At 40.7% G+C, this 72089-nt stretch overlaps 5 protein-coding genes and 1 pseudogene across 5 annotated transcripts; 2 read left to right on the top strand and 4 right to left on the bottom strand.

The window, feature by feature from the left end:
• Positions 1 to 747: 747 nt before the first annotated feature.
• LOC131917383 (olfactory receptor 1468-like) lies at positions 748 to 3332 on the bottom strand. The gene is given in 4 exon segments (XM_059271168.1): positions 748 to 1390; positions 1614 to 1621; positions 3061 to 3275; positions 3278 to 3332. Coding segments are annotated over 4 exon segments (921 nt in total).
• Positions 3333 to 12218: 8886 nt separating this feature from the next.
• On the bottom strand, positions 12219 to 13157 carry LOC131917382 (olfactory receptor 1468-like). The gene has a single exon (XM_059271167.1). The coding sequence runs from the start codon at positions 13155 to 13157 to the stop codon at positions 12219 to 12221; it is 939 nt and encodes a 312-aa protein (XP_059127150.1).
• Positions 13158 to 24026: 10869 nt separating this feature from the next.
• LOC131916203 (olfactory receptor 1468-like) lies at positions 24027 to 24962 on the top strand. The gene has a single exon (XM_059269512.1). The coding sequence runs from the start codon at positions 24027 to 24029 to the stop codon at positions 24960 to 24962; it is 936 nt and encodes a 311-aa protein (XP_059125495.1).
• A 17660-nt stretch (positions 24963 to 42622) lies between these two features.
• Positions 42623 to 45450, top strand: LOC131917385 (olfactory receptor-like protein DTMT; annotated as a pseudogene).
• A 4201-nt stretch (positions 45451 to 49651) lies between these two features.
• LOC131917384 (olfactory receptor 1L4) lies at positions 49652 to 50596 on the bottom strand. Its single transcript, XM_059271170.1, has one exon. The coding sequence runs from the start codon at positions 50594 to 50596 to the stop codon at positions 49652 to 49654; it is 945 nt and encodes a 314-aa protein (XP_059127153.1).
• A 17029-nt stretch (positions 50597 to 67625) lies between these two features.
• LOC131916204 (olfactory receptor 3A10) lies at positions 67626 to 68573 on the bottom strand. The gene has a single exon (XM_059269513.1). The coding sequence runs from the start codon at positions 68571 to 68573 to the stop codon at positions 67626 to 67628; it is 948 nt and encodes a 315-aa protein (XP_059125496.1).
• Between the last annotated feature and the right edge of the window lie 3516 nt (positions 68574 to 72089).

Genomic DNA, 72089 nt, shown 5'->3' on the forward strand with positions numbered 1-72089 from the left:
CCCTCTCCTCAGAGTTCTGGGAACCTCATGAGAGAAGGGGAGGGAATATTGTAAGGGTTAGTCAGGATAGAGGATCCCAGGAGAACAAGGCCCACTGAATCAACTAAGCAGGACTCACATGGGCTCACAGAGATTGAAATGGCAAGCACGGAGCCTGAATTGGCCTGTACCAGGTCTTCTGAGTATATGTTAGGGCTGTTACCTTGGGAGCAAACATATCTCTAACTCTTCTGCCTGCTCTTGAGACTCCATTCACCTTATTGGGTTGCCTTCTCCAGCCTCGATATGAGGGCTTTTGCCTTGCATTATTGTATCTTGTTTTGTCACGTGTCACTGTCTTCTCTTGGAGGCCTGCTCTCTTATGAAGAGCAAATGGAGGAGGAGCGGATTAGGGGCAAAGGGAGCTATAAGCTATGAGGGTTGGAGGGAGGGGAAATGGTGGTTGGGATGCATTGTATGAGAGAAGAATCTATTGTCAATTTTAAAAAGGAATATAGGAATGGAGAACTGATAAAGCAGTGGCTCTTACTAATGCTTTTCTAGAATTACACTTGGAAGGCAGAGGGTGGCATCATTGAATCTCTAAGGTCCCAATCCCTAACTGAACTACTTTGAAAAACTGGATTTTGCAAAAGGAAATATTATACAGTGTGTTCTTGAATGTGGGTCCTATTGCAGGGATACATTCTGTAATATTAATATCAATATATTTACTAGGTAAATATAAGTAAAAGTCCTAGTGTTGCCTTATAAAGAGATTTTCTTCTTGCAAAGGACCCTTCTCAGGGCATCTTTCATATCTCTGTTCCTTAGGCTGTAGATAAAGGGGTTCAGCATGGGAGTCACCACTGTGTACATCATGGCCATGACAGTATCCTTTACAGTAGAGTTATTACTTGGACATAAGTATAGCCCAATAATTGTTCCATAGAACAGTGACACCACAGACAGGTGGGAGCCACAGGTGGAGAAGATCTTGTGGATAACCCGAGAAGATGAAACCTTTAGGATGGAGCAGACAATTCGTACATAGGAAACAATAATGAGTAAGAATGGGATGCCAAGTATGAGCCCTCCCAAGATAAACATCAATAGTTCATTAATATATGTGTCAGAGCAGGCCAACTTGAACAAGTCAGATATGTCACAGAAAAAGTGGGGTATCACATTGTCCCCACAGAATGACAATCTAGCCAAGAGTAGAGTGTGCAACAGGGAACAAAGCATGGTAAATATCCAGGTCAGCACTACAAGATGCACACAGAGCTTGGGGCTCATGATGCTGATGTAATGAAGGGGGAAACAGATGGCTACATAGTGGTCATAGGCCGTAATCAGAATAAGGAGGTTCTCCATGTCTGCAAAAACCATTAAAAAGTACATTTGTGTCCTCCTATGAGTGAGTACATACCATGTTTGTCTTTCTGAGTCTGGGTTACCTCACTCAGGATTTTTTTCTAGATTTTTTTTAGATCCATCCATTTGTCTGCAAACCTCATGATGTCATTGTTTTTCTCTGCTGAGTAGTATTCCATTGTGTATATGTATCACATTTTGTTTATCCATTCTTCAGTTGAAGGGCATCTAGGTTGTTTCCATGTTCTGGCTATTACAAACAATGCTGATATGAACATAGCTGAACAAGTGCTCTTGTGGTGTGGTTGAGCATTCCTTGGGTATATGCCCAAGAGTGGTATAGCTGGATCTTGGGGGAGATGGATTCCCAATTTTCTAAGAAAGCGCCATATTGATTTCCAAAGTGGTTGTACAAGCTTGCATTCCCACCAGCAGTGGAGTAGAGTTCCCCTAGCTCCACATCCTCTCCAGCATAAGGTGTCTTCAGTGTTTTTGATCTTAGCCATTTTGACAGGCGTAAGGTGGTATCTCAGAGTTGTTTTGATTTGCATTTCCCTGATGATTAGGGATGTTGAGCAATTCCTTAAATGTCTTTCAGCCATTTGAGTTTCCTCTGTTGAGAATTCTCTGTTTAGTTCTATAGCCCATTTCTTAATTGGACTGTTGGGCATTTTGATGTCTAATTTCTTGAGTTCCTTATATATTCTGGATATCAGTCCTCTGTCAGATATGGTGTTGGTGAAGATCTGGACTGCTACTCACATCACCAGGGAGGCTACCTGGAAAACAGGACCCCAAGAAAGACACGAGGATTGCCCAATGACGGAGAAATGGAATGAGATCTACATGAACAGCCTGGACATGAGTGGGAGTAATGAAGGGCGAGGGTCGAGGGAAAGAGAGCTTGGGGGAGTGGGAGATCCCAGCTGGATCAACAACAGAGAGGGAGAACAAGGAATAGGAGACCATGGTAAATGAAGACCACATGAGAATAGGAAGAAGCAAAGTGCTAGAGAGGCCCACAGAAATCCACAAAGATACCCCCACAACAGACTGCTGGCAATGGTCGAGAGACAGCCCAAACTGACCTACTCTGGTGATGGGATGGCCAAACCCCCTAATTGTCATGCTAGAAACTCCATCTAACTACTGAGGGATCTGGATGCAGAGATCCACAGCTAGGCCCCGGGTGGATCTCTGGGAGTCCAATTAGCGAGAATGAGGAGGGTTTATATGAGTGAGAATTGTTGAGACCAAGGTTGGATAAAGCATGGGGACAAATAGCCAAACGAATGGAAACACATGAACTATGAACCAATGGCTAAGGGGTTCCCAACTGGATCAGGCCCTCTGAATGGGTGAGACAGTTGATTGGCTTGATCTGTTTGGGAGGCATCCAGGCAGTGGGATCGGGTCCTGTGCTCATTGCATGAGTTGGCTGTTTGAAACCTGGGGCCTATGCAGGATCGCTTGGCTTGGCCTGGGAGGAGGGGACTGGATCTACCTGGACTGAGTCTACCAGGTTGATCTCAGTCCTCGAGGGAGGCTTTGCCCTGGAGGAGGTGAGAATGGGGGGTGGGCTGGGGGGAAGGTGAGGGGGGCAGGAGGGGGGAGAACAAGGGAATCCATGGCTGATATGTAGAACTGAATTGTATTGCAAAATAAAAACAAAAATTAAAAAAAAGTACATTTGTGTCAGACAACCTGCATAGGGATGGATGGATCCTGGCTCTGCATGTTCTGCAGCAATTTGGGCATTGTGACAGAGGAGAAGCAGAAGTCAGAGAAGGACAAGTTGCTGAGAAACAAGTACATGGGTGTGTGGAGATGAGAGTCCAGTATAATGAGGATGATGATGATGAGGTTCCCCAGGACAGTGGTGAGGTACAGGGCATAGAGTAGGTTCTGGTGCTCTGGGGGATGGGTAGGCCCAGGAGGAGGAACTTGGAGATGACAGTTTGGTTGCTCATTATCATTTTTCATCTCCAGTATCCTAATGAGAAAATATCAGGATCCCATTGAAATATATATATATATATATATATATATATATATATATATATATATATATATATATATATTACCACAATAGATCGTATAATCATCATAGTAATTATAAACTTAAACTCCAAATGTCTGTAATCACTATAATCATTAATAATTTTTCTCAATTTCTCTTTAACAGCTTTCTCTCTCCCATCCTAACATAGACAGTTCTATACCTTTCTACTGAGATTTTAAAAAATGGACTATTTCCCTCTCCTGCAGCCTGCTCAACTCTTGTTTGTTCATTTGTGATTTTCTCTTTCTTATGTTGTATATTGATACTCTTGAAGAGTTTGGATAAGCTTTGGCATCATAATTTTACGTAATTTTCAAGAAAACCTCACATACTCCAATGCCTTAGATTACCATTTCAAACTTAGAAATGCATGTCTTTGCAACATACAGATTTCTGCTCCACTGTTCTCTAATCATCTTCCCTCTACTGCATGTATGACAGGCATCACGAGCTCAAAAGCCCCAAGTGAAATTCATGTCTTCACTGTGTTGTTTCCCAAAGCATTCCTCATTTTCCTACCTCTCCAGTATCCCATAGTATAGTCAAAGAAATCCAGATTTGAGTCAGAAATCTGTGAATTTTGTTCCATTCATTTTTTCTTATTTTGAACTGCTGTCATACATTACACAAAGTTTCCTCTTCATTCTCCTCCTATTTTATCCATTCCTTTCTGTGAGTTTATATCCATATATGAAGATCACATCTTGTCTTTACTGGAATACAGAAGCAGACTTGATTCATGTTCATGTTCTCATGTCTCCTGACCCTTCTCTTCTACTTCAACCTTCTTTGTTTACACTGTGGCATTCTAACAGAGGAGTTCCATCATCTCTTGTCTGAATCATTCTCCATATACCACTGTTGCTCTGAGGATAAGGACAAAGCTCCTGTCAGGGACACAAAAGGTGTTTCATTATCTCACACATGCCAATGATATATCCCATACCATTTCACATGTTCCAATTGCATTTCTCTCTTCATCAAGGCTGAGGTTAAAACTCTTCACCTGCCACATTTTAGAGTTTCTCCTCCACTCTCCTATCACTTCCTCCCTTCTGTTTCCTCTTCATCTGTTTCATCCTTATATGTAAGATATTGCTTATCACATACACAGTAAAGTCACCCTGTCTCTCTATATTAAGTGAGAACTTCAGCCATGTTCCTTTGCATCTTATATATATCCCACATGCTTAATACTTTGATCACTGATTTAAGTGATCCAAACAATTGTAAACTACATGCAAGAAAGGTTATATGCGCCTTTATTCTATGTGGATGTATATACTCTCTTAATATGCAGCTAGGGCCAGTATCTATCATATGCATGAATTTGGGCATAAAAGTTTGTTACCTGCTGCTCAAATTGATAGAGATTTCTTCAATTTCAATGGTAGAAAAATCTCCATTTAAATAGAAATACTTGACTAGTTATCACTAAATTTTACACTCTATAATGAGTGTCAGAGATCTAATGATGTATTTCTGCAGTGCTAGGATGAATCATTTGTATCACACCTCAGTAAGAGTGATGACTCCAAATCATATACATATGCTTTAATCCACAAAATGTCATTGACTTTGATGAAGAAAACAAATAGTATAACATGTTTATGAATGTGTAGTTACTTTGAGTAAAATTATTAACATTTCATAACGTGATGAGCTTCATGCAAACAGATGAAGGAATTAGGGGAGAAAAAGGACAGTTCACAGTAGAAAGTTTTCATATTCTCCATTAGACACATGTCAATAACCTTCCTATTCTCAGGGACTACAATATTCTAGACAGTTCTTCAAATGTTAGTATTATAAGCCCGTAACACTATGCTATCTGTATCCTAAGTCACATTCATGGGCACACATATGCGCGCAAGCACACACACACACACACACACACACACACACACACACACACATCTTATTCTGTGATTCTGCACAACACTGGCTAATGAGTCTATCACATGTCTCAAAGCTGACAAAAGAGTAGAAACATCAAGAGATCTAAGCAACTTCCTCTGAAATGCTACTCCCAAGCATGACTGTTTGTATCTTCACAGACTCACAGCATTTAATGCAGCTGAATTCAGAGTTTGCACACTTAGACATTGTGGATTAGAATTATAGAGGGGTAAACATGTAGGAAAAAGAAATCATGCACCATTTAAAAAGATGCTCTCCTTATGTATTCAAGACTGGCCTTGAACATGCATTACTCTTGTCTTTGCTTCCTGAACACTGGGATTACAAGTATGTGCCACCGTATCTATTTTCTGCTTCTCATGTAAATGAAATGAACAGTACCTTAGTGTTATATAGGCATGTGTGCAAAGATCAGAAGCCAGAGAAATCACCAGCAACTCTTACCTTCTTTAGATGTGAAGTCCACAATTCTCAAGTTAAACTGCACATAGAAATCCCAAAGGATATGTTTCTAGCAATTGTTACATCTGAAAATCAACTTGGATTCTGTAGAAGTAATAATTTTGATTGAGTAGATTTCATTGCACATTTTACATGAACACCTATTTATTATTATCTTCCTTGATGGACTGAACTTAGATGCAATCACAGACGTTACAACTAAAACACAGATTTGTGAACTTGTGCAGACAGAATTGATCATCAGCTTGAGTAGGACATTGTTCATAGTTTGCTAAGACCCCACAAGGGAAAGTATAGTAAACAACCATTCAGCACTACAGCAGTGAACTCCATCTCATAGTGCTGCTCTTGTGTTGAAATTGTGATATTGAGAGAACATAAACATACAGTAATTGTAATGAACCCATCAATATGAAAGTGATAATATGATGACCATGAGACAAATACATGCACAATGTAGTGAAGTCTTGGGGGACACAGAAAAGAAGAATGTTATCATACCTTGAAAACTGTCCTGCATAACACTGGAAATTCATTTATATTGACAAGACACCAGCTTATTTTTCTGCTGAGGCTGAGTCAAAGTTTCTGGTTCAAGATCCTGCTCATCTTTATTTTATTTGAAGGCACAGAAACTATCTATTGGACTCTCTACTCACCACCTACCTTCACCATCCATATTCCCATCCCTCTGCTGCCATCCCTGAGCCTTAGGGGCTCTGTACCCCCCTGAGGAGTCTAGATCCCATATAACTCATTAAAGACATAATAATTACCTAGGACCTTTCTAAGACCAATTTTCTCAGGGATCTCTAGTGGAGATCAATTATAGGGACACTCCTTCCTACACTTAGGGGAAGGCAGAATTTAAAGAACAGCAACAAAGAAATAATAACAACAGAGTCAATAACCATGTAAATATGCATACTCATTGCCTGCCCAGGTAATGAACAGGGCTTCTGCTTGACTGGAGCCAACTTTGTTAGTGGGGAAATTGAAGAATGGTCACCTCAAAATCACTCCAAATTATCAGGAATTATTCTGATTGTTAATGACTTAAAGTGTCTCACACAATAAAAATTTACGGAAGAAGCCATCAATAGTTTTATATTTTTGGTTGTGAGTCTAGCCTTTACTGGCTAAGCCATCTCTCCAGCACATCTAATAGTAGATTGTAAGAAGAAGGAGACTATAGAAAACCACGCATACTGGGAAGGCTTCAAGGACAGCACCTCAATTCAACATGACTGACTACCTGCAAAAGGACTTATATACACAACCTTCTAGAAAGATTTAAACTTTATCAGCCAACTTTTCTGTGTGCCAATATGTGAAAGGGTAGGCATATGGCAAGCAGATGGCAAGTTTAATGCTTTCTTAAGCCAATTGAAAGGCAATCCATGTTTCTATGGCTGTTCATCCATTTTGTCTTCTTACCCCTCTATGAAAACCTTAATTGTGCCTACTACGACCATTACCCCAACCCCTCTCTATGTATATGAGATCACCTCCTAATGCCTTGTTCTATGAGTTCAGCATTGAGCATGAGGCCATTGATAGCATATATAATTCCTTCCTTCAAAATAGCCCTGAACTTGGCATTCATTGGTTGGATAAAGTTCTGTACATAATAATGAAACACAAACTTTGTACCCTGGGGAATCTTGGTCCTTATTGGTCTAACCTTTATTGGGTTATTAGAGATTATTAACTTTTGTTTATGAATGTGGAAACAGTACCTGGGATCAAAAAAATATATATTCAGGATTATAGATACAGTGTTACCTGCTCTGGTTGTATAGAACAACCACATTTTGCTTGCTAATCAATTGGTTTAGTTACTCAAAGAAGTATGATGTCTCCACTCACCATGTTTGGTTGACATGAGAAGCTAAAGTGGTGGGATGATGAGCTCAAGTTCCAGTTCAATCATCTCTAAGGCTTGTGATGTTCACTTATATAAGTATAATTAAATAGCCTTAGTATTTTCAGTTAACTCAAAGCAATCTACAATGCATTTTAGAACCCATAATACCCCAAAGAAGTCCTCTGTCTGTTCACACATACTCTCACCTCCAACCATCCACATGCAACCCCATTCTACTTTATGTTCTTACAGATCTTCTTATTCTTGATATTTCACGTGAATATAGGGACTTCATGGTTGGTTTCTTCCTATTATCATGTTTCCAAGGTATGTTTGTGTAGTTCTATGTGCCAATAATTGATTTTTAGTTGTCAAAAATGTATCATTGTACAGATGTACATTGGTTATTTACTTAATCATTGACTGATAGGTCTCTCTACTTGAAACAATGATAGGTAGCACTTCTGTAAATGTTAGTGTACAATCATTTGTTTGAATCAATCATGTACCTTAGTTATATATTAATTCTACATTAAAAGGTTTTTTTGCTATTTAATTTTTAGCTTATTTTAAATTAAAAGCTATTTTTATTTGAATTAGCCTACAAGATAGTTGGATTCCTTGTGGCATTTTCATTATACTTAGTTTTGTTAACTAGGCACTCAAAGCCTTCTTTACCCCATCTCTCTGCCCCCATCTCTGTATTAATCCCACCGCAATTCAATATTCTCTCTTATGCTTTCATATCACATGTATTCTGTTTTCCTTCTACACCTCTCCCTTAAGGCTCCCATTTTCCCCCTCTCACAAGTCACATTTTTAGTGTTCTTCCCTCTGTATACAGTCCCACACAAGTACAAATATATAACAATTATTAATGGGGCTGGAGAGATGACTCAGTGGTTGGTTAAGAGTACTTGCTGCTCCTGCAGAGGGTACAGATTCCTTTATCAGCACCAATGTGGCAGCTCACAACCATTTGTGATTTCTAATACCAGCAGGTCCGTACACTCTTCTGGCCTCTGTAGGCACCAGGCTTGCACTATTTAAATATGATAGGCCAAACCACTTGTCCACATAAAATAAAGGTAAAATCTTTTTGAATTAGTGGTTTGAATTATGCTGGCTTAGTAAAATTGTGGTTACCGTTTCTTCTCCAAGATCTATGATTTCACAAGCTCCAAGTAGTTGGCCCCACAGATACATCTACAACACAATTCTGCACATGAATAAAATTTTATTGTATAAAGTCCCTATTTTCACTTTTCATTCATCAACTCTAGGCATCTAAGATGATTCAATGTCATTGCTATGGGAAGCAGAATATCAATAAACATGGGCATGCATGTATCTCTGGAGAGGATGTAAGTACTTAGAGCATATGTTTAGGATTGCTAGATAATATAGCAATTGCATTTTGGATTTTATTAAGAAACTCTCATACTGATTTACATGTCAGCTCCAACTATTTACATTTCAGTCAAAAGTGAATAAGAGCTCCTCATAAGGGCTCCTTACCAGTGTTTGGTGACATTTGTTTTCTTTTTTTTTTTTAGGTTAAATTTTCTTTTTCTAGATTTTTTTTATGTGCTAATTAAATATTTTTTCTTTTTTTATTAAGAATTTTTTTATTCATTTTACATACAAGTCATAGATCCTCTTTCTTACTGGAGTGGAATGAGATCTCAAGGTAGTTTTCATTTTGATTGCCCTAGCTGTGAGGGATGTTGAATACTTTAAAAAGTGTATATTGGCCATTGCATGACTCCTTTCAAGAACCCTCCATGTAGTTCCTTTTGCCCATTTTTTATTGAGTTTCTTGTTTTCTTTTTCTTTGGATTTTTTAGTTCTTTGTGTATTCTGTATATTTATCTTCTATCAGATATGACCCTGCCAATGATTTCCTCACACTCTAAGGATGTTTATTCAGTCAGGTCTCTCTTTCTTTTGTTGTGATGAAGTTTTTTTAATTCAGAATATCATGTTTATTGAATGTTGTCATGATTTGCTGAGCAACTAGAGTCCCCTTCAGAGGGTCTTTACCTGTTCTCATTTCTTGAACTGTTTCTCCTCCTCTGTCCTCTGACCTATCATTTTCAGAGTTTCAGGGCTACTGCTCCAGTCTTTGATCCATTTGGAGTTGATTTGTGTGCAAATGGGAGCTAGTTTTATTCTTCCACACGTAGATATCCAATTTATCAGCACCACTTGTTACAGGCTATTCTCTCTCCCTTTGCATTTTTGGAATCTTTGGTGGATGTGGCTTCAAGGGTTTATACCTGGACCTCTGTCCTGTTCTGTTGATGCTGTTATTGCTGTCATGACTCTGAAATAAAACAGAAAAAAAGGCATAGTGATATCTTCAATCATATTTATTTACTATTTTGAAGGATTCACTGATTTACTTGGATATCCAAGATCTTCTCTGCTCCTATATGAATGTTAATCTTTTCTATTTCAGTGCAGACTGTAAGCAGGTTTTGCAGGAATTGCAATGAATCTTTATATTGCTTTCAGTGAGATATCCTTCAACCTCTCCTCTCTAACTCATCCCATGTCTCCCTTTCAAACTCATGACCAAATCTTCTTTAATTATATTCTCTCTCTCTCTCTCTGTCTCTCTCTCTGTCTCTGTCTCTCTCTCTCTCTCTCTCTCTCTCTCTCACACACACACACACACACACATATACACATGCACATACACACACACACACATCCATTTAGTCTTGCTAGTATGTATGTGCTTTTTGTGATAACCACTTGACATATGATAATCCATGGGGGACTAGACCTTGAAGAAAACTGATTCTCCCTGTCACATGAGCCATTTATTGCCATTTTCCTAAATTGCCATGATTTTTATTGATTTCAAATGCATCAAGGGAGTTGAGGGTTCATGGGTGCTGCTTCCCTGTCACATCTAGAAGACATTATCTTGCAGTACAGCATTGGTTCTCTGGTTTTTATAATTTTTATTCCATCTTCCAAGATGATGCCCTAGGCTTGGGTATAGTGGTTGCATTGAAGATACAACAATTGGGACTGGACACACCAAAGTCACATGTTCTCTGAAACTTGGCCAGTTGTGGATCTCTGTAAGAGTTTTCATCTGTTGCCAAAAAAAGGTTATTTTTGAGTAATGAGAGCTATACTTTTCTCTGAGTATACAAGTAGAAATACAAGTAGAAACTATGTTAGTTTAGGAAAATGGTAGTAATAGGTTCTCCTCTAGGGCCTATGACTGGCTAGGTTTGCAGGACAAGGAGTGAGTTCCTTCCTATTGTTTGAAATGGAAGTCTAATTAGTCAGTTTTTGGCTACTCCCAAGACATAAGTGTGACTATTGAACCACTGGGATGCCTTCCTCCACTTGTCATTGTTGTGGTTTATAAACTGTCGAGGACAATTTTAAGAGCCATTCCATATTGCCTGCCTGAGTTAAGTTTCTGTTGTCCAGTATTGAGCCACTAACCAGAAACTTTTAACATGCCTGGACAAGTCCTGAGTTATTAGAAAATAACTTAACATTTCCTTATCTTTCTGCTACAGTGACTGTTAGTAACAATATTTTGTGGTTAGGTTGCTTGGTTGGGTTGCTTTGCAACTCAACAGTCCCTTGATCTTTTCCCAAAGAAAGTTTCCTGGTCCGCTTCTATAAAACCCACCTGAGAAAAATAAAATTTTGCAGCTTGATCAGAATACTGTCTTGCTGTCAATTCTTTGTGTCTCTTGTCCCTTCATTCGCCATTCCCCCTTTTAGGGTCTCTGCTGATGATCCCACTGGCCGGGACAACAAACTTTACAGTGGAGTATGACTATTCTTTCTTTTTCTCCCCTTGCTTCCTGCATAGCACCTTCCAATACTGAGGGCTAGTCCCCAACGCAGGGGCTTCTGAGTCAGATTTAGCTCAATTCTCCCAAGTCCTATGTCTGAAATGTATGGTGTCTTCACCAATAGGAACTTATCTTCAAGTTCTATGAGGAAAACAAGAGCAGGGGTAATAGCCTGTATTGTTTTTGGAGTCTCTTGGACTCTGTTGACCAACAAGTGGAAGGGAGATTTCTCATAACTGGCACCGGGATTTTTGTTGAGTAGTCTATGGCTCTTGTGAGGAGTATTTATACCATGTTTCATAACTCCATCATATATACTATATATGTATTTATAAGTATGATTATGAAATAATGTGTTTGCCTATGGCCTTTTCAAGCATCCTGAATTTTATTGATCTCTGCTTCATCCCTCTTTCTCTGTAATGCCCTCCTCCCTCCCCAGTTAAAATCCTCCCCCTGTTTTTCCCTTTCCCCCTTCATAGCATTTGTGCCCTAGTATCCAAGAAAATAACTGCAACAAATGCTGGTGAGGACGAAGACATAGCCAGATATCAAAGGCAATCTTTCCTCCATTGACTACTCTACTAAACCTCCTCTTTTGTGTATTGAACAGTTTATGTGGCATGCCCTTTCATGTAGGCCTTGAGGGACATCTGACATAACATATTAATATCGATACATTTATTACATAAAATAGGTAAAATTCCATGTGTTACAATTACAAAGAGATTTTCCTCTTGCAGATAACTCTTATTAGAGCCCCCTTAATTTCTCTGTTCCTCAGGCTGTAGATGAAGGGATTCAGCATGGGAGTCACCACTATGTACATCATGGCCATGGTATTCTCCTTTACAGTAGAACTATTAGCTGATGGACATAAGTAAACACCAATAACTGTCCCATAGAATAGAGACACCACAGACAAGTGGGATCCACAGGTGGAGAATATCTTATTGATGCCCCGGGTAGAAGAAACCTTGAGAATGGAGGAGACAATTCTTGCATAGGATGTAACAATGAGTAGAAATGGTATAACAATGATGGGCCCTCCCATAATAAATATCATCAAATCATTAATATAAGTGTCTGAGCAGGCCAGCTTCAGGACTGTAGTTATGTCACAGAAAAAGTGGGGGATCACATTGTTCTCACAAAAAGACAATATAGCCATGAGTAGGGTGTGCATCATGGAGTTTAATGTGGCCAGCGTCCACAATGGCATCAAAAGACTGACACAGAACTTGGGGCTCATGATGCTGGTGTAATGAAGGGGGAAACAGATGGCCACATAGCGGTCATAGGCCATGGCCACAAGAAGTAAGCTCTCCATGCCTCCAAAAACCATAAAAAAATACATTTGTGTCAGACAACTCACATAGGAGATGGATGGGTCCTGGCTCTGCTTGTTCTGCAGCAATTTGGGCATTGTGACAGAGGAGAAGCAGAAGTCAGAGAAGGACAAGTTGCTGAGAAACAAGTACATGGGAGTGTGGAGATGGGAGTCCAGTAGAATGAGGATGATGATGATGAGGTTTCCCAAGATGTTGGTGAGGTACATGGCCAGGAACAAGGCATAGAACAGGTGCTGGTGCTCTGGGGGAATGGAAAGGCCCAGAAGAAGAAACTGGGAGAGGGCACTTTGGTTGTTTCCAGTCATGATCTGCCTCTAATGACTTTAAGAAAAATAATTAATAGTTTTATAAACTCCTAATGGTTGAACATGTGGGAGTTCATAGACCAATTCTAATCTCTTTTTCATTTCCTTACTTTAGAAAGAATTTTTCTTCATTATTTATATTCTTTAATTTTTATAATTTTTGCTTCACTCAAGTATAGAATAACCTTGATACCTTAACTTCTCCAGTTGTCCCTGGTAACAGATGCATACTACCCTAGTCCTTTATACTCTGCTGACAACCCCACCAATCCATCTCCATGACATAGTGAAAACAGTCGTTTCTATTACACACATGGCATGTTGCAAGTTCTACAGTAGTTAATCTTATTCTCATCAAAATAATTGTAATCTCTACAACCAAATATGTTCACTCATTATTACCATGAATGGCTTTTCTCAACATTGCTTTAGCATGTTCTAATAGTCTAGTATTGCCTAATGACTCATAATTGCTTCTGATACACAAAATGTATTGACATATCTATTTCCTGCCTGCCTACTTATACTAGGCAACTGTGGTCCACAGTTTTATAGTTTTATTCTGTGAATTTTCTTGAAGGATTTTTGTACACCTAGTCCTCATAATTCTATATAATCCCCAAGACAAACACAAATACTTTAATGTGCCAGAGTATCATTTAAAAGTCAGGTGTAGCTGTCTCTTTAATCTACAGAATTCACTACCTCATTGCTGATTAATCACCTTCCTTGTTTTTTTCCCACAGGCATTGAAGGCTCAATACATCCCAAGAGTAGTTTACTCCTTCTTCTCCCAACATCTTTCTCCCATGTCTCTTGTTTCTTATAATGTAATAAAAAGGAATTCAAGAGGCATTATATGAATTTTATTGCACATCATTTTTCCTTACCTTGAACTCTATCACATCATTTAGATGCTCATCTTCATCTTCCTTTTATCCAGCCTCTTAAAACCATCCAATCATATTCTTAGAATTGGAGGCCACCATTTCTTGTCTGAAATATTGAAGTCAGCATTCAATTCCAACCCATGTCCTATGTCTCAACAGTATTATCTTCAGTATGTTTAACCCACACAGGCATTCTGAGATGTAAATACAGTCCTCTCTTTCCTGATTCATTCTTCAAATGGCTATCTTGTTCTTAAGGACAAAATTCCTTTCATTTGCACAATCAGTACTTGCTTACCTGACTCGTACCAACTTCTACAGTCCAATATGGCCTTACCCAGTGCCTGTGTTCTTCTCTTCAGCAATGCTGTACTTCAAATTGAAGTTTGTGCCTCCATAATTTCTTATTTGGTATTCTCCTAGTCTATCATGTCCTCTCCTTTGTGGTGTGGCTTGTCCAACCCATCTTTCCACAATATGACATGCTATTTGCTAAGTCAACACTTTCTTGTGTTCCTACACACAATAAGACCTTCTACCCTGGTGCCCCAGCATCTGGTACTCACCTCACAGCTACCGATGGCCCTGATCATTGGTTCACATTTATTGTTGCCAGAGTGTAGATTTCATGCAAGAAAGGTCATGCCTGCCCTCATACTGAAATAAGGCCAACCCTGCATGAATGTGACCCAGTGTTCACAGAGATTTTCAGGTTGTGCTGTAGACTGAGACAAGAATATTTCAAATCTAAGGCAGAAATGCACATTAAATCTAAATAATTGCTCTTCTTCAGTCTCCCAAGAATATAAAGTCATTATTTACCAAGAAAACTTGATACTCTTGTGATTAGCTTCAGAGATATCATTGTATTTATGGAAAGTATTAGGGTGGTGAAGATGTTTTGCTCTTTTAGAAAGTACTCATGATTCAAAACTTTTATCCTTCAATTCATATTATTCTACAGATAATGATGTAGGAAAATAATTATGCATGTTTAATCCTTCACCTAAGTTCATCTTCAGATATTCCTATCTAACTACCTAACTTGATAGTTAATTATTGTAGGAAGTGGTATAGGACTTGATAGCAATTTTGGTCAAAGTATTGTTATGGATATTTCTATGAAGATGTTTTGCAATGTTATTAACTCTTAAATTAGTAGGTAACATTATCAGGGAAAATAACTTTAATCCTTCCTAATATAACAAGCCTCACATGAGCAGTTGGAAGAAAAAAGAGAAAATCTATAGTTTCTTGAGAAACATCATCCAGACTGCCTTGGATTTGACACTGTAACCTCCACTCTTCCAGGGAATCTGGTCTGCAGCTACTGGAATTACCAATTCCCAGTTATATGGGCTGTATCTTTAAGACAGATATTTGTCCTGTTCTGTTTTCTTCTAGATAATTCTGTCTAATGAACCCCAGTCTATATCAAAGTTAAAGTTAAATGTTAAAGTTTCACTTACTAGAGACTAACAGTAACTAATAATAACAATTAGTTATAACAATTTATCATCATTAAAGCCATCTGATGACTCTACATTTCTCTCTCAAAAATATTTCACAGTATTACCCTCACCTTTCTACTTTTGGTCATGAGGACTATTATAATGCCTATGCAGCAGGAAATAAGGTGAAGGACACAGGCAATGTAGTACAGCTGTAGGCTGCTCTCTAAGCTTCATTTGAAGATTTACCCATCACTTCCTGTATAAGGCTTCACAGCACAAGAGTGGATTTGATTCTCAAGATGGCTGAAGAGCACCTCACAGGGAGTGCAGCTGATAGAATGTGGAAATGCTAGATGAGATGATTATTCAGATCTCTTGTAGGATGGAGACTGAGGGCACTCAGTTTTCATCATACTGCATGGGGTGACATCATTTAAAACTGCAAATTATTAATCTCTAGCATTTTCCATTTAATATATTCAGACTGCAACTGAGTGAAGGTAGTTGAAACTGTCTTTATTAAGGAATAATCAGAGGTAGAAGTCTCTAAAATGCACTATATACCTATCTGAAGCTGTCACAGAAACAGTTTATTTTGGCTCATGACTTAAGAGTTTAGGTCCACCATGGCAGGAAGGCATGACAGCAGAAATATCGGGTAGCTAGTCATATTGAATACACAGGCAGGAAACACAGCGGTGAAGGTTGGTATTCCATCACCTAGGACTGTATGTGTAAAATCTATTTTTTATGAAATTGTGAAAATACAAATTAAAGTGCTATGTCAGGTGTTCAGTTCACGTGGGTCCATGGAAAAATCAGAGTCACTCTAGGATGACTTTTAGCTTTTGCAGCTGCAGGGGAATCAGCCTCTGGTGAACTGACTGACTGTAGCTTTGCAAAAGGCTTTTTTATTGTTATACAATTTATACCTTTAGCAAGTCAATTTCTACATACCAAAACCTCTTATCTGAAGCTCCCTAAAGAGACAAATGCCAAAGCAATTCCCAGTCTCAGGACATCTGTTTTCTGAGTCTTCCCACAACCAAGTTTTGCATAGACAAATAAAATGACTCCTAATGATATCTATCTATACTCATAGATCATTGTCTTATTCATTCATCATCAGAGAAGCTCCTTCCTGCAGCAGATGGGAACCTGTTAGTAAACTGCAAAAGCTATGGATTTGGTGTCCCGGGTTTTGGCACCAAATGTAAGTAAACTGATGGCTGAAACTGCGAGGGGACAGTTCAGCCCTAGAGGGCGAGGTATCCTGGACACCTCAGAGCTGCTTAGGACAAGAGCTCTGCCCTGCAGGTGTCCCGGACACCTGGAGCTGTTTAGTACAGCTGTGATGGCTGAACTGGAGACAGTTCAGCCCTAGAGGGCGAGGTATCCCAGACACCTCAGAGCTGCTTAGGACAAGAGCTCTGCCCTGAAGGTGTCCCGGATACCTGGAGCTGTTTAGCACAGCTCTGATGGCTGGGACTGTAAAGAAACAGCCCAACCTTGGAAAGGTAGGTTTTCTGACTTCTCAGGAGAGTCAGGCCTGGAACTGCTTCAGCAAGGAAGGGTATCCTGACTCTTCGGGAAGGTCAGGATATACCTGGTATGGTGGTATGATGGGGGATGGTTTCCCCACAGGACACAGCAATCCTGCTCCTCTCCTGGAGAGCCACAATCTCTGGCTCAGTGTTACCAGCTCTTTCTCACTCAGTCCACTATGGGACGTCCCAGCAAGGTTCTTCTGTTCAGCTCCCCCTTGCTCAGTCCACTATGGGACATCCCAGCAAGGTTCTTCTGTTCAGCTGTCAATGAAGGTCTTCACCCAATACTCTTTTGAGAAAGAGATTTATTTGGGAAGGAGGAGTCCAGGAGAGTAACTGCCTCTACCAGGGTGGAGAGAACAGCTCACAACTGACCAGGCAGGGCGGTTTATATAGGATGTCTAGGGGGCGAAGTCAACTGTGATTGGATAGTTTATTTTCTGCCCAGGGATTGGCCAGTTTTGTGAGCAAGGGGCAGAGATGGCCCTGACTTCAGGGCCAAACTGTGTTTCTTTCACTGGCCTTTCTTGGCTTTTTGACACTACCTCTAAGGCCAGGGCACATTTCTTTCACTGACTCTGATTCTAGGGGCCAAGAGTGTTATTTTGGCACTAGTCTCAGAGTTAGGGCATATTTCTTGGGTTCTGGGTTTGGGGATAAAGTGTTCACTTCTCTGGCTCAGGTCCCAAACACAGGCTGTGTTTCTTTCCCTGGTCCAGGGCCCTAGGGCCAGGATTCTACTGTCCTGCTCTGTGATTGGTTGATTTCACAAGTCAGTTCGACAGGGGCAGAGATGGCTCTGATCTGAGCTAAACTGTGTTTCTCTCACTGGCTTTATCTGAGCCATCTTTCCCTAATTCTGGGCTCCAGGGTCAGGGTGTGTTTCTCTAGGCAGCTCCTTTCCCCTACAGAACCTATGATGAGACTCATAATCAGACATTACTCAGAGGGAGACTCCTTGGAACGCATAGCTATAAATGGGATGTCTCCATCAAATACCTCCTCTCAGAGATCAGGAAATCCACAGATAAGGAAGTAGAAAGAATGTAATAGCCAGAGAGGATCGAGGATACCAGGAGGAGAACAAGGCCCTCTCAATCAGCTGAGCAACACTCTTGTGAGCTCACAGAGGCTGAAGCAGTCATCACCGAGCAAACAGAGGTCTGCACCAGGTCCTCTGTGTATACATTATAGCTTTCAGCTTAGTATTTTTATGGGACTCCTGAGAATGTGAATCAGTGGGTCTCTGACTCTTGTGCCTACTCTTGGGGCTCTTTTCTTTCTGTTGGGTAGCATTGTCCAGCCTCAACACTGATGGCTTTTGTTTTGTTTTGTCAAAACAAAACATTGGATAATAGTTAGATACTCTTACAATGTTTGTGCCACTACTGCAGCAGCATATCATGAGGGCAGATCACCGTTGTACATCAAAGGCTTAGAGCTGAGTTGCTGTTTACCTTCCTCTCCAGTAGTTTGCAGGGTACCTTCTAGTACCATGAACATATTCAGTATGGGTAAAGGCTCTAGTTAGGCACCAGCTTGATTCTCCATGAGATATGTTGGTGTTGTTATCAACAACAGGTCATTACCATCAGTTTGTAGAGAAACCTCCAGTGCCCAGAAAGGGTTACATCTAATAGAGTTATTGGCCAAAGAGGCACCATGGAAACCTTGAAACAACCCAGGGTATTTCCAAGGCTATTAGTTGCTCTCTAAAGACTGATAGTACAGACATAGTCTTCTAATTATGGTGCAAAAAAATTCTATATACAGAAAAAGAACCCCAGTCCACCTGTCCCATTGTTTAAAATAATGCTTTCAAGGAGGACAACAGGATTTAGTATTTGCATAAGTGTTGAGAAAATCTCCTATGACATCTTTCTCTGGGATCCAGAGAGGTCTCAGTGCAAAAACTGAAAAGTATCTTCATAAAGATGGAGATGAGGTGCTGTCAAGTTCACCTAGTTAAAGTACAGAACTAGCTCTGCTGCTGTGGCTGAAATAAGGTTTGTGACAGAGGACCTACAGTAGCAAATAAAGTGTATATGCTTCCCAAAGGGTGTGTTCTTCTGTTGGGGAATGTGGCAGCAGTTTAACTGGCCTGGAAGTTGAGGATACTATTCAACCATGTCTGTTCCTTTCTTCAGTTTTTCACTGTATGTCTAAAGAGCTTAAATAAACTTCTTAAAAGAGGAAATGGTTGTTCTAGTCATGATTTCAGATATTTCTGTCTGTGGCCACTTGGTTTAATATCTCTGATCTCATATTGAGGTGATACATCAATAGAAGGATATGGGAGAAGAAAGGTGTTCACCTTATGGTAACCAGAAAGCAAAGAAAGACAGATGGAGCAACAGAAACAAGTATACCCTTCAAAAGCATGCTTGTGATCTACTTCCTCCAAATAAGCCCACACTCTATTTCCTTCAATCTCTCCATAATGAAATCATATTATGACCCCATCACTGGATGGATCCATTGGCTAGGTCAGGGTAATAAAGATCCTATCACATCTGCAAAGCCTTCTGAACACTGTTTTTGGAACTAGACCTTGAACACACAAGTTTAAGGAAACATTTCATAACCAAAGCTTAATATTTGTGTAAAATACTATATAAAGAGCAGAGTTGTCATTCTGTGTGGGATGAATGACACTTAATAATAAAGAAGATCTTGAGTTTTATACATGACTGGAACAAAGAATTGAGCTTAGAATACTGAAGAATTTATGGCTACCTCACAGTATTTCCATGTACAAAGCTAAATGTTAATACAATCGATAGTGAGCTAATGATTGTAAGATCAACAAATATGTAGATTCCCTTGGAATGAAGGTTTTCAAAATATCACTATATACAGCATCTGAGCCAGATGATGGGAGCCAAGTGCAAGGAACAGGTACTGAAATCAGAAATTACAAATGCCATCTATGGTTCCTTGGCCAATGGTGTGATTATGATAATGGGATATGCTGTTAAGTTTCACCTAGAGAGGTAAGGAGCCAAGGGCTTTTAAAAGATAATGCCCCAACAAATAATTGAACATGATTTGAGGGAGTTATTTTTTCTTATTTATTGGCATAGATGTAAAATTAGCCCATATACACTTAATCTTCATTAGTAGTGTATGTATCTCTCCCTGAGGCCTGTATATAGCAAGTTGGATTGTGTTGAGATTGGGTCATATGGGAATATTTCCAAAGCATGCACTTCTTGTGGTAGTATGCTACCATAAAATTTGATATATTAGACTTATACCAATTCTAGTGTGAAATATTATAAGTCTAATATATTTTAAATCATATACATTATGGTGCTTAAGTACTTTATGAGCTTCCTAACTGCACCTTTTAACCCTCCATAAAGTAGGTTCTAGGTATAAATGATTCCTACCAATCCCCAATGGAACCAATGACTACATGTCCATCTGTGAGTTTCATGCCAATTCCACCTTCACCCAAACAAAACCGGATGTGATCAGGGCTGTATCAGTTACTATTACAGGACTCTTAATTGGTCCTAGAAAGTTCCTGACTAATTAATTTGTCTTTATTGAGTGATTTTAGGATCTGGACTCCTCTGGGAGTAAGTTCCCTTAGGCTCAGAAATGAGTAGAATGGGAGATATGAGCAGGGATGGTACACATATCATGACCATAGAAGCATTACTTCATTAGCCTGCAATTAATAAAGGGGTTGGCTCAGGCTTGGGTCTTAGAGTCACTTGAAAACATCCTTGGTGAGTTGGGAAGGATAGCGACTAACCAACTTTTAATGTCCTTCTAACCCAAAGGTCTAGTTTTCCAGGTTGTGTAATTTCCTACAGTGTTGAGTATTACATGTGACAATTTCTCTATTCTGTGCCTCGCTGCCTTTCACGTCCTTCTAACCCTCTACAAGCATTTTCACTATTGTTTTCCAGGCACTTTGTTGATGATAATATTCATCAATATCACTGCACACTACACTCTTACCAGATTCTATCACATCAGCATAACACCAGCTCTGTGATCCATACAGGCTTCGTGGGGTCATTTTTAAACTTTGTTTTATTTTAAAAATAACTGAAGAGATAGATCTCCTCCTAGGAATGGTACTTTAATTTTTCTGAAGAACCTAATAATGGGTAAATTTAAAGGTATCACAGCCCATTTACCACAGCAACTGACTTTCTGTGGCTGTTGATTAAAAATGAAAATTAGAACTGAAGGAAAACAGGAAATATTTGAATAAGATATCCTGGTGGTTTTCACTCACTTTAAATTTAGAAGCACCATCTTAGGTGATTCTTAGGTTGACTGTAGCCAGGGAATTTGGGGTTTCATGGATTAGGAAACATGAAACTGTTGTCTCCTCCACACAGCATCTTCATATGAGCTCTCTCATCTGTGATTCCTAGTCACTCTAGACACCAGAGATGGGGTCTTGTCAGGTACAAGGGAGGCAATAGATATTTACCCCTTAATACCAGCAGATAACCTTGAAATATAAAAGTTACTAATGAAGATGAATTAAATATTTTAGGTGGGAGACCTCAGCATATGGTCTTCCTGAAAGTTTCTATGTTCCATTTGTCAGATTTAAGGCAAAGTGGGGTTTATTGACGTCAGAATATTCCAGAAATCCAAAGAAGCCATAACATACCTGCATATAAGAGTGCACAGAACTAGGGATTGAGGGTGAGAGAGAGATAAAGAGTAAATAAGGGTTCATTTTAATAAGTCAGCTCCCTGGACTACAGAGACTGGCCAGCCTGGAATCTGTAAGTCAGGGAAGTGAGCTGATGCCCAAGCAAGTCCTGCAATTACAGTCTTAAAACTAAAGGCACTCTGCAGCAGGGTCTTCTTTTCCTTGGGAGATTGCCAATCCTTCTGTTAATGCTTTCAGTTGATTGTATGAAGCACACCACATTATGCCAGGTGATTTGATTCACTCTCAGAGTGTACTGAGGTAAATAAATGTTAACCAAATTGCAAAATGTGTGCAAAATTAATATGAATTTGAGTTGACACATAAAATTATCAAGCACTTGGGGGCCTGTGTATTGGTGAAAGAGCTCACACAGGATAAGGGTAGAAATATTCTCACATTTACTAAAAGTGCAACCATATTTCTTCTTAGGATATGGATATCGATGACATCACACAGAATGAAGTATGAAGACACTTAGATTATCATTTTAATTGGTAAGTTGAGTAAGTCTCCTATATAAAGCTCCTTGATATTGTTCATGTCTGCAAAATTACATACTTGAACATTTAACGGGAAGTCAAAATTATGGGTAAAGGGTTAACGTTCATAAATTTTTGTCAGAGAAGAACAGCAGTAGTTATTATAGTTTGATAGGAATTGGTGGTTTTAAAAGTGCATGAGTGCGTTTCCTAGTGGAACAGGCAACTGATAACATTAAAAGGATATGAGGTGAACGCAGTCAGCATGCAGGGTGTCCCTACTGCAGGATGAAGGCAGACATGCCTTTCCTGAATGGAGTTTTACAACTTGGGGGGAGTCAGTTATAAACAGCTCATCAAGGCATCAAGTGCTGTAGGATGACTACCAGATAGATACAATGGGAAAATGGCAGCAGGTCTCACCTACTCTAGATAGACTTGGGAGATTTATTTTAGAAAGCCACACATACTGTACCTGAAAGACAAATGGTAATCCAGGTGAGTGGGAGAAATGGGAAGGAACTGCTAGGCAGAAGGGACAGCAGATGTAAAAGGCAGAGTGCTGGAAGGGACCTCCTCAGACCCAGAATTACTGGAAAATGGAGTGCAAGCATCACTGGGTGACCAAATTGGACTGTGGAGGTAGGGAAGATTGGACACTACAATGTCAAGTGTGCCCCTGAAAGAAATTGAGCTTTCATCTTAAGAGCAGTGAGAATCTACCAACAATTCATTCAGCAAGGAAGGATGATTGGATTTCCACTTTACATAGAAAGAGGAAAAGAAAACTGTTTGAGAAGAGTCCTGAAGCTTAGAATGAGGAATTTGAGATAATTTCAATAGCCTAAGGGAGATGATGCCTTTGTCTGGGGTAGTAATATTTAGGACAAAGGTGAATTAAACATAAATAAAGTTTAGGGTCTATATGTTTTACTTGATGGGGTATAGCTAGTGAAAGAAAAGAATGAATAAAATAAAATACTCAGATTTCTGCTTTGATCATGGATTCCTTTTACTAGTATGAGAGACTGAAGGAGGATGGGTAAGTGAAGGAACAGAATGAATGTGGAAATTTTATTTGGAATCTGCTGTGTGTTCAATGCTTCAGTACATTCTAGAGAAAAATCATTCATCCTCAGAAATCAGAGCTCTGTAGGATAAGGTAGAAATCCGACCTGAATCTTAAATGGTAATTTAAGCCATTCAAACGCATGACATTTTCCTTGGTATAGGTATAGAATCATAAATTGAGACTGTTCACACAAAGACCTGGGGAACACTGAGATGCAAGAAACTGAAAGAGCTGAAGCAAATCATAACCACTGAGGACACGTAACCAATTGGCAAGCAAGAGAAAAGCTAACACATTTTGTATCTCATGTAACAATAGAATTTAGAGCTTAGTCTTGTACAACTTGATATGCCATGTTTTGTCAATATCCATGGGAGGCCTGCCCATTTCTGGTTAGAAACAGATGAGGGCTGGATGGGGGTGGATAGAAGAGGGAGCGAGGAGGGACAGGGAGGAGAGGAGAAAGAGGAAACTGAGGTCAGATTGTAAAAAAAACCAAATGAAAGAACAAACAAGCAAAAAAAGAGTAGAATTTAAAGGATGTAATACTGAACATACAAAATTTACAAAAGACTTAGTCTTTTATGTCTATAGAAATTTTTGCAATTTTGGTATGGTGATAATATTTTGATGACTGTGTGATTAATTCTTATAAATGACATATAATAGATACATATTCATTTTATTTGAAATTTTGAGGGACCCACTATTTTCCCTACAGATATTACAGAAAGGTCATGCCTGAAGACAACCAAACTGTCATCTCCCAGTTCCTCCTCCTGGGCCTGCCCATCCCCCAAGAGCAACAGCACCTGTTCTATTTCCTGTTCCTGGCCATGTACCTCATCATCGTCCTGGGGAACCTCATCATCATCATCCTCATTCTACTGGACTCCTATCTTCACACACCCATGTACTTCTTTCTCAGCAATTTGTCCTTCTCTGACCTCTGCTTCTCCTCTGTCACAATGCCCAAATTGCTGCAGAACATGCAGAGCCAGGACTCATCCATCACCTATGCAGGCTGCCTGGCACAAATGTATTTCTTTTTGTTTTTTGGAGATCTTGAGAGCTTCCTCCTAGTGGCCATGGCCTATGACCGCTATGTGGCCATCTGTTTCCCCCTTCATTACACCAGCGTCATGAGCCCCAAGCTCTGTGTGAGTCTGGTGGTACTGTCCTGGGTACTGACCACATCACATGCCATGTTACACACTTTGCTCTTAACAAGATTGTCTTTCTGTGAAAACAATGTGATTCCCCATTTTTTCTGTGATCTATCTGCAATGCTGAAGCTGGCCTGCTCTGACATTCACATTAATGAGTTGGTGGTATTAATCATAGGAGGGCTTGTTGTTGTACTTCCTTTCGTACTCATCATAGCATCTTATGCACGCATTGTCTCCTCCATCCTCAAGGGCTCTTCAACTCGAGGCATTCACAAGGTCTTCTCCACTTGTGGTTCTCACTTGTCTGTGGTGTCACTGTTCTTTGGGACAATTATTGGCCTCTACTTATGTCCATCTGCTAATAACTCTACTGTGAAGGACACTGTCATGTCTATGATGTATACAGTGGTGACTCCTATGCTGAACCCCTTCATCTACAGTCTGAGAAACAGGGACATGAAAGAAGCCCTAAAAAGAGTATTTCAAAAGAAAAATCTCTTCTGATGATGATAATCACCTTTTAGATGTTTTCATAACAATATCAGGTAGATATATTTATATTAATATTACTAATGCTTGACTTTCCCCCACTTTGGGCTATTTTATTAATGGAGCATTCTATGTAGTTATTCAATATTCAAAAAAGTGAATATTATTCAATTATTCGAAAATGTCTATTTAACTAGGGACCCCACTGTGAGTTGATGTCCTTGTGATTTATAAAACTATAGCGTAAGAGCTAAGAGTTTTCTAAAATGACATCCCCATTGCTTATATCAGTGGGAGAGAGGGAAGCGGGAGGAGGGATGAGAGGGGGATATGTGATTGGTATGTAAAAATGAATTTTAAAAAATTAAAAAATGAAAAAAATGTGTCCTGGATCTTATAATTTTCTACAGAACTCTACTTTCTCTATGTAATTATTTTAAAAATATGTGTCATAATCTGAGTTCAATATTCAGAAACATCCACACATTTCACTCTCCCAGATATGTGCTATTGTTTCCCACATATATCATCTTACAGGAAATTTTCACACGATGTGGTATTTAAGCATTTTTCCCATCCTAATTTTTTTCATGAGTATATAATTTTTTCTGGGATATGTTGGCCATAAATAGATTTTTTTCTAACACTGTCAGTACAGCATTATATTTTGTATTTTCTTGAGAATTATACCCAAGGGATGTAATTTTTTTCTCCAGTAATGAAGCAAGAAGAGAGAGACTGGTAGAAAGTTCAGTTATAAGAGCACTGTATTTGTGTTTATTTGCACTTTGGGAATTTTGGATTTAAAACTTTATAGCTATGTTTATTTTATTCCCCGTAAAAAGGGAAGTAGAGACAGTAACCTGATTTGTTTTGCAGATGGAAAGTGGAGCTCCACAGCCTCCCATACCACACAGGGTGAGATGAGTTAAGCCCCTGTATGATGGAAGACTATATGATTCTACAGTTTTTTTTCTCCCACTTCAGAAAAGAAGAGAGTCACTAGTCCTTTCAGACCCTTAGCATCACTGTGGTATGGAGTAGGCTTCCAGCTATGATGGATTCCTTTCTTCTGTTGAGTATTCTTTTTTTTTTTTTTTTTGATTTTTCGAGACAGGGTTTCTCTGTGTAGCTTTGCGCCTTTCCTGGAACTCACTTGGTAGCCCAGGCTGGCCTCGAACTCACAGAGATCCGCCTGGCTCTGCCTCCTGAGTGCTGGGATTAAAGGCGTGCGCCACCACTGCCCGGCCTGTTGAGTATTCTTATAGAAACTAATGCTACCTCTACATCACCTTATGTCCTCCATTAACTCCTATGCTGTTCAAGTCTTAGATGGTCTTTTAATAGAAACCCAGAGCCAAGTTTCAGGGTGAAAGCTGAAAGATCAGAGAAGCAGAGCAGCCAGCCACTAGTTCATACCTATACGAAATCCTCAGCCTAAAGAGAGTGAGCTTCTGTTTCCTCAGGCCTTATATACCTTTCTCTGCCCTGCCATCTTACTTCCTGGGATTAAAGGCATGTGTGCTTCCCAAGCAAAGGCATGAGATCTCAGGTGCTGGGATTAAAGGTGTGCCCCACTGTCTGGCTCTGTTTCTCTCCTACACTGGATCAATCTCTTGTAGCCCAGTGTGGCCTTGAACTCACAGAGATCTAGATGGATCTCTGCCTCCCGAGTGATAGGATTAAAAGGTGTGTGCTACCACTTCTATGTCTAATCTAGTGACTGGCTCTGTCCTCTGTTCCTCAGGCAAGTTTATTAGGATACACAATATATCACCACACTCCTACATATCTATGAGAATCCTAGGTCTTCCTCCAGAGCTCTCTGTTCCTCTTTTCATATGCCCAGTACACAGCTCCAGTTGGGGTCCTGTAGCAGTTAAATCTCAATGTGAAGAACCTTGAACTCTTTCTGTTCTTCCTAAGACCTTTGCCTTTTATTACATATCTTGATTTATGATGTCACTTCCTACCCAGTTACCTGAGCAACCACATCTGTACACATATAAACTCCTTATGGAAATTTGCCTTAGACATGGTACCTTATCACAGCAACAGAAAAGTAATGAATGTGTAGGTTGATATCAGAGAGTAGGCTGTTACTGTTGCTCTAAAAAACCATACTATGTTGTTTTTGACTGTTGCTTGTTTGGTTTTGTTATTTGGTTTTGTTTGTTTGTTTGTTTGTTTGTTTAGAAATGTGGAAGAGTTTGCAACGTTGGACTAGGAAAGTGGTTGAATGTTGTAAGTAGAGTTTAAAAGAACATTTCAGTAAAAGAATATTTCAGTAAGAGCTTGTAACATAGCCCTGCTGACTATCAAGACTATGCAGACTATGAAGATCCAGCTCAAGAAGTTTCAAAAGGAACAATATTAACAACTGGGCTAGGGAGCAATTGTGTGATATTTTAGCAGAGAAGCTGACTGACTTCTCCCTTTTCCAGAGAACTTGATTGGGCTAATTTTTAAATTGATGGACTAATTTCTTTCGTGGAGAAAAATTCAAGACTGAATAATGTCAAGTCTGTGGAATAGTTCTTATTGATAATACTTATGTAGGTCTGCATGAAAAAGAGCAATTAGGTCAAAAAGAAATACAAATGTCCAGTGTGGAGAGAAAAAGATACCTAGGAAACTAAATGTTACAGCCAAGGCATATGCTGGCAAAGAGGCTGTAGTGGTTAAAGAGGTTATTATTACAGTTAAGAAGGGACCTTCTCTGTACCTGAACAAAGGAAAGAGTGACTCCAGGGCAGGACTGAGCCCAGCTAAGCTTCCAACTTGTAAAGAGAGCATAGAAGGTATTCAAAGAGGCCATCCTCCAGCCCAAGCTGACAGCTGAAGTTAGCAGTTCCATCTACACAATGCTGTCATTAGAGATTTGAAAGATTTGAGAATGAAGGGCTCGTGGATTATTCTTCCGTGGCTTCAGAGAGCCACCAAGGACAGGCAGCAAGTGAATGAAGGCTCTGAGACGATAAGAAACTGTATGAGGCCATTGGGTCAATCCTGGGATTTAGTGGAGATGCCCATTTGTTAAAGATGCCAGAACTATGAGACATTGGCCAAGGACAGCTCCATACAGAGAGTGGAAGGGACCCAAGAGAGAGAGCTGTATGCTGCACGCAGAAAAGCTGGAGAGATAGAACCACCTAAACCCTTTGAACATAAATTCCCAGACACCGGAAATGGAGCTACAGAATTTGAATTTTGCCCTTCTTGGTTTTGGTCTTGTTTATATCCATTATTTCTTAACTATGCTCCCATTCCACTCCTTTGAAATGTTGATGAACTTTCTGTTCCATTATATATTGGAGGTGTGGAATTTTTTTTTAATTTAAGAGGGGGTTACACTTATGAGATTCCTTTGAGTCTCAGACATTGCTTTTGACTTTTAAGCAGTATTGAAACTGTGAAAATTGGACTAAGTACATTGTGAATTATGATATGGCCGTGAGTCAACTGTTCCTTATACGTTATTTCTCCTTGATTCTATTTCTGGGGATCCTTTTGTTCCTTCTCTTTGGAAGATCTTAGCCAAAGTTTCTCTAAATGGAATGACTATTTACTGTGGAGGATTATTCAGAAAGATGTCAACACCAAGCTACTAGATATTAACAAAATATGGGCTGGAGAGATGGCTCAGCAATTAAGAGAACTGGCTGCTCTTCCAAAGGACCAGAGTTCAATTCCCAGCACCCACATGACAACTTGCAACTGTCTATAACTCCACTTCCAGGGGATCCAACACTCTCACACAGACATATATGTAGACAAAACACCAATGAAGACAAAATGAAAAAACTCAACATTTCTTAAAAGTTTTTAAAAAAGAATTTAAAAAATCAACAAAATAATATGCCTATACCTTTTAAAATGTAGCAGAAGAAGCCATGTATAGTGATGCTCAATGACAGATTATATATCCTCCTGAGGCTTATGGACAAATAAATTCATATTTATTGCAAGCATAGTGCAAGTTACCAGATTCTGGGAGAAATACAGAGGAACTTTTTGAAATTAGACAAGGGCTTTATGGGGCACATCAAGATTTTGTTTCTCATCTTTTGAAGGCTGTCAGTCACCTGGTGATTGATGGAGAGGCAAGACTGATTATTGTCAAGCAACTGGCATGTGAGATTGCTAATGCTGCATGCCAGAGTGCCACCCATCCCTTTTGAAAGAAGGGAAATATTAATAATTATATCTGCCTCTGTGCTGATATTGGAACTTGATATACTCAAGGGTTATCTCTTACTGTGGACCTCCAAAGGCAAATGCTGCCTCAATTATTGACAGTCATCCAACAAGGAAAAAGAAATGAGGGTAATGGTCATTGATGTTTTAAATGTGGTCCATTTGGACACTTTAATTTTTATTTTTTTTTAAAGATTTATTTATTTATTATGTATACAGTGTTCTGTCTGCACATATCCCTGCAGGCCAGAAGAGGGCACCAGATCTCATTACAGATGGTTGTGAGCCACCATGTGGTTGCTGGGAATTGAACTCAGGACCTTTGGAAGAACAAACAGTGCTCTTAACCTCTGAGCCATCTCTCCAGCCCCCATTTGGACACTTTAAAAGGCAGTGTCCACAAGGAAGGCAGAGTGCACCTCAAGTCATGGAGACCAAAGCCCCAGGTTCATGCCCTCACTGTGAACTAGGAAATCACTGGGCAAGCAAATGTAAAGCTAAGAGGAATAGTGAAGGACAGCCTTTGCCTCATGGAAACTGGGTAAGGGGTTATGACATCTACTCCTACTAGCATCCAAACTACAGAAAAAGGACAACCTATTGCTCAACTATTATTGGTTCAAGTGTCAGTGTTTAATCAGGTAAAGTTTGCTCAGGAACAGGGAACAGAATGCTTCAGGTCCTCAGATGTGTACTGGATGAGATCAATTACTAAAGAGTGGGCCACCATGCCTTTCTGGATAGATGGTAAGAAATTTGAAGGATTGTTAGATATAGGTGCCAATGTTTCAGTTCTGTCCTGTCAACCTTGGCCTCCCACTGGCCCCTTTAAAGCACTCAAGCAGATCTCTGTGGAGTGGGAGTTTTGATGGGCCTCAAGAAAGTTCAAAAAACTTTTTCTTTTTTATTCTTCTCTCATATAATACATCTGGACCACAGTTTCCCTTCCCTGCACTCTTCCCAGTTCCTCCACAACCTCCCTTCTCCCCAAGATCCACTTCTCCATTCCTTTCAGAAAAGAGATGGTCTGTTGTGGTATTGTGTTCCAAAATATTGTGCACCCTAATAAACTTATCTGGGGTCAGAGAACACAGAACAGCCACTAGATACAAAGGCTAGAAAATGGTGGCACTCACACCTTTAATCCTAGCATTCCAGAGGTAGAACATCCCTCTGGATCTCTGTGAGTTCAAGGCCACATTAGAAACAGCCAGACATGGTGACACACGCCTTTAATCCCAAGAAGTGAGCCTTTAATCCCAGGGAGTAATGGCAAAAACAGAAAGATACATAAGGCGTGAAGACCAGAAACTAGAAGCATTTGGCTGGTTAAGCTTTCAGGCTTCTAGCAGCAGTTCAGCTGAGATTCATTCTGGATGAAGACTCAAAGGCTTCCAGTCTGAGGAAACGAGACCAGCTGAGGAACTGGTGAGGCAAGGTAGCTGTGGCTTGTTATGATTCTCTGATCTTCCAGCATTCACCCCAATAACTGGCCTCAGGTTTGATTTTATTAATAAGAACTTTTAAGATTTATGCTACAATTGTCAATTAGGTTTCTTCTAGCCTTATGTGCTGCAAGACCTGACAGTTAATTTGTGGGTAAGAGATGTCTTTCAAAGCCTAGGCATGTGTCTCTTTTACCTATTACCCCTGCTGAATAGATGATGCCCTCACAAGAATGGATTCTTGTGAGGTCTGAGAAGAGTTGCAGTGAATAAGTGAAGCTTTAAATCCCATTCCAAAATAATAGACAAGGTTTGGGGTATTTTTTCCTAGGGGCTGCTGAGGAATATCATGCTGATCCTATTACCTGGTTTTCTGAAGATCCCATTTTCATGGATCAGTGGCCCCTTACTAAAGAAAAGATACTACCTGCCCAGGAACAGCTGGACAAAGGGCATACAGGAGAACCGAACAGTCCATGGAATTCTCCTATTTTGTGATTAAGTAATGGTCAGGAAAATGACATCTGCTGAAAGATCTTCATTGAGTAAAGGCCACCGTGGAATTAGTGGGACCTTTACAACCAGGCCTTCCAACATCCATTGCTATTCCTAAAGAGTGGCCTATTACAGTGCTACCTTTAAAAGACTGCTTCTGTCTTTGCTTTTGTATCCCAAAGATTGTTAAAGTTTCACAATCAGTGTACCTTCTCTTAACTTAATGAACGAATGAAAACATACCATTGGAAAATTTTGCCTCAAGAAATGACAAATAGCCCAACTTTGTAACAAAAATTTGTTGCTACTGCTTTAAAGAGAGCTAGAGAACTTCTCAGTTTCAGGAGGTTCCATTTATTAATTGTTGCTCTCAGTGTCTGTGCTACTGGTGTTATATTTAGGAAGTGGTCTCCTGTGTCAATGTGTTCAAGGCTACTTCCTACTTTCTCTTCTATGAAGCTCAGTGTAACTTGATTTATGTTGATGTCTTTGACATAGGCTATATTTTGAATAAATCATAAAATGAGCATTTCCATACCCAGAGAAATAGGTGCTCAACTCGATGTGTCTGTGGGGAGGAGATCCCCAAAGGATATGAGACACTAGCTTGAACTCTTTGAATATACTGTTGAATTTAGTTTCATAGAGTCTTAGTTTTACAGAAAATTCTACTTCTGGGAGTTGGTAGAAATTGGCTAAGGTGATGTGCAAGACTTATTTTTTTAATTTTATAATTAACTTAATTTCACATATCAGCCACGGATTCCACCATCCTCCCTCCTCCCACTGCTCAGCCCCCCCCCAATTCACCCCCCACTCCCATTTCATCCAAGGCAAAGTCTCCCCTGGGGAGTCAGCCCAGCCTGGCAGACTCAGCCAAGGCAGGTCCAGTCCCCTCCTCCCTACATCAAGGCTGAGCAAAGTGTCTCAGCACAGGCTCCAGGCTCCAAAAAGTCAGATCATGCACCAAGGACAGGTCCCAGCTCCACTGCCTGAGAGCCTCCCAAACAGTTCAAGCTAATCAACTGTCTCACTTATCCAGAGGGCCTGGTCCAGTTCCATGGGGGTTCCTCCACTATTGGTTCACAGATCATGTGCTTATGTTGTGCAAGGCTTATTAAAGGAAATTTCTTCTAATGAGGTTGACTATTACAGAGTCTAAACACAGGATGAGTGAACTTGACTGAAGTGTGATGACTTAAAAATATACAGGTGGATAGAGTGCATCAACACAGCTGTGCTTAACTGCCTTCTTTCATTCTCTCTCTATATTCAGATCATCACCACCAAGTTCTGAATACTAGCTCCTAACAAGTTCTCAGATCAGTTCCTTTATCTTCACTGCCAAGGCTGATGTGGTAGTGTGTTATCAATACTAATAGTGGGTTATCTTCACTGCAAGTGTAGAAGTTTAATGACAGAAGAACCCACAGAACCAACTGGCCTCAGCTGGTGGGAGTTCATGGACTCTGGGCTGACAGCTAGGGAGTCTGCATGGGACCGACCTAGACCCTTTGCATATGGGTGACAGTTGTGTAGCTTGGTCTGTTTGTGGGGCTCCTAGCAGTAGGCCTGTCCCTGGAGCATGAGCTGGCTTTGGGGGACCTATTCCCCATGCTGGGATACCTCACCCACACTTGATGCACCGGGAGGGGCTTGGCCTTGCCTCAACTTGATGTGCCATGCTTTGTTGGCACCTGTAGCAGGAATCTTAACAGTTCTTATTAATAAAATCAAACCTGAGGCCAGTTATTGGGGTGAATACTGGAAGATCAGAGAGATAGACCAAGCCACAGCTAACCTCACCTCGCCAACTTCTCAGCTGATCTTGTTTCCTCAGACTGGAAGTCTCTGTGTCCTCATATCTGAATGGCTCTCAGCTGAACTGTACTGCTCAAAACCTAAAAGCTTAACCAGCCAAATGCTTAACCAGCCAAATGCTTCTAGTTCCTGGTCCTCATGCCTTATATATCTTTGTACCATCACTCCCTGGGATTAAAGGTGTGTGTCACCATGCCTGGCTGTTTCCAATGTGGCCTTGAACTCACAGAGATCCCAGATGGATTTCTGCCTCTGGAATGCTAGAATTAAAGGTGTGAGTGCCAACATTTTCTAGCCTAAGTATCTAGTGGCTTTTCTGTTCTCTGACCCCAGATAAGTTTATTAGGGTACACAATATTTTGGGGAACACAATACCACGACAGGCACCAATAGGAAGCCTGCCCCTTTCTGAATGGAGATGGAGGAGAAGTGGATAGGGGATTGAGGAGAGGTGGGGGGAGGAAATGAAAGGAAAGGAAGGAGGGGTAACTGCAATTGGATTGTAAAATAAATGAAAAAAGTTAATTAATAAATAAGGGAAAAAAGAAAGAAGTTTAAACCACCAGCAGCATCAATTTTACCCTGATTGGCTCCCCACAGGCTTCTTGCCTCTGGTCTCAAATGTCTTCCATCCATTCACCACATAGAGTCATAGAGAATGTTCTTCCAACTCTGATTGGACCAAGAGGTGAGTCTTTGTTCTCCTAGCCAGTCATTCCAGGCTCTAGGCTTTAGGCCCAGGGGCACAATCCATGCCCCCATACCCCCACCCATTCTAGGCCCAGCTACAGGCCAGCAGGCAAGACTCCTGAAGGCAGGCCTGACTACCACCCCCACACACACACCAGACCCTGTAACCGACAAGCCCCACTCCACCACCCAAACCTACACATCCCCTAAGACCACAGCTGCTCCCTGAGACACAGACTCCACCAGCTCCAATTGGACCAAGAGGTGAGTCTTTGTTCTCCTAGGTGATAAACACAGACTCTAGACTTTAGGCCCAGGGGCAATATTTGTGCCCCCATACTCCCATCAATTGCAGCCCTAGTTACAGGTCAGCAGGCAGGTCTACTGCAGGCAGGCCTGACTACCACTCCCCACCAGACCCCATGACCTACAAGCCCCACTCCATCCCCCAATCCCACTCATGCCCCAAGACCACAGCTGCTCCCTAAGACACAGACTCCACCATCTCTGATTGAACCAAGCGTGCCAGTTTGACCAAGAGTGGCTCCCTAAGATACAGACACCATTTGCACCCATTGGAGGAAGAGATGTGTAGACTCCAGTGCAAGAATACATTCAATAATATGAAGAGCAATATGGTACCATCAGAACCTAGTGGTTCTACATCAGCAAGACCTGAACATCCCAACATAGAAGAAGTAGAAGAAATCGACCTTAAAAATGACTTTATGAAGATTATAGAGGCCTTTAAAGAGGAAATGAAAAATTCCCTTAAAGAAATTGAGGAAAAGACAAACAAAAAATGGAAGAAATGAATAAATCACTTAAATAAAGTCAAGAAAAAGCAATCAAACAAATTAAAGAAACAGTTCAAGACTTGAAAACTGAAATAGAGGCAATAAAAAAGACAAAAACTGAGGGAATGCTGGAAATAGAAAATCTGAGTAAAGGAACAGGAACTACAGATACAAGCATAACCAAAAGAATACAAGAAATAGACTAGAGAATCTCTAGTGTTGAAGATACAATAGAGATAGATTCATCAGTCAAAGAAAATATTAAAGCCAACCAAGCCATAACACAAAATGTTCAGGATATATGGGACACCATGAAAAGACCAAACCTAAGAATAATAGGGGTAGAAGGAGAAGAATACCAGCTTAAAGGCACAAAGAATATATTAAACAATATCATAGAAGAAAACTTTCCCAACCTAAAAAAAGAAATTCCTATGAAGATACAAGAAGCTTACAGAACACCAAATAGACTGAACTAAAAAAATCCTATTACCGCATAATAATCAAACCACTAAACATACAGAATAAAGAAAAAATATTAAAAGCTTCAAAAGAAAAAGGCCAAGTAACATATAAAGGCAGACCCATCAGAATAATACTCAGCTTCTCAATGGAGACTCTAAAAGCCTGGATCTGGACAGATGTTATGCAGACACTAAGACACCATGGATGCCAGCCCAGACTATTATACCTAGCAAAACTCTCAATCATCATAGACAGAGTAAACAAGATATTCCATGATAAAACCAGGTTTAACACTGAAGACACCTTATGCTGAAGAGAATGTGGAGCTAGGGGAACTCTCCTCCACTGCTGGTGGGAATGCAAGCTTGTACAACCACTTTAGAAATCAATATGGCGCTTTCTTAGAAAACTGGGAATCAATCTCCCCCAAGATCCAGCTATACTACTCTTGGGCATATACCCAAGGAATGCTCAACCACACCACAAGAGCACATGTTCAGCTATGTTCATATCAGCATTGTTTGTAATAGCCAGAACATGGAAACAACCTAGATGCCCTTCAACTGAAGAATGGATAAATAAAATGTGGTACATATACCCAATGGAATACTACTCAGCAAAGAGAAACAACGACATCATGAGGTTTGCAGGCAAATGGATGGATCTAGAAAAAATCATCCTGAGTGAGGTAACCCAGACTCAGAAAGACAAGCATGGTATGTACTCACTCATAGGAGAATACTAGATGTGGAACAAGGATGACTGGACTGCTACTCACAGCACCAGGAAGGCTACCTGGAAAACAGGACCCCAAGAAAGACACAGGGATTGCCCAATGACAGAGAAATGGATGAGATCTACATGAACAGCCTGGACATGAGTGGGGGTAATGAAGGGCAAGGGTCAAGGGAAAGAGAGCTTGGGGGAGTGGGAGATCCCAGCTGGATCAACAACAGAGAGGGAGAACAAGGAATAGGAGACCATGGTAAATGAAGACCACATGAGAATAAGACGAAGCAAAGTGCTAGAGAGGCCCACAGAAATCCACAAAGATACCCCCACAACAGACTGCTGGCAATGGTCGAGAGACAACCCGAAGTGACCTACTCTGGTGATGGGATGGCTGAACACCCTAATTGTCGTGCTAGAAACCCCATCCAATGACTGAGGGATCTGGATGCAGAGATCCACGGCTAGGCCCCAGGTGGAGCTCAAAGCAATTCCATCAAAATCAGGAACAAGACAAGGCTGTTCACTCTCCCCATATCTATCCAATATAGTACTCAAAGTTCTAGCTAGAGCAGTAAGACAACAAAAAGAGATCAAGGGGATACAAATTGGAAAGAAAGAAGTCAAACTTTCACTATTTGCAGATAATATGATAGTATATATGATATATATATATATATATATATATATATATATATATATCCACTGAATAACACAAGGCAATGTATCACCTGGTATAGTGTTTGATTCTAATAATTTTTTAAACAAAGTTTTATTGGTAAATTATTCACCTGGCACACAATTTGCTCATTTATGCATTTCAGTAGCTTTTAGTGTGATGCATTAATAAGATTTGAAAGCCGTCATTGCTTTCAATATCTATGTGTCCATGTACTGCAAAAGTCAAAAAAGAGAATTATCAACAAAGACCATGATGCTTAAGTGAAGCTTTCATAAGGATATCAGGCTTGTAATGAATCTGGAATCCTTGCTGTAAATATAATTTATTCAGATATGTGGTTTAGAATGGTACAGCAGTAAGAGAGTAGGGAAATACTCGATGTGTTACCTAATGAGTTTCCATGGGATTCGGAGATCCCAGGAGTCTGGGCCCCGAGAAGACAATTGTAGAAACTCCAGCTGGAAATGCACCCTGGGGAAGTAGGAGACCGAACAAGGTCTGGATGGATCCACAATCAGACCAGTTGGGTAAGCTGTCATGGGATTCAGAAGAGGTAGCCATTCTAAAATCCCCTTTCATAGACATCAGTGTCAATCATTCTAAAGGACAGTTCTGTAGGATAACTTAGAAGCTGCCAGCCTTATTTTCCACCACTATCAGTACTGTATTTTCTTCATGTGTTATTGGGGATTATCAGAGATTTTAGTAGAAAGTAATTTATGATAGATTTTCAATACTTTATACTTTGCAAATTCGTTGTTCTAAACCCACAGTTCTGAAAAAACGATTGGTAAAAGTCACTGAAATTTGAGTATAAGGCCGGTAAACTCCCTCAATATTCTAAGATCATAGCCCAGTAGCTAATGGAGCCTGACTCCTAAGGGTCTGTGAAAACTTAAATTGAGGTCTAGGAAGACAGTGTGTAGGAGATAATCCTGGGAGGTCCTTTACACAAAGCTAGTTTTTAATCACTCTCCATTAAGCTCTCCTAATTTTACTTTTTTTCAAAATTTATTTATTTTTAGTTTATATGCATTGATGTTTTGCCTGCATGTATGCTTGTGTGAGGATGCCAGATCCCCTGGAACTGGAGTTACAGACAGTTGTGAGCTGCCATATGGGTGCTGGGGATTGGACCCAGGTCCTCTGGAAGAACAGCCAGTGCTCTTAACCACCGAGCCATCTCTCCAGCCCCCTCCTAATTTTAGTATGTTTAGGAATAAACTCAAATTCTCAATTGAGACAATACCTGTCATTTGGTTCTCACATCTTCTCTCTAATACCAAGATTTAGAGCTCATTCAGTGGATATGGATGAGAACACATTTAGAAAAGTTCTGTGTCCATGTTACAGAACCTAGTAGTGATGGCAGTGAATCTTCCAAATGCAACAACATAATGTCTCTCTAGAGAGGATGGCACTGTGAGGTAAGTTTTGATGTTTTCCCGTCAGAATGATCTTGGTAGAAGCAGAGTGAATTTCAAGAACCCATCAATGAAGTGCTGTGTATATCATAACATGATTCTTGATAACTTAGGATGTCTCTCTCCATTGTATTCCTTTACTCCTTACTCTTACTCCTCTGTTTCCTTATCACGAATTATTTTATATTTATGTTTTTAAGTATTTATTTGTGTGTGGTGTACATAAGTGTACCTGCTCATGTGTAGGCATGCATATTTATGGGTATATGCCTATGCGTATGCATGTAGGGGCTTGAGGTGCACTCCTCAACTGTTCTCCATGGTATTTTTTGGTCCAGTCTTTTCATTGGCATGGAAGCTCTCTGTTTCAGCTAGACTAGTGGTCACCAAGCTCTGAGATCCCTGGTCTCCACCCCAATGAGCTGGTTTTACAGATGTGTGGCCACACACAGCTTTTTATGCCTGTGTTTGGGATTCAAACTCAGGTCCTCATGCTTGTGTGGCAAGTGCTTTAGCAACTGAAGGCACCTCAGACCCTTCCTGGTGATACATTCTTAAGAGGCAAAGAAGTAGAGCAACCATTTGTCCAGTGGTTTCATTGTCAAGAATTGGATACAGGGATGAAAGATGGCTCAGTAGTCAAGAACATTAGATATTCTTCTAGAGCACCAAGGTTTGATTCCCAGCGCCTACATGGTAGCTCACAAACATCTGTAACCCCAGTTCCTGGGAAACTAATGCTCCCTTTTGGCCTCTGTGGCACTAGTGTATGTGTGGTCATGGACATAAATGCAAGTAAAACATCCACACACAAAATAAAAAGCAAATCTATCTTAATAAAGAATCGGACACAAAAATTTGGAAAGTTTAGTGTCCATAACTGGTAAGAGAGATTCTCCTACCTAAATTACCATGAGCTGAGGCCTTGATGTCCTTCTGCAGTTTGAGTAGACCCTGGGTGTCTAAGTGGCACTTGGGCTGGAGTAGACTAGTCATTTCCTTCCTCACAGCTTCTTTGGCAAGTGGCTAAAGAAGTATGAGATGGTGGGCATATAGATAAATAGGAGTCTTCTTTTGGGGGTAGGAGAGGTAAATGCATACCAGCAAGAAGGCAGGTGGTGGTAGCAGGTTTCGTATGCTACCTGTTCCAGAGTGAAGCTGGTGGAAAAGAAGCTCTGGATAGCTGTCAAGGGGACAAGGCTGTGTGGTCCTTTGATTTGCTTACAGATAACTACACCATGGTCCATCACCACCTCAGTCTCCAGGGAGGACATACAGTGACCATAGCTTTTAAAAAAAGTAGAACAAGCCGGGTGGTGGTGGCACACACCTTTAATCCCAGCACTCAGGAGGCAGAGCCAGGCAGATCTCTGTGAGTTCGAGGCCAGCCTGGGCTACAGAATGAGTTCCAGGAAAGGCACAAAGCTACACAGAGAAACTCTGTCTCGAAAAACCAAAAAAAAAAAAAAAAAAAAAAAAAAGAAAGAAAGAAAGAAAAAAAAGTAGAATAAGTGTTACGGATAGAGTTGCATCAAGAAATCTCATATTGTTTTGTCCATGATGGCCTGGCCTTTGCCAAAGTTTTGTTTCCTTTAGTGTGTGGCCCAACTGGCTTCATTAGGTGCCTGACTCAGCCAAGTCTCCAGTTTGTCCACTGGGTTGCACATTGCCAGATGTCCATGTTTGGGCTATGATTTAATGTTCCATGTCTCCATCTCTAGAACTCTGCTACAGCCTGCAGACTCAGTTTGATGTCCATTCGACCTTCCAGTGGCCCATGACTCAATTTTCGTGTACTGAGGAATTTCTAGTAGTTTTAGGGAAAACATCACTTGTTTTCATCATGGGACTCTCCTTTGTTGTGTATGGACTGGTTAGCCTTATGATTATCTCCTCAAGAGTTCGGTACAGTCCAAAAGTTCTACAACTGTGTAGCATGTCAATGGCAACTTTTTGGTGCTCTAGAACTGCTATGCTTAAAATAATTTCATATGTCATGTTAATTAGATATAAATTTTCCACAGAGAGCTATACCTCAGATAGTGTCCTAATAAGGTAACCATAAGGCACGTATTGCTATTGATCACATAGAAGAGACTAATTCAGGAGAAGATGTGCCATAAATATACAATGCACACTGGATTTTGAAAAGAAGAATTAGAAACAGATGTTAATATTGATTATAGGTTGAAATGGATGGTTTTGGTGTACGGGCTTACACAAAACATTAACGTAATTTATTTCATTTGTTTTGCATTTTAAACATGCTAGTTAAAATTAACTAAAAACAATATGGCAAATGAAATATAGAGTGAAATAACATATCATCAAGAACTAAAAGTGTATCCAAAAATGGATGAATCTCACAAAGGTAATTATGAAGTCCAGAGAAAACATGTTTGTATTTCTAAAAATAAATTGAAATTCTGCATATGGTTCACACTTAGGGTTTGCTCATATTACTAGTGGCCAGTTTCATCCTTGTTTAATTAGTGTTTTCTATTGTGATTGCTTCCAACTTTTTCTGATGCATTTATTTCATTGCTATAAAAATAATGGTTATAACTGCACTTATCATGGACAACATGATGCTCTGGAGGCTATATACACTTCAGAGTGGTCAACTCTAGCTAATTAGCATATACCTTGATTCATATAGTTATCATTTTTGTAATGAGAACGTTTTTATACCCATTTTGAATAGTTTTAAAGAACATGATATGTTGCTGACTATAGTCACTCTTTATAGTAGATTTTTCCAACACATTCCTCCTAACTGAAATCTTCTAACATCTCTCCAACACATGTACACCACCAAAAATGGGTTTGTGTATGATGCTGGTGAGCAAAATTCAGATCTCACACACCCTAGACAAGTTTTCTACCTTTAAGCTATACCCCAGCCCCATTTTGACAGTTTAAAAAATTCACTAATGTATATTATATTGACTATTGATAGGATAGATTTTTCTATTGTGTATTTGGAAAATTCTCATAAAATGCCCTGGATGATGTCTGAGATACCCAATGTAAGGATGCTATTTCTTAATAAATTAGCCAGATCTGACCAGCTATTGGATTTAACAAAGGGCACCACTATCTCTGAGCCTCCCCTAAGAAATAATTTTTTATATTTATGAGGTAGAAACCTTGTGACTATAAAACTTTTGCTCAAATTCCCTTTGTTTCAACACACAATGCTCACTTGCCAATTTATCTCATTAGTGTTCTCAACCAGGTAAAAGCAGAGGTATCTGGATGTTGGATTTTAAGAACTACAATTAACAAAGTGTCTTTAATATTTCACATTGTCACTAAAAATACGAACAAATAGAATGTATATTTATATATTATAATGCAATATATATTTAAATTTTTAACTAGTTTGTATGTGTATGGATGCTTTGCCTCCATGTGATTCTATGTACCACATGGATACAGTGTCCATAGAAGCCAGAAAGGATGTTGGATGTGATGGAACTCTAGTTACAGATAGTTGCAAGATGCCATATTGGTGCTGGGAGCTGAACTGAGGACTTCTAGAAGTGTAGCCAGTGCTCTTAACCACTGAGCCATCTCTCCAGCCCTATATAGATAAAATCTTACTGATATGAAATTGTTGTTTTAAATCCTTACTAACATTTGTCATTTTTAATTCCCCCCCCCCGGCTCTTCTGGTGAGATGTAATACCTTCCAGTGATTTTAATTTGCATTTCCCTGATGAATAATCATGTTGGGCATATTTTCACACACTTACTGTTGACCTAGGAATTGTTTGGGTTTGTTTGTTTGTTTGTTGTTTTTCGAGACAAAATTGTTGGGTTTCTCTGTGTAGCCCTGGCTGTCCCGGAACTTGCTTTGTAGATCAGGCTGGCCTCAAACTCACAGAGATCCACTTACCTCTGCCTTCCAAGTGCTGGGATTAAAGGCATATGCCACCACTCCCAGCAACCTAATAAGATAACTTTTTCCTTCAACTAATTTCATGCCATCTCAAATTTATTGGAAAAAAAAGTGAGTGGCACCCATTGGATACCTGGGACATGATACAATGAGAGATGTACATGAAACATTGATTGCCTTCTGGTTTCTTCTACACATATTAGTTACCTACATTTTTTCTCCCTATGAAAGTCAATTCATTAAATTTGTCAGATTTGTGGTTTATTAAACATGGTAGTTTTGAAAGGCTTTATTCCCCCTGTTAATCAAGCTTGTGTTTTATCTTCATGTCTTCTAATGACATTGCCAGCTCCCCCACAAGGGAAGTCACACACAGACCATTGACTCACCCTCACTCTGCCCGCTTGTGCCAGGGACTCTTTCTTGCTTCCTAAGAAGATGCTTCTTTTCACCTTCTACTTTTGCCAGGAAATTTTTGTTGTTGTTTTGTTTTGTTTTACCTATCAGTAAAATTTTTACTTATTCTGGATTTCAGGGTTTGAGAAACAAAAACTAAGAAAACTTAAGGACTCTGTTTTTCTACCCTGTCTGTATTTTGAAGCGATTAATAGAGAGATGACTACCTAAACAGTAGGGGAGGTGAAGGGAGAGAGGAAAGAATCATCATCAAGGGTTAATGTCTCATGGTTGTTCTCTACATGTTCACACATTCAGACAATTCAGGGATTTGTCCAATTACTTGATCCTTGAGTTGGTTTGTTCATATTGTATACTCCATGGAGTTTAGTTCTTTTGTGCTCCTCTACCAAAATGGCACATTGTTTGCACTTGTGGTCTCTGAACAAGTGGAATTGGTTGTGTTGCTGGATATTCCTTATGCAGCTTCCTTTAACCATGAGACGTGTGAATGAAAAACAGCCAACACGTCCTACACGTCCTGTACTTCCCAAAATCATTTTGTCTCTATTTTTATCTGTAAGGTATGTGTATGCCAACCTGCCGTGTGTAACCATTCTCGGACAGTCTCCTGGCTGAAAACAAGGCTCTGAAGTGGGACTATCTGAACTTAACACCCAGGACTGTTGCTTAAAAAGTATGAGATCTTGGGTGAATTATTCAATGAGTATAAATGTCTGCTTATTTATCTTAAAAATATGAGTAACAGTATCTCATAAGATTGTTGTGAAAGCAAAGAAGGTCATGTGTTTTATGTGCATATCCTGGTATTGGGAAACAGTAAGCTTTGACAATTGTTGCTCTAGACTTACTAACAGTATCACTGTCAACATTTTTACCACCACCATCACTGTGACATCACTCCAGAGTGATAAGAATGATGAATAGTTTTCTGATTTGTGTGTTATTTTTACCTATTTGCTCATCCAATTACGCTCATGGCACAATTACAAATTGTTTTTTAATCCAGTGCTGAAGATTTAACACAGTACATTGCACATGCTAAGCAAGTATTCTACTGATGAACTACACTCACAGCCTGTGTTGGCTAGTTTTATGTCAACCTGACACCAGCTGAGTAATTTGGGAGGAAAGAACCTCAATTAAGAAAATGCCTCCCCTAGACTGGCCTCTAGGCAAGCCTGTGGAACACTTTTTGATTGATGATTGATGTAGAAGTCACAGTTCTTTGTGGGTGGTGGTCCTAGCTACTATAAGAAAGCAGATGAAGCAATCCAGTAAGCAGCATTCCTCCATGGCTTGTGCATCAGTTCCCGCCTCCAGGTTCCTGCCCTGCTTAAGTTCCTGCTCTGCTTCCTCTGTTGATGAACTGTGATGTGGAAGTGTAAAACAAAACAAATCCTTTCCTCCCCAAGTTGCTTTTGGTCATGGTATTTTACACAGCAACTGGAAACTCTTATTAAGCCACAATCCTTTTAAATGTTAGATTGAGGAGGGTCTCATTAAGTTTCCAGGCCTCCAGATCCTCCTGTTTCGGCTTTCCAAGTAGCTAGAATAACAAGTGTATCTTCAGTAGAATGTTCTTATAGAAATCAGTGTTGCTGAATTTACAATTTATTAGGTACTTGGAAGAATACAAAGTAATAAAATAATATTTTATGACTCACAGGTGTTAGATTTAGTTTTTTAAATGTCTTCCTAAAAGTTCTGATTGTCTCTATGTTTGTATATTCATACAAACCATTCTTAAGTTTGAAAAGGTTAAGAAGTCAACATGGAAAGAAGAAATCAATCTGTGGTCTTGGAGTTCCTCCTCCTGGGCTTGCCCATTGAACCACTCCAGCAAGACCTGTTCTATGCCTTGTTCCTGGCCATGTACCTCACCACCATCCTGGGGAACCTTCTCATCATTGTCCTCATTCAACTGGACTCTCATCTCCACACTCCCATGTACTTGTTTCTCAGCAACTTGTCCTTCTCTGACCTCTGCTTTTCCTCTGTCTCCATTCCCAAATTACTGCAGAACATGCAGAGCCAAGTACCATCCATCCCTTATGCAGGCTGCCTGGCACAAATGTACTTTTTCCTACTTGAGAGCTTCCTCCTTGTGGCCATGGCCTATGACTGCTATGTGGCCATCTTCTTCCCCCTGCACTATGCTAGCATCATGAGCACCAAGTTGTGTCTCTGCCTGGTGGCACTCTCTTGGCTACTGACCACAGTCATCTCTTTGTCATACACTCTGCTGATGGCGCGACTTTCTTTCTGTGATGACCATGTGATCCCTCACTTTTTCTGTGACATGTCAGCTCTTCTGAAGTTAGCCTGCTCTGACATTCAGATCAATGAAATGATGATATTTATCTTGGGAGGACTTGTCATTATCGTCCCATTCCTGTTGATATTTTTATGCTATGCATGAATAGTGTCCTCTATCCTCAAGGTCCCCTCTTCTAGAAGCATACAGAAGACCTTCTCCACCTGTGGCTCCCATCTCTCGGTGGTGTCTCTCTTCTATGGAACAATAATTGGTCTCTACTTATGTCCATCAGCTAATAACTCCACCGTTAAGGAGACTGTCATGGCTGTGATGTACACGGTGGTGACCCCTATGCTGAACCCCTTCATCTACAGCTTCAGAAATCAGGATATAAAGGGAGCTTTAAGAAGGATGTTTTCAAAGCAGATGGCTAACTTTTCTCTGGGACAATGACTCTAAAGATTAAAAATATGGGGGGTGGGAGAAGGGAAGAAAGGGAAAAGAAAAATGAAAAAAAGATTAAAAGTATGTTTTCAAATAGTAGGCACAGTTTCAAATAGTAACACATGCAGGGACTTTCCTCAAGTTCCAGTAGTTGGAGTCTATCATGCATCTTGAATTTACCACTATACTTCATGTGTGGCATACCTAAGACCTGACACCCCCTGGGTGCTCCTTGATTATCATTTAAATCTAAGTAAACATTAATGTTAGTGTATAGTGTTCAAAGAATATACAGTAATTTCCAATTTCATGAAAACAACTCCAACTCCTCAGCCACTTTGGTACTCTGCATCTGACAAATATATCTATTCAATGAGGACTATTTCCAACTTTATATGCACATGTCCTCAAAATGCATTGTTCTGTGGAGTCATTTTTCTTCCTTCAACTTGCTTCATAGTTTCTTTCTCATATGTTAATTTATTTCAAGGTCATAGTCTAAAATTATCATCTTTTGGAATAATTTGTCAGTTAATGGTGTACTACTTCTACTGATGATGTCTACATATTGGATGTTAATTCATTTAAATTAAAGTTGTGTAATCTGGAATGAGCCATCCAGTCCTATTATATATTGCTTAATTTATAGAGAGTGAAAGGGTGGCCCAAGGTATAGTCTAAGGAAATGTAAATAGTGATAAGTCTAAAATCTATTTGTTATCCCTAGGTAAGTTTTTCCTTCCCTATATGTTTAAATAATATGATGTATCCTTTTCTTTAAAAAAAAAACAGGTGTAAATGTCTTGAACATAGGTGATTGCAAATTCCTAAAATCAACAAAGCCTTGTTCATTGCTTTGTGTATTTGTTCTAGATGATTTCTTGACTTGAAAATATGTATTTTCATATTTCCTAAAACATGCCTAAAAAGACTACCTTTGAAAAGAAATCTTCCTAATAATGCCAATGTTGACTTCATCTACTTTTCTAAAAACTCTCTACTAAAATAGTAGATACCTACTTGAAGGTGTCTAAGTAACAAAATTTGAAGGTTTTCTGTGGTTCTGGAACCTTCTCTATCAAAGCAGTAAAAGTTGTTATTCTAGATATTGTCTATGCACAGCCTAGCAGTGTATGTAATAAATAAGTGACCTAAACACTTGTCTAATTGTTTTCACTTAAATGTGCTGTGGACTCAGCATTTCACATAAGGACTTCTATTGCTTTTCTGTTTTCCATTTTAATTTGAAGCAGGGTCTCTCCATGTTGCTCAGGCTGGCCTTAAATTTGCTGTGATCCTTTTGCCCCAACCTCTTGAGTGCTGAGACTACCAGTGTGCACCATCACCACACTTGATAGAACTTGTAACACTTTTAGAATAATGTATATCAATAACTTGCTTTTGGTGGGCATTGGGTTGTTTTCAGTTTATCCTTGATTTAAATAATACTGCTTCAATTTTATGTCTTAATCCTAATATTTTGCAATGTTGTCCTACTTTCCTATGGATACATTCTCAGAAATAAGTATATTAGCTCAAAGGTTATGAACATTTTGTGATTGGGTGGAAACTGCCAAACTGCTGAAGGCATTCTTCTACTCTAAGCTCCCCAGAGAAAATGGGAGCATTACTGCTTCTTCAGTGTCCCCAGTGCTGGAACTTTGCTTTCAGACATTTATCACTCTCATAGCTAAAATATGAGATTTGACTGTTTTAAGTTGAATTACTGTGTGTATTGGTGGAGTAAACCCTTAACGTTTATCAGCTACTTCTCCTTTCATGTGTTGTATGGGTAATGTCTTTCCCTTAAGTTGCTTTCCTTTCTTTTTCCTGTTAAGGATGTTGTCACTTTATCTGGTTGATGGCATTTCCCTCCATTGGTTATTTGTCTACTTTTCTCTTACTAAAGATTTTACATTTGGGATAGAAAAAGAAGTTGCTCTTATTTTCCAAGGCATTTTTCTCTAGTAGTCCTTGGAAAGGAGTTTTCTATTAAAATATTTTATAGTACCATTTTCACACTCTTGTGTGAAGTCTTAGTTTCTATATCTCTATTTCCAATCCACTTGAAATTCGGCTTAAGAATAATTATCCTCTTTCTATTCTCTCCATCACTGGCAAATCAGCTGTCACTATCTTCAAGTGCTGAAAGATACTGTCTTTGCCCTGTGCTGTGTTCATCTCAAATTTATTTCCTTAGTCTGTCATCTCCAGATACCGTTGTATTTCTGTCAAAGTACAGAAAGTACACTTTGATAGATATACATCTAAAATAGTGTGTAACTTAAAGGCAGGTCCCATGATCAGCAGTAGGTGGCCAACAGAAAATAAACTCAATGAGTATTTTTTGAGGTTTTTTTGGTTTTTTTGTTTCATTTTGTTGTATTTTTTAGCTTCAGGCTTTTTACTTATATATCATGGTTTCTGATTTTGTGTTTTTATGGGGTTTCTCTGTGTACAAATGTGTGTGTCTATGAGTCTGTATGTGGTTTTACTCTTTTTCCTTTGGCTTCCTTTTCTTTGTTTTGTCCTATCCCAGTTTTATTTCATTTTACTTTTTTTTGATTCCTGTTGTTTTTCTAATGAGAGAAAAAGAAAAGCTGTGGATTTGGATGACTGGGAAGGACCTGGGAGGAGTTGGGGAAGGGAAAACCCTGATCAGAATATATTGTATAAAAGTACTTTTTTTCAATAAAAATAAATAAAATACCTGTGTGGAAAGCCCTTAGTCTTCCCTTAGGAGGTGTTCTCTAATTCGTTATCCAATATCATGTGGCTGTCCTTCAAATCATATACACACAATACCACCAAATGGCCCTGGCAGGTTGTATTTACATATTTATATGCATATATATAAAACAATAATTAATAAAAAGAGGTCATAAATTTGAGAGAGAGTGTATAGGAGATATGGGAGGGATTGGAAAGAGGAGAGGAAGGAAGGATATGATATAATTATATTTTAATTTGAAAAATGGCAAAAATAAAAATACTTTGGATGAGAAAAAAAGGACACCCCAAAATGCTTGGATATTAAAAGGGGATGGCAAGCTCACTCTGTGTGTTCAGTGGTACCCTGTGCATAGGAAGGTTTTTAGAAGACAACATCATGGAAGCAATGAGCTAGGCAATAGTGTTGAAAGTACTCCATGCACAAACGGGAATGTTCTTGACCATCTGAAGACATGAAGATATAAAAGGTTCTTACATGAAACAGTGGAGCCCATACAGTAGTAGGAGTTGAGAGCCTGAGTTTCCAGAGGCTGTCATAACAAGAGATCCTATAGAAACAGTTAAGGCTGCAGTGCAATAGATCTACAGGATTCCTGAGTTCTGAGGGGGTCATCAACTCCATTCTCCAAGGACAACCACAGAGTGTTCATGCTAACAGAAGAGATGTCAGGCCCTGTCAACAATGATTATGATATGAGACACCCTTTCTGGAAGTCAAGATGATACATAAGCCTTAAAGAATCTAGAAAAGAAACACAAAATTAACTTGAAAATAAGATGTAGTAATTAAAAATGTGGAAGTGAAGAGCATCAATAGAGTTGAAAGTCAAGACACAATAGAGTTAATATCAGTTAAACTAAATGTCTATTCTTTGGGATGATTAATACAGCAGATAAACTTTGACAAGTAAAACAACACAAAAAAAGAATAAAAGCATAAAGAAATGTAATTTAAAAGGAAGCCAGATGAGCAGGTAAAGAGACACTGTAAAAACTAAAAGTGGGACAGGAGGAGAGCACACAGAGGGAAGCTGGCTTCCACCAATGTGTGTGGTACACATATGTTGAACTAGCACACTGGATCCCATTAATGTGTATGATAAATACATAATTAACACAAAAGAAAAGCTAAAAAATAATAATAACTAGAGCAAGAAAATGTCGACAGAAATGTGTTCAAGAAATTTATATGTTAGCAACTAAAAGCTGTTCAATAAGGTGGAAAAAGCTGAATACACTAAATTCATCACAGAAAGGGTTCTCAGTCTTCAGACTTTGGGACAGCCACCAGTTTCCCCTCAGTCTGTTTCCTGTGCTGGACAATGTGAATTCCTCACAGACTCTCACTCAGTGAGAGTCATATGCATGGTGCATTTAGGACAGCATTTGCCACAAACAGTTCATCGCTAAATGTCCATTCTATCCTGTAATAGGGAAAAAGTTGGAAAACATATTTTAAATTGTTGAAGTATTGACAAGGAGTGATTAAATAATCAGTGGAAGATGTAGCTGTATTGATATGGCAAGCTCTTCTAGATGTATTATTTCTAGAAATAAAAGGAAATTGCAGAATAGTATACAGAGGAGCTGGGATGGTACTGGAGGTTTATTTGAGTGGGTGAAGGAGAATTTTGTCTCTTTGGATGTTCACACTGTAAACAGAGAGCATCTATGAAGAAAAAAATTAAGTTAAAATCACTTTGAGAGCATATAGAAGTGTCCCAGAAGAGCCTGCATGGCTGTGACTGACATTACAACACAAACAGCAAAACCTCCTTAAACCCACCCTCACGTCCCCACCTTCTCCAGTTTCTCTCCATTCGCCCCACAGTGTCGCCTGCACTCTGTGTTTACACCGCATAGATGACCAGATGACCTTATCCTTACTTTCTGTTCTTATTATTTTTCCAAATTTGAAACTAGACTCTATTTTAAGCATCCAGACAACATAAAAAGACATCTGATTTACTATCATTCATTTAACTTTGTGTTACATACCACTGTACAAACACATGGTCATATTTGCTTGGGATCTCATGTTTATTTAACAAGGTATAAGTCTGTGTAGGAACAAAATTAATAGAACTTGAAGGAAAGGGAGAATGAATGAGGATATATTGATTTTGGAGAGAGAGGGAATGAGACTATATTGATTTGGGATTAGTACTATTTTTGACATGACAATTAACCCAGACCTTCCATTACTCATCTTGGAGTGCGGCTCTCCATCTTAACCCCCTTTTTAGGGCGCCCTTGACCTCTTTGTTACGAAGACTGTAGATAAAAGGGTTCAAGGTCGGCGTGACCACCGCATAGACCACACTGGCCAGGCGGTCATAGCGAGCTGAGTAGGCAGATGATGGCCGGAAGTAGACAGAGAGGACTGAGCCAAAGAAAAGAGATACCACCACTAGGTGTGCCCCGCAGGTGGAGAAGGCCCGGCGCCGACCTCCTGTGGTCCGCACTCCGAGAACTGCCACGAGGATGCGGGCATAGGAGAGGGACACTAAGAGCAGCGGCGTCAGCACCACTGCCAGACCCTCTGAGAAGATGGCAGTCTCGGCAGCTGACGTGTCTGAGGTCGCTAAGCTCAGCATCACTGTCATGTCGCAAAAGAAGTGGCGCACTGGGGCGGAGCGGGGGTAGGAGAGCGCAGAGATGAGCAGTGTGTGCAGCAGGGAGTGCAGATGGGCCACAGCCCAGGACGTAGCCACCAATGCAAGGCAGCGCCAGGGCGTCATGACCGAACCATAGTGCAGCGGCCGGCACACAGCCACGGCACGGTCGTAGGACATGGCTGCCAAGAGGTAGCTTTCGGTGATGCCTAGCGCTACAAAGAAGTACATCTGGGTAAAGCAAGCTTCGAAGGACACGGTCTGGACAGGGTGGAGGAGAGTGGCCAGCAGTCTGGGGACAGTGACTGTGGTAAAGCAGACATCCACAAGGCTCAGGTGACCCAGGAAGTAATACATGGGGGAGCACAGAGCCCCGTCAGACCTGACCAGCACCACCATGCTCAGATTGCCCAGGGCGTTGAGCAGGTAGATGCTAAGAAAAAGCAGAAACAGCAGCGGGTGGGCATCTGTGCCATCCATCAAGCCAAGGAGCTGGAACTGTGGTTGGTATGTGAGGTTGGCCACAGCCATGGAGGTCGGGTACCCGTGGGAACGCTGAAGGGAGAGATAAGACAGGAAGCCTAAGTTCTGGGGGTCCCGGGTGGATTTCCTGGACCTTAAAATTAATTTTTAAAGTAAAAACAATATTTTAAATCTATTTGCTGTTTGGCCTGTACATTTGTATGTACCACACACATGCCTGAGGAGCCAGGAGAGGGAATCTGATCCCCTGGAACTGGAGTTATTGATGGTTGTAAGTTGCCCTGTGGGTGCTGGGAACTGAACCCTGATCCTCTGGAAGAGCAGCCAGTGCTCTTAACTGTTGAGCCCTCTCCAGATGATTTTAATGCTATAGATTTACACATGTTTCTGCTTGCTAGAGTAGATTGAAAACCACATTATTCACCCAATAATCCTAATTTTATGGGAAAACTTAATTTTGGAAGTGTGCTTTCTAGAGGAGAAGATGAGGATTCCTAACATATAGAACAAGTCAGACCTGCTTCCCAGGCCTGAATGTGCCTCTCTGTGCCACCAAAGGCACTGTGGCCTCTCTGAGCCTTGATCTCTTCTTCTAAATGAGAAAAATACAATTGTCCATTCCTGGGGTTGATTAGGAGGATAAAGAGATGAGTTTAAAATTCTTAGTAGGTGCCCAGCTGATAATAAATGCTCACAACTTTTGTACTTTGGTCTAGCATCATCATTACTCCCCTTATATCCTTAGTCAAGCCATTAGACAGAGGCAGAGTTAGGGTCAAGCCATCTGGACACCAGTCTAAAACTCATCCTAAGCCATCTTACTGTATTTTGCTGTTCATTTCATTACGTATGCACAAGCTCAGGAACTGGCTAGCACTGCCCATAAAGGATCGGAAGGTAGACATTCTCCTGTTCTCGACAGTACGGTCTCTCATACAACACCTTAGTTCTGCTGCTATGATGCCTATGACTGTTTCCCAATAAAACTGCACGTATACAAATGGAGTCGGACTGTATTTGGCCCATGGAGTGTGGTTTGCTGACACTGAAATTGTGCTGGGTGCTGGAGATGGGGAGATGGATGAGCCTTAGCTTCTTATCCTTCTACAGTTTTCCTAGTAGCAGAGAGGTCAGCACTTTTCTAATTTTGTGAACTGAGTAGGATACAATTCTTCCTGGAGAGATTGGGAAGAATTCAAAGGAAAATTATCTGAATTGGGTCTTTGGGAATGGGCAGGAGTTTATTCAACAAAATTGTTGTTGCATGAGAGTGAGGAGAATTCCAGACAGTGGGAAGAGGGTACCTGGGTTGTTGGTAGAGGGAGAAGAGGGTGAAACACTCACAGATGACATTGGGTTGAAGCCTGCCCTTGCTCTGAACTCAGCTCATAAAGTCAACTGGACAGAAAACTTAAAAATTTCTGTAATCTCAGAAACATACTCTCATTTGTCCCCACTCAACATCTTCTCTAAAACCCCACACATTTTCCCCACATTGCTCTAAAGTTGCTAAAATTGTCCTGTGACTGAACTGACCTGCACATCATCTGCCAAGAGAAAGGATCAAGCTTTTTGTGTGATCTTGGAGGATATGTCAGGAAAGAACCACATTGAACTGTCCTGTCCAGGGATCTGTGCACAGTTTATCCGATAAGAGCATCCCAAATGAAGCTTTCTGCAGACCAGTGAATGAACACAGAAGACAATGGGCACTGAAGAAGGAATGATGACCTGTCAATCAACTGCCAGAACAGGCTTCAGGCATTTCCTACCTTTCCATTTTTCTTCCTTTGTTATTGTTATGTATGAGCCATCCTGGGGAACTTGCTTTCTGGGATCCTGAAAACCAGTTCAGTACCTTGGAACCCCTCCACTCCCTCCTTATGTCAGTACCAGGCCTTTCTTTCCAACCTCTCCCTTACGTGTGTATATGGTGCTGTAGAAAAACCATGGCTTTGAAATCAGAGATGCCTGGGCTTATCCTGATTGGCTGTGTAATCATGGAGCTGCTTTCATTTAGTCTCCACTCTCCTGGTCTATAAAATGAGCATATTGATTCCTCTCTTAGATGCTTGATGTCAATATTAAACGAGACAGTGCACTGTGAGGATTAAGCAGAGAGCGGATGCTAACTGGTGGTATCTCTCTTTCCTCAGTACCTGATCTGTCCTCTGGTAAGTTCCTGCTGGCTTCTTGAGATAGATCTGATACTGGAGGGATATAGTTTTTTAACTAATATAGTTTCATTAATTGAGCTGAACCCATGTAACTACTACTGTAACTACTATAAATAGTTTCAATCTCAGCCTCTGGGGAGGGTATGTATCAAGATGGCTTTCTCTACAGCTTCTTTCCTGGCAATTAAAACAACCTTCTATGTTTGATAAGTCATCTTTCTTCAACTTAAATGGCCATAGTGCCTGAGATCCAATCTTAAAGGATCCGATTTCCATGTCCTTCTCATTCTGGCCATTCTTTGCTTTGGGCATTTCCCTAACAGAAGCAGACATTGTGTTCCAGCTGGGGTTGAGCCCTGTGGAGTTTCCTGGGGCAGCATAGTGGCTCAACCATATAGTTCCTGCCTGCTTCTTAGTGCTTTATCCAGGTCAAGCACTGGATTGATCACAGGCACCACAGCTGAATTAGCCTGTGGGTGACCTTAACCTCAAGTAATGTAGAAGGTAGTAAACCCCACTTTAAAAGCTGTATCAAAGCAGAGCTGCGTTCCTCTGCCTGGCTGATTTAGGGGAGATTCCAAAGGAGATGTGAGGTTGGGATTTAGTTTGGAAGCTTGAGTAGACAACTAGAAACACACTCACAGGAGTGGGAAGGGCGTCGGCAGTAAGACAAAGAGAATGCAAAGGCACACAAAGGTATTTGTGGGAGGACAGAAATTCAGGCATGCCCTTTCCCCCAACACCATGCAGAATAGGTGGAGATGAGGCAGGGAGGAAGATAAGACACAAGGCATGAAACAGCAGGGATGTGTTTGGTTCTCTCACCTGCAGGCTGCACCCCAGATCTCAACCCTGTCTGAAGCGTCTGAAGGATGGTCTTCCTCCTGAGCATAGCTCCGCAGTCCTGGGGGTAGACATATTGTCTTCCATCCTGATATGAAGTCCCAGGGACTCCAGTGAGTTTCCAGTGCACTAGAGAGAGGGAGATCCAGAGCAGTAAGGGCTCTGGGTGTTCCTCCCACATAGCTTTCTTACCTGGCCAGCTCTTGTGTCACCCATTGGCGACATTAGGGATGGCTCAGGATGCTGCATAAAGCTTTCCAACATGGCTCCTAGAATTCCCATCTTGCTGTTAACTGCTTCCAGAAGTTTTTCATTCCCTATAGGCCAGCCTAGTTGGCCTTTTCAATGCTACCTACATTTTCTCATAAGCCTTCCCAGAATACTCTTTCCCTACTTAAAATACCATTCCTACCCTACTCCAACACCCAAACCTAGCTCCTGTCCACCCTCCAGAATTCCCACACCCTCTCTGGACCTCCGCAGCTGCCTCCTCTGCCTCTCTCCCTTCTCTTCTAGCTCTTATTTATACTCGGACCTCAGTTGCTGATGATTTTTTCTGTTGTACTGTCTACCTTCCTCCAGATTGTGAGCCTTCTAAACACAAATGTCAATTGTCTTTTCACATATGAACTTTCCAGGGCTTTGTCCTAATTCTCTTAGAAATCTGGGAAGGCTCCACAGAGGAGGTGTCATTTGAGCAGGGCCAGCTTGAAACCATTCACCAGACAGACAAGGGTGGAAGAGTTTTTAATAGGAAATTATAAGGGGAGGTTTAAGGAATTTACTTGGTCTCTGAGCTGCTTTTGTTTTCTTCCCTCTTAAAGTGGAATAATTAAGAGCTGGGAATAGTAGCCCATGCTGAGTTAGGAGAATCGCTTTAGTCCAGGAGTTTGAGACAAGCCTGTGCAACATAAAAGACTCCATGTAGTATATATATATGTGTGTGTGTGTGTGTTTGTGTATGTATATATATATACCTCCTCATAAACATTTAGCAGATAGTAGGTGCCTAGTAAATGTCACCTCTCCAGCTTCTAACTATTTTTGATTATGTGAGATATGTTATGTTGGCTGCTCCTGAATACCTGGCCCAGGCCTGGGTTCTAGGATACTGGTCACTCCTTCAGTACCCCAGGTAATGCAGGTACTGCTTTGGAATAGTTGGAAATGACTTATTTAAGAGAGCAGAATGAAGCAGAGGTGCATAAGATGTAGGACCAGTAAGCTTGTCTCCCAGGCACCTGCTGCCCTAAACCTCATGCAGAGTCAACTATACACCAGCAACTCAGGTACAGAAAGACCCAGAGCTTAATGATGCATACCCCTACAATGGCACAGGTATGTCCTGACATATCCAGACATGCAGACATGCATACCAGAGACATACTCACACAGAGACACAGGCATTAACTACTCACACAGAGACATAGACACAGTCTACACACGTCACAAAACGTAGTCGTGTGTGTCACATGCACCTGAACACAGGAATAAATGACAGAAACATGAAGATTTCAATGACTCTCCACACAGAGTGTGACCCAGCACATGACTAGATAGACATGCCCACCCGCCAGCTCTGTCCTTGCTCTCTGTGGCTGTAGGTCTGTCTGCTAGAACAGCATGGGAAACGATGTCTCCAGCCTGAGTGTTTCTGTCTACTTCCTTGAACCGCATTTCTTCCCCAAACAGCCCCAGTTTTTCTCTCAGCAGGGGCTACGTAGCTTTCACTTCAATGGCAAATTTAACTTCTACCCGAGAGGAGCCCTTTCTATTCCAAAGACAACTGTCTCTCTTCTACTTTCCTGTCAACTCCTCACTCATTTCTTCTCAACCCTTTGTTCAACAGTCTCAACTATTGCATCTACTCCATGCCAGGCAGACACTTGAGCACTGGGCAAGGGGGCCATTCCCAGATGAAGAAGACATAATCAGAGAGCCAACCTTCCTGCTTTGTCACCAGGCAAGTGACAATGAATTTTAGGTGTCTTACCCAAAACCATGCTCCAAACTTGGAGACCAATGTCCAGAGAACACTGCATCTGAAGTCACTCAGCAATCTAGGGACCAGACAAAATTCCAGTCACAGACTTTGAACCCTACCAATCAATCATTCGACCCACTCCCATGCTGTCTACCATGCATTGTCAGGTGCTTATGTATCCTTCTGCCCTGGATGCTTGATTTATCCACATTTACCATTCTACCATTCTACTCTGGTCCCCTCCTTGCCCAACATTTCCCCTGTGAGTGTGCCTGGGCTCAGCCCTGCAAAGCACAGACTGAGGCTGGTCTACTTGCAGCAGGGCAGTTACAGAGATATGCTCTGGAGAGATAGATTTGTCTCCACACCCAATGGTGAAGGGAATGGCATGCTGCCTAGGGATGAAGGAGTCACCAACTAATTAGTTATCTGGGAAACACTACAGGAGCACTGTGTCCTCTGTAATCATTTTCAAGGGACTCTGGACTTCAGTCAGCCTAATGTCCCCTCTCTTATACTGCTGTGGAAATGGAGTGGGAGAAGAGATCAAAGTGTCCGAGAATTCTGGAAGTTTCTGGAATTGAGATAGAGGCCCCTTGACATGATGGTGGCTGTGCTGGCCCCATGCTCAGTGGCTTATGCTCTTACCTGCCCCCTTCTCAAAAAGATGGCCTAAGGGGGACAGGGCCCCCTTAAAGATCAACAAACAAAGGACACTGGCCTCCTCTTCCTGGCTTTTCCAAACATCTCTAAATCTGTGATTTTTCTGTGTGATCTTGCCTGGGGAGGAGACTCTCCTGACCCTGCTATGAGGAAATCAGGATAGTGCCCCTGAGTGACCACCTAGATGCTAGTCTTTCAGTATGGAACTGGAAGTACTTCCCAAGCCCCAGATGGTGGTACTTCCCTCTACCCTGGTGGTCCTGTCTCACCTAGAAGTGGAGGACAGAAGGAGAGGCCAGAGTTACTGACAGAGTTCCCAAGGCAGCAGGATCTGGATCAGGGCAGTGAGTCCCTGTGAAGCTGTTCACCATGGTCTTGAGCTTTGCAGTCCCCTCACTCCATGGTGAGACTGGAGATGCTGGTATCACAACCTTGTCCTGCTGAAGCCAGGCAGAGCAAGGGCAAGACAGTCTCTGTGCTTTGTTCCAAAGCCTTCTGAGTGTCCCAAGCTCCTCACTGGCCTCACCAAAGAGCCCTTCTGGATCTGGAGGAGCCGCTTGATTTCCCAGTAGCCCAGTGCCTCCTGAGGACATTGTCTACCTCATCTGTCTATCTATCTGCCTAGCTATCTCTATAGTCACATCCCACCTGCCAGCTTCTCCAGCATGACTTCATTCATTTGACATCTCTTCAGCATCCATGAGAGATGTCCTGCTCTACTGATAACCCAGGAGTACCACAGAAGTATGGGAATAAGTGAGACATTAAATTCACAACTGCTTTGACCTTGGGAAAATTAGCTTTCCCCTCTGGGTCTCAGTGTCCTTGTTGGCAAATAAGAAGGGTGAAATGATGGTGGATGATGACCTCTTCATGTCTGAGGATGTGAACCTGTGACATGTGGCCCTGACATTAACATTCAGTTTGGGGAGAGAAGACTTAGGCACAGGAGGCTACAATGCTGGACAGCAAACACCCCCGGGGCTTAGAACTGAAGCTGCACTTTTGTCTTGAGGGCTCAGGGACCACTTCTGGGAGAAATTGGGCTTTAAACCAAGTAGAATAATGGGAAGATTTAAAATTTTTAAATATACATAAATGTAGTGTTTTAAGGGGGCCTGGGATGGTTTCCATCTGCTGTAAAAAAGAAGCCTCTTTGATTAGGAGTGAGAGCCATACTTCTTTGTAAGTTTAAGGATAAATATTTGGAATAAAGTTAGAAATTACACTGGTTTAGGGAAATAACAGTAGTGTGTTCCTCCTAGGGTTCATGACCTTACCAGCCATGAGTAGTGGGTTAGGTGTCCAGTACCGGGCAAGAATTTCTCCTATTGAGTGGACCTTAAGTCCAGTTTGATGACTATGTTTACCTTCAGGATATAAGTGCCACTACTGAGCAACACTAGATGAACTCAGAATGGTGTGTGTGTGTGTGTGTGTGTGTGTGTGTGTGTGTGTGTGTGTGTGTAAAACAATAATAATGAAAGAATAAGAAGCCATGAATGTGAGAAGGATTGTAGGGGTGAAGGGGATAATATAAATACAGTAGTCATCTATGAAATTATCAAAACCTACATTTAAAAAGTCCCAAAGCTGAGCTGGAGAGACTGTCAGTGGGTAAGAGCATCTGCAGCTCTTACATATGATCCGAGTTCAGTTCCCAGCACCCATGCTGGGTGGCTCATAACCACATGTAACTTCAGCTCCAAAGGGCTCAAAGCCTCTGGCCTCTGTGTCCACCTGCACACTACATACGTATCACACACACACACACACACACACACACACACACACACACACACACACATGCATATAAGATTGTTTTTTAAAAGACTGAGGTTTGGAGCATGTGGGAAGTATCTAAGGGCACAGTCTATGAAGAAGACATAGGAACCTATGAGGGAAGAAAGCTGCCGGTGCACATTTTTAATATGGAAGATGGTTTCGGTCTGTGACAGCCTGGCATTATTCTGCCCTTAATTTCAGTGAGATCCTGAAGAGTCTGTTGTTTTTCCTGTATTGTCTTACCTGCAGATAAGGCAGAGGAGCGGTGGTGAGAGGAGGCTCCACCAAAACCATCTACGGAGACGCCATCAGGAAACATTACTTTATGTGGTAATTTAAACTTTATAAAGAAAAAACAGAGGAGGAAAGATATCTCTGTGATTTGGAGACTATATAATGGAAGTGTTAAGAACATTAAATCATCTCCCATATAGTGAAGAAAAGAATTAATATTTACAGTTCAAAAGTCAAGAAATAATAGCATAATCCCACTCTTTAGAAACAGATATGAGTGCCAAAGGGAATAACTCAAGGAATCAAGAGTGACTATACTTAGGGATAGGTCTTGGGGAAGTGTGGGTCAGGAGGCCACCCTTTGTTGCACGTGTGGTGTTTTGATTGAAATAAAACTTAACTCTAAAACACTAAGTGAAATGCAATTTTGAAACACAATTTATTGAATTTTAACTCAATATAGTATCTACCAAATAAGTTACACAAAATACCTCTATATTCCTTTACTTCTCACATGTAGTCAACAAATTTGAATGCACAGTTAAATGACACAGAATAAATCTAAAAACAATGAGTCAAAAGTATTTACATAAGGAAAGAGTAGGTGGCTATTTCTCTGAGTCACAACAGATGCAGACAAGAAATTCATCAGTAAACAAACATTCATTAATTCCCACTGGTAATGGCTGAATGTGCCTCCTCACTGCTATGAAAGTATTCTTAAAGCATTAATTATTCTTTTCTTAACTGTGGTACTTTGGGAAACAGAACTGTATTTTCATTTCATGTGATCAGCAAGTGAATTTCTTTGGGAGAATGTGAGGTTATATGTATGCTTACCTGGCTTCACCTACCTAACTTCTGGATGGTATAGCCAATAACTCAGGGTCTGGGATTGTGTTGGACCTTGCTCCTGAAAACTTAGTAAATTATATAAAAAAATCATTTAATGTTTGCATTTTTCTTCAGTATCAACCATTGAAGGTAAGTTCTATTTCATATTAGAATAGTTAAAATTCTCAAACAAATGAATAAAATTAATACCTTGAAGTTCAGATCAGTTTTAATTGACTTGTAAATTAATTTCCAAAAGCATGTGAATATAAGTTGCAATATAATAAGCCAAAGCCTTGGGATAATTGCTTTTATTTATTTTTCTTATTTCTATGTACTTTATGTGCATGGTGTTTTGTGCATGCAGTGTCTACAGAGGCCAGAAGATGGCATCATACCCCATTGAACTAGAGTTACAGCTGGGTTCTGAGAATTGAATCTAGGCCCTTTGGAATGCTCTTAGCCAGTAAACCATCTCTCCAGCCCCCAATAATTGCTTATGTATTTCCTTCTAAAGTACCGAAGTGAGAAATTATACTCCACAGACAATCATTAGTATTGGTATTTTGTAAAAAAAAAAAAAAAAATCATGTAAGTTTGCATTGATTTCTCTTTAGCATAAAGATGTTGAAAACATGAGTTATATTTATAAATGACCAGAGACAGAAGGCCTGGCCAGGTTTGGTTGTACTTAGAAAGAGCATACCATTATCTAGTGGAAGAATAGGAAGGTCAGGCCTTCCCACACAACTAGACATTCACTTCAGGAACTGGGAACTCTAGTTACATTTTTACTGTCAATTTTAAGGGCTTTTCACATTCTAAGCAATTTGTATATAAGTGATAAATGTGATTGCCTGGAGTCAGGCAAGACTTTGTATTGACTAATTTCCTATGCTAGAAGGATTTTTACTAAAACTGGCACAAGAGTGTTGTGTTTTACACTGTGACCTATTTCTAAATTAAGAACATAGTTTGGTATGAAAAATACAAAATTGTCTTGATAAAGTAATAAAGATACATTATGATTTAAAGCTATGAGAACTTTGTAATTTGAAAATTTGTTCGAAGTTCTGCATGAAAATCACATCCTCTTCTGGGGCGATCTTCATTTCTTCTAGTCCAGATGACAAATGAGTTAAAGCCAACATTTTAAAGCATGTAAATCTGTTTCCTAAGATGCAAAGTTGTGTAAGAGATATCCATGACTACACAGTGGGGAATACATATTGAGATCTCTGAAACTCACAGCAGAAGGCATAATACCAGGCATAGTAAACATTAAAACACACACATCAAAACTTCTTACTAGATGGTCCATGAAGAAATAATGTTATAGACTAGGATCTACATAAGAGGAAAAACATGTGGTTTCTTTTCTTTCTGAGACTGGGCCACCTGCTGTAGCACGAATCTTAAAAGGACTTATTAATAAAAACAAACCTGGAGCCAGGAATTGGGGTGAATGCTGGAAGATCAGAAAAACAGAACAAGCCACAGCTAACCTCACCCTGCCAACTTCTCAGCTGATGCTGTTTCCTCAAACTGGAAGCCTCTGAGTTCTCATCCAGAATGAATCTCAGCTGAACTGCTGCTAAAAGCCTAAAAGCTTAACCAGACTGTAGTTCCTGATCCTCATGCCTTATATACCTTTCTGCTTCCTGCCATCACTTCCTGGGTTTAAAGGCATGTGTCACCATGCCTGGATGTTTCCAGTGTGGCTTTGAACTCACAGAGATCTGGATGGATCTCTGCCTCCAGAATGATAGGATTAAATGTGTGTGTGCCATCATTTTCTGGCCTCTAGGTTTATCTAGTGGCTGTTCTGTTCTCTGACCTCAGATAAGTTTACTAGGGTGCACAATATTAGGGAACACAATATCACCACAACCTGCTTAATAATATACTTTCTAAGTTCATCTATTTTCCTGCAAATTTCATAGTTTAATTTCTCTCTATAGCTGAAGAATATTTCGTTTTATACATGTACCACATTTTCATTATCCATTCATCTGTTGATGGACATCTAGGCTGGTTCTATTTGCTTGCTATTGTAAATAGTGCAGTGGTAAACGTAAATGTGCAAATATCTGTGTTGTAGAGTATGGAGTTCTCTGGGTATACGCCCAGAAGTGGAATAGCTGGGTCAGATGGTAGTTCTACTGTAGAATTTTTTGAGAAACATCCAAACTGATTTCTCTAGTGACTATATTTGCACTCTCACCAGCAGTGTGTAAGAGTTCTTCGCCCCATACCCTTTCCAACTTTTATTGTCAGATACCTTTTTTTTTCATTAAAAAAATCTTTCCTTTTACATACCAACTTCTGTTCCACCTCCCTCCTCTTCTCCTGCTCCCTCCCCCCACTATCACCATTCCAGCCCCATCCCCTCTTCATAGAGGGTAAGGCCTCCCTTGGGTAGTCCACACAGGCTGGTACACCAAGTTGGGGCCGGACCTAGCCCCTCCTCCTTGCATCAGGATTAAGTAAGGCATTGCACCATAAGGAATGGGTTCTAAAAAGCCAGTTCGTGTGCCCTGGATAAGTTCTGGGCCCACTGCCAGGGGACCCACAAACACATCAAGCCATGCAACTTTCATCCACATTCAGAGGGCCTAGTTCGGGCCCATGCAGGCTTCCCAGCTGTCAGTCCAGAGTCCATGCGCTCCCACTAGCTTGGGTCAGCTATCTCTGTGGTTTTTCTCATCATGATTCTGACCCCTCCTTGCCCTTATAATCCTTCCTCCTTCTCTTCAGCTGAACTCCAGGATCTTGACCAAGTGCTTGGCTGTGGGTCTCTGCATCTGCTTCCATCAGTCACTGGATGTAGGTTCTATGATGTATTGTCAGATGTCTTAATGATAGTCACTCTGACGAGGGTGATTTTAATCTGCTTTTCTGGTAACTAGGGATGTTGAAAATTAAAATAAATAATTATTAGCCATATATTTTTCTTCTTTTCAAAAGTGTCAGTTTGTTTCATTAGCCTACTTGTTGACTGTCAGTTTTATTTCATTGGTATTTAATTTCTGCAATTCTTTGTAAATACTCGCTCTTTGTCTGAAGTGTAGCAGGTGACAATTTTCTCCCATCCTGTGGGTTGTCTTCCTTCTGCTGTTAGTTTCTCTTGCTGTACAGAAACTTTTTAATTTCATGTAGTCCTGTTGATACTTGAGTCTGGTTCTTGGTTATTGAATTCGATTCAGAAAGCTCCACCCCAGTGTCTTCAGGAGTACTCCCTGTGTTTTTCCCTAGAACTTTCAGTTTATCCAGTTTTAAATGTAGATATCTGATCCATTTTGAATTGATTTTTGTGCAACGTGAAAGGCAAGAGTTAATTGCATTCTCCTGCAGGTGGATATCCAGTTTTGCCAACACTTGTCTATGAATAAGGTATCTTTTTTTTCTGCAAGATGTTGCCTCACTGAGCATTGTGCCTCACTTATCAAAAATTAGGTGGCCATAGCTTTGTTCATTTATTTCTGGCCCTCTATTCTATTCTGTTCTGTTGGTTTAACCTGTCTGTTTCTATGCCAGCATCATAACGTCAATTCATCAAAAATTGTGAGAATATTCTTAATTGGTGTAAATTATTAATTTTGTTGTTAGTCAAAACACTTTCAAATATAATCTTGGGGGAAGGGGGAAGGGAGTCTTCTTGAAGAGCCATAAAGAATAAACAGGAAGGAGTAATTCTTATTTTAAGAACTCACACCACTTAAAATTAAAATGGAAAGGACTAGAGTATGCACAAAGAGAAGACCATAGCAACAAAGAGAAGACTGGAGAGCCAGCTTGAGCAGAGGGCATTCAGCACCAGCACTGTAATGAATAACCTGTAGCCTACTTGCAGTCCTCTGTGTTTCCATTCAGGAGTCAAAGCGCCAGGGAGTGAATGGGGAAAAGAAAGATCTGATGGGATGTTTTGAATATATGCCACAAGAGCTTGGAAACAACCAAAGGAGAGATGTAAAAACTTACCATAGTTTTTGTAAAATGCTCCCTTTGACACTAGTTATGAATGTATGATTAACAATCCAGAGACATGCTGTACTTACAGAATGAAGCCTTTCTTCCTGAAGTTACTTTCTGTCTGTTACTCTGTCACAGCAGTGACAAGAAGAGTAGTCTAGTACAATTGGAGACTCTGACCCTCATAATGGTCTTCCTCATGACTTTACAATTTATCTTCATTTTTTTTGCACAAGTGGGTGTGGTGGTATTTGTAATCTAAGAAATAAAGCTTGCCTGAAGATCAGAGGACACAGCCAGCCACAGAGTTAAACATAGAGGTCAGGCAGTGGTGGCACACACCTTTAATCTTAGCACTCAGGAGGGAGAGATCCATCTGGATCTCTGTGAGTTCAAGGCCACATTAGGCTACATGAGATAGATCCAGTCTAGGAGAGAAACAGAGCCAGGCAGTGGTGGCACACACCTTTAATCCAAGTATTTGGGAAGCACACATGCCATTAATCCCAGCACAAGGAAGGTTGAGATAGGAAGTGAAATGGCTGAGTGGAGAAAGGCATATAAGGTGTGAGGAGACAAGAACTAGAGGCCTTTTGGCTGAGGACTCAAAGGCATTCAGTCTGAGAAGTCGTGAAAACAGGATCAGTCTGAGGAGTTGGCGAGGTGAGAAGTGGCTGTGGCTTGTTTCCCCGACTTTTCAGCATTTACTGCAATAGCTGGTTCCGGGTTTTTATTATAAGACAATTTAGGATTCATGCAACAAGAGGGTTAGCTCATTTCTGTACTTGCAATTAGAGAAACTGTGGAGGATCCTCCTCTATATCTCTCAGCCTTCTTTGAACTTAGGTTGAGACTATGATCACAAATACTAAGTATCTTTTCTGGTGTGATTCAGTCCAGGGCCTAATTAGATCCTCAATCTATCTCTTCCTCCTTGTGGTGACTGCAGAGGTGTTGGATTCCATTTCAAGATGGCAGAGCCTTTGTCAACATTAGTACTTGAGTATGTGTTGCTCATGATTCATGCCATGCAGACGTATGGTATAACCAAAGCAAACTCTCCTATGAAAATCTGCTGACTATGGCAGAATGTTAACTGAAACACTAACTCATAGAAGTCAAGTGTCAGATTATATTCTTCTACTTTACTTGAGTTGTACATTTATCTCTATTGTAAGCTTTGCACAGGGAAGTATCCTAACATTGCTACTCTTTTGGGTACCTCTGCATACTTCCAGAATGATAAGGTTTTATCTGTCACTTCTAATATTTCTGAAGAATTTAACCCTCTCCTTCAGTGGCCTAGTAAATGATAACAACACTGTCTGCAGTTTGTGTTGACCATAGGAGTGCATGTCTCTATCTTGTGGGATATAAGACAGATATGTGTCATCTACACCTGATCAGCTACTAAATTAGATAATATTAATGCCATCATTTTACTTTTTGACCTTTTTAGTAATTTAATTCTTTAACAATTTCATATGTGTATATAATGCATGCTGATTACTTTCTTCTACTCCCTCATGTCTCACTCCAATCTCTATCAGCATCCTCCTGCGCGCTGATGACCCTTTCTCAGATTTACGACTTTTGATTTGGTTTTATGAACCTTTTAGCTTAACCAGGGCCATCTGTGTGACACTGAGACTCTTCTTCGTATTCCATTAGGGTCACTAGTAAATACCCAGCTGAAGGCAATGACTCGCCCTTTCCCTGAATCTATCAGTAGAAACAGTATAGCAGTGAGGGGTAGGAAGCTCTGAGCCCTTCCTTCCTCCAACTAATGGCTCCATTCTTTTGTTTGTTTGTTTGTTTGTTTTTTGTTTTTTTGAGACAGGGTTTCTCTGTGTAGCTTTGCGCCTTTCCTGGAACTCACTTTGGAGATCAGGCTGGCCTCGAACTCACAGAGATCTGCCTGCCTTTTGCCTCCCGAGTGCTGGGATTAAAGGCGTATGCCACCACAGTCATCTGAAGATGTTGAGAGTTCATTATTTCAACTGCTGTGTATTACCCAGAATATCTCATTTTGCAGTCTTTTCTCCTTATCACCTGATGTTTACATCCTTCCTGCTCCCTCTTTTACAGTGTCCCATGATCTTTGGAAGGGGTGGTATGTCTTGTGTAAGAATATATGCTCAGCTATCACTTATTCTTAGCACAAGTCTTTTCCCACTGTTTTTCATTGGAAAGAGAGACCTCTCTATTAAGTCTAAGGTCAGTAATTGAATATAAACATATATATTTAGAAAATGGCTCAATGTTACATCATTTAACTAAACAACAAAAATAAGTTTCCCCTAGTATGTATGACTTCCTCCATCAGAGGCTTTTGAATGCTTTATAGTACCAGGCCTGAATTTTCTCCTATACCGGTGACCTCAGATGCATAGAAGAATTGGTTATCCTCACAATAGTCATTCTACCAATGCATAAGTGGGTATTACCTTGCTTAGCAGGTTAGTTACATAGTTCATAGTGTCCACAACTAGATAAGATTATGGATGCCTTTTCTATCCCAGTAGGCTACATAGAACCTTTTGGCACCATGAAAATTAGCCAGCATAGAGGAGGCTTTCCATGCAGTTCCAGCTTGATTCCTATATGTCATGTAAACAAAGTATATGGTATTTTTTTTTCTGTCTGTTTAGTGACTGCACCTGAATCTACTGGTACTTTCACTACCGTCTGCACCCTGTGGCCTGCAGTCAGCACCCTGCTGCCCAGACTGCAGCCTGGTAGTCCCACTGGCACCAGCACTGCTGTGGCTGCATCCACCAAATGTTGTTTTTAATCTAAGTTGTTCTAGTCACCAATAAAGACTTAGGAGTCAGACGTTGGGATGAAAACCTGCTAAATCAGAGAAGCTGAGAAGCAACCAGCTGACCTTCCTTTTCTGCCATAGACCCATCAAGAGAGCCTCTCTACACCATCCCAAATCAAAAGGACAGCGGAAGTATAAGTCCCTCCCCACTCCTTCCTGTGTTTATCTATCCATATTGCTGAGTCCTCTGTACTCTCGATGGCTAATTCTTGTCAACTAGTTGCTGGCTCTGCCCCCGATCCAAGGTAAATTTTATTAACACAATCTCGGAGTTTCACAGCATGATCAAATATCCTGCAACAGTATGGTATCTTTACAATGTCTTATCCTCTAATTCTCATGTGCAGTAAAGAAGACTGGAAAGAGACTGCATTGTTTTAGAGACCTCTAGGATTTATCTGACCAACAACTCAGAAAAAGATATATTACATCTGACACTGGGGTTTTTGTTTAATAATCCGGAACTTCTAGAAGGAGCTTTTTCCAGCCATTTGGTGCATCTGCCTTAAAATTCTTTTTTTTTAAATTATAATTGTTGGTTTGGTTACAAAATAGCAGAATTCAATATGACTTTTTCATGCCCCCTTCATTTTGGTTAACACTCCCTGTGCCTTCTTCCACAACCCCCAACCTAAACCATTCAATCCCCATTTTAACCCCTTTCTAATTTTGATATTATCTACATTATACTATATCCTCTTACGGTATCACCCCTCAGTGACCTAATTCTAGATTTCTGGCCTGTAAAGGACCACATAAGATAAAAAAATTCTGAGGTAGCATGTCGCAGATTGTCACAGCATGGGTGTGTGGGTTCATGCGAATCCTTGGAAAGAAGACTCAGAGGTATCTTAAGAGTGAATCTAGCCTTTCATGGCTGAAGGGGGGTCCAGCCTTGAAGGACTGAAGCACTTTCCCTTTACTGAGGGCATTTTTATTTTTTCTTTATTTACAATTTAGCCAGTTAATTTTTGTATCTTCAAAGCAACCTGAAAGGAACTCCCAAAGATAAAATGCCAAGTGCAAATTCCTCAATTTCTCAGGTACCATGGTTTTCTGGGTTTTCTGAACTAAGTTTTGTGTAGGCCTTTGATCCTTGGGAGAATCTCAAACAAGATTCACTGAGGGCTATAAGAGAAACAAAAGGTGTCAGTTAAACAAAGGATGAATTAGGGCTAGGTACTACTCTCTGGAGCCAGGCTAGGAGTAGCTCAGCAGTAATGCAGTCACATGGATTAGTTAGGAAGTGAGTGTGGCTGGGAGAGAAAGGCTCTAACAATGTCACTCTGTAATGGCAGGATGCTCTGGCTGCTTCTAGGATATCAAACACCAATTGGACTTCACCCTTAACCTATTTTTTAACACGTGTTTCTTTTAAAAAATACATGAGCACAAATACAGATTATCTATTAAGGAGATCAAACAATTCTTTTTACTTATTAACATTTTAAGTACAGGATATTTGAACAGTCATTACATTAAAAATACACAAAATAGTTCACCTCCTGTTTCATGATTTATGTTATAATTTCCTTCCCTCTGTATTTAACATAGTTTCTAGCAATAACTTACATAAACTTTTATCTAACTTTGTTCCAGTCCAAACTATATTCTACCTTAACCTCTATTGTCTAATTTCTTCCCATCTTTAGACCCAACTCTGAAGATTTCCTCCAACCGAGCATATTGAGCTTCCAGGATGAGAATGCTAGTAACATATGCAGGAAGGGCAGGATGTTTTGATAGCTTTGTCCTGTCTTCTCACACTGGATGCCTCTTTCCTGTCAGCACCCTCTTCAGAGCACCCTGTACATCTGGGTTCCGAAGGCTGTAGATAACTGGGTTAAGCATGGGACTGAGGATAGTATTGAGGATCCCAATGCCCTTGTCCTTGTCTGAGGCTGAGACAGAACCCAGACGCATGTAACTAAAGAAGCCAGTTCCATAAAAGATACAGACCACAGTGAGGTGGGAGCCACATGTGGAAAATGCCTTCTTTCTCCCCTCTGCAGAGCGGATCCTTAGTACTGCAGCTGCCACATGGGCATAAGACACTGAGATAAGGATCATGGGGACTACTCCCATGAAAGTGGCTCCAACAAAAAGCAGCTGCCCATTGAGGTAGATGCTGGAGCAGGAGAGCTGGAAAAGGGGTGGTAGGTCACAGTAGAAGTGGTTGACCACATTAGGGCCACAAAAGTCCAGCACAGCCACAGCCACAGTGTGAGTCAGAGCATTAATGAAGGAGATGGTACAGCAAATGCCCACCAGTGTGCCCTGTACTTCACGGCTCATACGGATGCTGTAGGTGAGGGGCTGGCAGATGGCCAGGTAGCGGTCATAGGCCATGGCTGTCAAGAGATGACAGTCAACGCCTGCCAGTAGGTGGAAGAAGAAGAGCTGAGAAATGCAGGCAGTGTAGGGAACTCTACATTTGTGAGCCAGGAGACATGCCAGCATTGGAGGAACAGTGACACTGATGCACCCGATGTCCAACAGAGATAGATTCCCCAGGAAATAGTACATAGGTGTGTGGAGTTTGGGCTCCACAAAGATGGCAGCCAAGATGCTAAAGTTACCCCCAACTGTGACAATATAGGCAAAGAAGAAGACAACAAAAAGGACAAGTTGTAGTCTTACATTTCCTGTTAGGCCAAGAAGGATGAATTCAGTGACAGTTGTCCTGTTTCCCCAGGCACCTGGCTCCATAGGCCACTGCTGAGAGTTGGGGGACAGGGGGAGGAAGAGTTAGATATTACAAATAGTGAAAGAGTAGCACATGTGAACATGCAATCAATCGTATCTACAGGGTGCTAGTATGGTATGTGCAGAACACCTATGTAATAAAATGGTACCTGCCTAGAGTTGGCCAGTCTTCTGAAGGCTCCTATCAACCTTTTAGATCCTAGATCAGGGAGAGAGTCAGAGCCAGAGCCAGCTGGGGAAAGAGCTGGCTGAGAGGCTATTTAACAACATGGTATAAAAGTATTTCAGTACTATATCTATTATGTTCGTACCAGTATATGGCAACTGACTAGCATCTCTCACTGGCTCAGTGAATACATGATTATAGGAGGTACTAGAAAGTACACCATAGGGGTAATAGCAATATAAGATAAAAGATTAATAAGAAAGCTCTCATTAACTCAAAAGAGGTATAAAGAATTTGAGGAGAATGGAGAAGAGCAAGAAGTGAGCCAAAGTAGAGAAATGCAGAGAGACAAAAGACTGGAGCTGTGATCTGCATTTAAGAAAATATTAGCATTTTTTTCTTTTTATTTCTTGGTTTTTCGAGACAGGGTTTCTCTGTGTAGCTTTGCGCCTTTCCTGGAACTCACTTTGTAGACCAGGCTGGCCTCGAACTCAGAAAGATCCACCTGCCTCTGCTTCCCGAGTGCTGGGATATTAGCATTTTGATGTACTGTCTATAGCTATTTTTATTTAATTTCATTAAATTCTACAAAATAACTACTACGTCTCTTGGTAATCAGTACACTGATGCTTAGAAAGATTAAATAAGCACTTTTAGGTCCTAACCTCACTCCACCCTACCCCTGAAGGCTAACACAAACTCAGGACCATTAACCACCTGGACATGTGTTCTACTGAAGCTTTGTGGGTCATGCAGTGAATAATAGAAAGAAGAATTGTAAGTAAATTGGTTACAATTCTGTGGGTTTGGTCCCGGGTTTTGGCACCAACAATGCAAGTAAATTTGTTGCAACAACTCTGGGGAAAGGTGTCCTGACTACCTGGGGAGTCAGGCAATACTTTGAGTTGCTTAGGACAGCTCTGACAGATGGAACTGCAAGAAGACAGTTCAACCCTAGAGGGCGAGGTATCCCAGATACCTTGAGCTGCTCAGAACAACAGTTCTGCCCTGAAGGTGTCCTGGACACCTGGAGCTGTTTAGCACAGCTCTCACTGCTGGAACTGCAAAGAAGTAGCCCAAACCGGGAAGGGAATTTTTTCTCACTTCTTGGGAAAGTCAGCCTGGAACTGCTTCAGCAGGGAAGGGTATCCTGACTGTTCAGGAAAGTCAAGGTGTATCTGGGGTGATGGGAGATGGTCTCCCCACAGGATATAGCAATTCTGCTCCTCTCCTGGAGAGGTGCTACAGCTGAGCTTTGCTCAGCCCCCACTTAAGGAGGCTTCCTAGAAGAGCTCTGCTTCTCCAGCCTAAGATGTTGCTTCTTTTGCTTCACTCTGCAAAAGGGGAAACCCCTGCAGAAATGTAGCAATCTCCTCCGGCTCCAAAGAAGAGTGTAGCCGGGCGGTGGTGGCACACACCTTTAATCCCAGCACTCGGGAGGCAGAGCCAGGCGGATCTCTGTGAGTTCGAGGCCAGCCTGGGCTACCAAGTGAGTTCCAGGAAAGGCACAAAGCTACACAGAGAAACCCTGTCTCGAAAAACCAAAAAAAAAAAAAGTGTTACTTTTCAGCTCTCTCTTTCTATGTCCACTGAGGGACATCTCAGTAAAGATCTTCTCTATGCCAGTGAATGAAGATCTTCACACCCAAAACTCTTTTGAGAAAGAGATTTATTTGGGAAGGAGGAGTCCAGGAGAGTAGCTGCCTCTACCAGGGTGGAGAGAACAGACTTTTTTCTAACTGACCAGGCAGGGCTGTTTGCACAGGATTTCTTGTGGGTAGAGTCATCCAGGGGTTGACTTGGGGCCCAGGATTCTACTGTTCTGCTCTGTGATTGGTTGGTTTCACAAGTCAGTTGGCCAGGGGCAGAGATGGCACTGATCTGACTGAGCCAAACTGTGTTTCATTTTCTGCCCTCATCTGAGCCTTCTTTCCCTAGTTCTGGGTTCCAGGGTCAGGGTGGCTTTCCTTAGCCAACCCCTTTTCCTGACAGGAATGATATTCTAAGACTTTCAGTATTACATCCATACAACTATTCAAAGAAGTCAGGGGCCCATCCACTTACCCTTCATTAATAATTATTTGTTGAATGTTAGCAGTTGCATTCTAATGATGTAACTAACAGATTGGGTATGACTGGTGAGATAGAGAAGGTGAAAGGATGGTCCTAAAGTCCTTGACAAAACAATTAAAAAGATGGAGTTGATACTAAGTATCAACAGGTGCACCATTACTATGCACCTGTGTGAGGAAAGATCAGGAGGTTTTCAAAGGCAAAGGGAGAACTGAAGTCCAAGGGGATATTTCACTGGTTTCTATGGTACCATATATGACGATAGTCCCTAAATGGATGGAGAGTTGAGAAAAATCAGAAATCGAAAGTGCTTCAGTTGTGCCTACAGTAGGTAGTTCTGGAGAGGTTCCTTTGCATGTTCCTTCTTCTGGACCCTTGCCTATGCTGGGCCCCCCTTTATCTGTACTGTGCTTGCACTTTTTCTATCAAAAACACTGTCCCCTTCAATGCATAAAAACAACACTACCTGGGACTCAATGTTTGACTATTGCTTCATGTCTTCCAGGAAATTCTCCTTACACAGCCCAGTCTTCAGTTGAGTTTTCTCTCCTTTGGAACCATAGACAATTAACATGATCATTCCAGGGCTCAACCAGCAGCACAGGATGAGCTGTGCAAAACCCACAAATCCACATAAAGAGATTATGCTAATGTGTTGCCATGCAAGAGTGTGGTACTCAGGAACCTCCACCGTTCCCATCACCTCCACCCTGTTCTTTTCTACGAAAACCATTGGCTATCTGTGAGAAAGATGAAGCTCAAAAAAAAAAAACTTATTTGTTCAACAAACTCACATCCGAGTTTGTTCTGAATAGAGACTTTACTCTTTTTCTCCCAGTTCCTACTGACATCCAAGACCCTGTTTTACGGACAGACAGGTATAGATTTTTCCTTCACCTCCCAGTTACTTGGAGTGCAAAAGCTCATCATTATATATCACTGCCAGTTCCTGAATTTATCATCACTTGATACTTTTCTCATGTATAGACAGTAAAAGGCCACCTGAAGCTCATGGATGTCCTTGAGAAGGAAGGAAAATAGGATGACTGGAGTGATGGAGAGGACCATGAGGGACTTACCTCCTGGTAGCACCTGATGTGGATCTTACAGAGAGTTGAGTAACTGCTAAGTTATTGAACATAAGAAAGCTTATAAAAAGTGGGCCGAGAATGTGTCTTGGTGTTGTCTCCATTTGGGAGCTAATCAACAGACAGAGACCCTAATAATACAATTCCCCAAGGATTTCAAAGGAGACAGAGGAAAATAAACAACCTCAGTCC

This window comes from Peromyscus eremicus, chromosome 8a, assembly GCF_949786415.1.
Source record: "Peromyscus eremicus chromosome 8a, PerEre_H2_v1, whole genome shotgun sequence".
NCBI classification, from domain to species: Eukaryota; Metazoa; Chordata; class Mammalia; order Rodentia; family Cricetidae; genus Peromyscus; species Peromyscus eremicus.

Coding starts and splice junctions, on each gene's coding strand:
- LOC131917382 (XM_059271167.1), bottom strand. CDS start 13,157: ATGACTGGAAACAACCAAAGTGCCCTCTCCCAGTTTCTTCTTCTGGGC.
- LOC131916203 (XM_059269512.1), top strand. CDS start 24,027: ATGCCTGAAGACAACCAAACTGTCATCTCCCAGTTCCTCCTCCTGGGC.
- LOC131917384 (XM_059271170.1), bottom strand. CDS start 50,596: ATGGCTGTGGCCAACCTCACATACCAACCACAGTTCCAGCTCCTTGGC.
- LOC131916204 (XM_059269513.1), bottom strand. CDS start 68,573: ATGGAGCCAGGTGCCTGGGGAAACAGGACAACTGTCACTGAATTCATC.